General features: G+C 44.4%; 1 protein-coding gene across 1 annotated transcript; it reads right to left on the reverse strand.

The window, feature by feature from the left end:
• Positions 1–4,823: 4,823 nt before the first annotated feature.
• On the reverse strand, positions 4,824–38,503 carry PXDC1 (PX domain containing 1). Its single transcript, XM_081206648.1, has 5 exons — positions 38,107–38,503; positions 17,167–17,258; positions 15,305–15,422; positions 9,674–9,785; positions 4,824–6,288 (listed from the first exon to the last, which is right to left on the reverse strand). The coding sequence occupies exons 1-5, from the start codon at positions 38,360–38,362 to the stop codon at positions 6,171–6,173; spliced, it is 696 nt and encodes a 231-aa protein (XP_081062774.1). The 5' UTR covers positions 38,363–38,503; the 3' UTR covers positions 4,824–6,170.
• Between the last annotated feature and the right edge of the window lie 33,586 nt (positions 38,504–72,089).

Below are 72,089 nucleotides of genomic sequence, written 5' to 3' on the forward strand. Positions count from 1 at the left end.
AAATCCCACCCTGTTATCCATGTGTTCAGTGAATGGTGTTTGCAGGTCCTCATGAACAGAGCTCCCATTTTGTAGGTTACATGCTTTGGTCAGTGAGCGCAACTTAAGAATCTGACAGCAATTATATTGATGTAAAATGCATTCCTTAAACACATAGATGTGGCTCTGTCTAAAGCAGTTCAAACTGACCGTTAAAGGGAGCCAAGGAATCACTCCCTCAAAGGGTTTTACTGATATTATTTTGTTTTGCAAGGAAATGTATGCAGTGAGGCTGCAATGATACTGATGTGATGCACCTGCTGCCATTCTGGTGCCATTTCAGTGAGACAAAAGCAAATGGTTTGTTTCCAGGAAATTATTATTACTTCATGCTGTTATCAGCTTCAGAAAGCAGCCATAGCATCTAGCACAGCTAAATTCATCTTTTGAGCCGTTTCTTTGAAAATAGGAGTCTTGGGTGGGTTGTGTTTTTTTAAAAATATGACATCAAGTACAGTAATGACCTTGTGTAAAAATGATGGCAGATGCCAAGCTGTCATACACTGATTTCTGTATGTTGCAGAGAGGAATGTGTTTGGGTTCTGAAAACCTAAATGGGAAACAACAACGGATTTTACTCCAGGGGCTCAAATGAAACCGCAACATGAATAGACCACAATAAAAAGAGATTCTTAAGATGACCAAGAGTTATTACCACAACGTATGTTAAGCACTCAAGTAAAGGAGCAGCTTTTACAGGATGATTTGATAATTACTTTGCTGGCACCGACTACGGAAAGCCTTTTAAAACAAACACAGCAGCCAACGTACTTGGACAATCTCTGGCACAAAGGTACGTAAAAGATAATCCCTGCCTCACTGGATTAGTCAAAAGTGTTGTGATTATATTGCTAATAGTAGCCAGCCAACCTAGACAGCGTCTTAAAAAGTAGAGACATCACCTTGCCAACAAAGGTCCGTATAGTTAAAGCTATGGTTTTCCCGGTAGTGATGTATGGAAGTGAGAGCTGGACCATAAAGAAAGCTGATCGCCGAAGAATTGATGCTTTTGAATTATGGTGCTGGAGGAGACTCTTGAGAGTCCCATGGACTGCAAGAAGATCAAACCTCTCCATTCTTAAGGAATGGATCTGTCCTGAGTGCTCACTGGAAGGACAGATTGTGAAGCTGAGGCTCCAATACTTTGGCCACCTCATGAGAAGAGAAGACTCCCTGGAAAAGACCCTGATGTTGGGAAATAGAGGGCACAAGGAGAAGGGGACGACAGAGGACGAGATGGTTGGACAGTGTTCTTGAAGCTACCAACATGAGTTTGACCAAATTGCGGGAGGCAGTGGAAGACAGAAGTGCCTGGCGTGCTCTGGTCCATGGGGTCACAAAGAGTCGGACACGACTAAATGACTAAACAACAACAGTAGCCAGCTGTTAGCTTATAATACTTAAGCTAATGGCCACCACATCTCATATTTGCTTAAATTCCATCAGTTATTTCTATGCTGTGCGGAGAAAAATATATATCTCCTTTTGTTGTCTTGAACCTACTGCCAATCCCCTTTATTGCATAATTCCAAATTCTAGTCAATATTATAACCAAAGAAGTATTTAGCTCTCTGTGCCTTTGTTTCCATCTCCAGTGATTGCATTTTTTTCCCCACGTTCAAGTCTCTGTCCTTGCAAGTCAGCAGAAATAAAACTTTCAATTTCTACAATTGAAGCAAAAATTAAGCAGTGCGTAGTTTTATTAAGACTGTGGCAAGTCGTCCCCCGTCCCCCCCCCAGCCCCTTAAAGAGCTGGAATTTAGTAACATGATTTGACTCGTCATCTGGACATAACACTTAATTATGTAACCTAACTAACAGCAAGAATTGACATAAATGATCACTTTATAGGTTACAATTGGTTAGTTCTGTACTAGAAAGAGCTTGAGGGCAATCCCCAGATTGCTTCACCAAAGACAGTACAGTTAATCCATCTCAACATTTGGTATTAAGAGCAGGATTTCCCTTTGGGTATTAATGACATCAAAGTGCCATTGATGGAAGCAGAGAAAAAGCAACAGTAGTGCAGTTGCTCTGTCAGTCCCAGTAAAGAAATAGCTCTGGGTTCTCAAAGGAATCATTTTTAGATTTCTCTCCCACCAAGCAAATACATTGTGATGTACTTAGACCTGGGAGACCCAGGCATTAAGCCCTGCTCAGCCAAAGAGCCAGTCGCTATTGCTTTGTGTAGCGTACCTTGTGAGGATAAAATTGTGTAGTACAGGGACAAGGAATCTGTGACCCTTTCAGGGTTGTTAGACTGCCATTCCCATCAGCTGCAGCCTTCCTAGAAAGCTGCAGGTTCCCTATCTTGAATAAGGGCATGTGGCAAGTGCAAGCCATGGTCCAACTGTCTAGTGTTCCAGGAAGAGTGTTGGACAACCAAACGAACACTGAAGGTAAACCACGTTACAGAAATAAGCAACTCCTCTTCAATACATGGTAACCTCAAAATCCCATCTTTCTTCCAAGACAATGTGTTGTCGCTTCAATTCTCTGTGTTAATGGGGTCCTGCTTGGTGCCACAATGATGTGACACTCCCATGATGCTGCTCTGCATTGGAGCGTGCTGGGTTTGCCTTGTTCCTCACAGCCATTCTGTCCTTTAGAAAGCTACTCCCATTCAGAGCAGGAAGTATCAAACTAGATGGACCAACAGCACATGGCAGTTTCATACGCCAAATACCTTAAGATCACGCTCAACACCAGGTGTTACACGTACAATGAGTAATATTTTATTTCATTAAAATATATTGGAAACATCTCTTGCAAAAGAGGTGGGTTCTCAATAATTTATTACTATTTACATTAGCAAATTTTGTTTTACAATCATTATACAAAAGAATACTGAAAGGTTCACAGGAGAAAGGGGCAATGTACCATATTCTTCGGAGCTTGGGGGGAAACAAATGGAGTAAGGAACTTGGAATGTATTCTGTTCTTCATTTCCTACACACAACTTCTGGCAATTCCACTAAACACCTCTATCAGTTTTATCTCAGTTTAACCACCATTTCCCCTTCCTCTGGGAACTATAATTTTCAGTGGGTGTTGATAATACTCTGCTAGAGCAGTGTTTCCCAACCTTTTTTGGGCAAAGGCACACTTGTTTCATGAAAAAAATCTCTAGGCACACCACCATTACAGCCCCGTGACGTCAGCGCGCAGCGTCACGCTGGGAGGGACATGAATTGCTAGCAAATTACATAATCACCTCCTTGAGGGCTGGCTCATCTTCTCCGAAGGCAGAACCCCATTAATTAACAGCACAGACTCACACCATAGCCAAGACGAGGGGGGAAAACCTCAGTCATGCACAGTCATGCACATGTGGGGGCTAAATGAGGACGAAGACCGGGCAGAGAGCAGGGTTCAAATCACCCCACCTGGCCAGGACAATCCCTGGGTGCTCCCTTGGGCCACTCGCCTGACCCACCTCGCAGGGCTGTTGTTGCGAGGATAACACGGGGAGAACCACGCGCGCCCCCGGGAGCTCCTTGGAGGAGAAATGCAATGCACGAAATATATGAGAGGTGACCAGGTTTTGCAGGTCAGGGGCCCCCGCCAGCCTCCGCTTCCAACACCCGGTGCAACGACGCCGAAGTTTCCCCCCGGGCTCGGCTCGGGGAGCAGCGCTGCTCCCCCCAGCTTCCCTTCGCCCTCCCGGCTCTCTCTGCCGCCCACTGGGGACCCCCCTCACCTGCCAAGTCCGGAGCGCCGGTGGAAGTTGCATGCATGCATGCAGGGCGCCGCGTTGCCATTGCATTGCACTGCACTCCATGCAACGCCTGCACACATGCATTGCCTTGCACGCCCGCCAAGGGGTCTCCCCGCGGTCCGATGCGTCCCCTCCAGCGCGGATGCAGCATTGCAAAAATAAACACCCCCCGACGCAGCCCTACCTGGGGGGCAGCCTCCGCCTCCGCCGCTCCGCCTCCGCGGGGATCCCCGGGCTCCATCCTGCCGCCCGATCTCCGCGGGGGCGCAGGCAGGCTGCGCGGGGTCTGCGCGGAAGAGCCCCTGCCCGCCCGGCTGCCGCCGCTGCGCTCACTCCATGGCCGGGAGAAGAGCACTTCAAACAAAACGCCCGGCCCGCCAGGCCACGCTGGGAAACGTAGTTCACGCACCCCGCGCGGGCGTGGAGCCCAAGGGCGAGGGATCTACGGATCCCGGCAGCCCCCGTGCCGGGGACGGAGGGGGAGAGGCCGGGTGCAGGGATGGAGGGACGGGTGGGCGAGCGAGTGAGTGAGTGGCAGCCGCCAAGCCTTGGCCGAGAGCCAGGAAGGGCCTCCTCCTCGGAGGAGGAGGAGGAGGGAGGCGCAGAGCGGGAGGGAGGGAGGGAACCCCAGGGGTCATCTAGTGACGGCGCCCCAATCGAAAATTTGACTTTAAAAAAAAAATCTTTCGAATTTTTTAATTTTTCCCGCGGCACACCAGGCAACATCTCGCGGCACACTAGTGTGCCGCGGAACAGTGGTTGGGAAACACTGTGCTAGAGCATGGCTCACAGAAATACAGTTCTTCATATTCCCCCTGAGCAGAAGGAATGACAATTAAACCAGTTGAGGCCTATAGTTTAGATGTGCCTTTATTAAGCAGCTTCATCACAGTATGTGGTTGAATAAGCTGCGAGAACAGGTGCTTTGCCATCCTATGAGCTGGAGCCAAAACCAAGCTTAACACAGCACCATTCAGTAGTTAAAAGGCTTTGAGGCCTGCTTCTGCTGTTACCTCATATGCTTCATGTTAACAGAGCCCACTACTGTCACCACAGAACCAGTTCCCCCTCCTCATCCATGCCATTCAGGCCTACAGAACTTGTCTCTGTGCCATGTCCTCCTTCAGGGAATGCGAGAGTTGTTTACGCTTTCCCCCAAGCCAGTGGCAAGCAGAAGGGACAATGTGGCTGTCACTTTCAAGGACCTCCAGAATTGCACTTGTTTTCTTAATAGCTGTGCATGGAAGCTCTTTCAGAGCCAAAACTCTGCCTGCTGTAGAGCTATTTTGGTCAAGCTTCCAACCCCAGAAGGCAAACAGAGGGGGAGGGCTAGAGTCAACGTGGGCTAGTGGATTTTTATAAGGGTGCACCTGTTGCTGTAGCACAGCTTTAAAATGTCCACATGTAGATGGATGAAGCTTATTTCTGAATGCATGAGAAGTAAGAATAATGGGGGCCATAAAGGAACATCTGACTCCCATCAGTCCCAGTTGGCATGGACACTGGTCAGGGATGATGGATAGAAGTTGTAGTCCACAAATATATGGTGGGCCACAAGATCTTCATTCATGCCCTAGAGAGCCAGCTGACAATTCTAGTGGAAACCCTGTAATAGTGAGAACGGCAAAGATTTCCTGGTTCCAAGACGGGAGAAATCCTAACAGCATTTCTAGCAGACCCATCCAAAATTCAGGTACAGTTAAAAAATTTTTTTTTAAAAAAAATTGTGCATTTCTTTCCCTTCCCCCCAACTTGGGATGCAACTTGCTTGTTTCCTTTATAATTATTTTTATTATTAATTATTATTTCAAGTGAAAAAGACAGGCCCTCGGATGATTAAATAAAACCACAGGCTTAGAATAAGTTAAATTAAGCAATCCATTTATGTGCTTATTTCCTGCAGGCACGCATGACATAAGGCATCTTTCAATGAATGAACTATCATGACACTTGTTAGAAGTTGTCACTCTGAGGAATGAAAACTGAACACAGGAGGTCTTTCATTGGAAAAGGTTAAGAATGTACTTCTGGTAAGAGGGAGCTTGAGGGAGGAGAAATGTGGATGGTCTTTGCAAGTTCTACCGTATATCAGTAAGAACCGGCGCCACTGATTTTTGCACATTCACCAATGATTTGTCAACAGCGTGGTTGCTGCTGATTTTGCTGCATGGCATAGTTCCTTGGCCTATGATGCTTCATTCCCTTTGGCAAAACTAATGTCTCTTTGTCCATTAGAATAGAACGGCATCTTCACAAGCTGCCTCCAGGAACCACGCAGAGGTGCCGGCATCAAGACAGATGTAGCGAGCCCCTTTCTGCCTTGCATCTCAAGACAAATGCAAAACTATGGGACGGTGAACGCCATGCTTAAAGATGCCCCTCTGATGTCAGCCACAAAGTTTGTTTGGCACTCTTAGTCCAAAATATCGGTTTCAAACGGAACCAGATGGTAGTACGACAAGTTGGTGACATATGCTGCTGGGTCATCGCTGCCTTCGAGCTCGGAGGTAAATTCGCCAACATTTTCAAACCTAGAATGAGACAAAACAAGGAGTTCACATCATTCCTGCTTGGTCATGCTACTGTATTAAAAAGGGGAAATGTGACTTGGGATGGAATGCACATAAGGAAACAGAAATTAAGCTCCTGAGAAGCAGCAGATGTGCTTGACAAAAAGCACCATGGGCCTCCAGCCAGGGATAATATATGGCATGGGTAGGCAAACTAAGGCCCAGGGACCGGATCCAGCCCAATTGCCTTCTAAATCCGGCCCCGTGTTTTTACATGAGTAGAATGTGTCCTTTTATTAAAAATGCATCTCTGGGTTATTTGTGGGGCATAGGAATTTGTTCACCCCCCCAATATATATAGTGTGGCCCCCCACAAGGTCTGAGGGACAGTGCACCGGCCCCCTGCTGAAAAAGTTTGCTGACCCTTGATATATGGTTTTGTTTTCCTAATCACAGTGCTCAAAAGCCATCAACTCGTTCACAAAAATACCAATGGTGCTAAAAGCCTTTCGCAGGGGAGATAATGATTGGGACATGCCGAGTTTTCTTTGTTGTCCCCAGACATTCTTTGTTCGGGCTCCATATTCTTTTGCTCAAGCAAAACAATGGTTTGAAGTGACTGGCATGCAGATCTAGTAGCTGAAAAGGCTTGAAGGGCTACCAGAAGTTCTAGCACAACTTGGTATGCAAATTATGCTCAAGTCATACCTCTTGGTTATGGCAAGCCCACTAGGCTTCAGAGTCTACACTCAAAACGTCCACAGGCCACCATTTTCCATGTCACCGAAAGCTTCCTAATAACTGTATAACCAACAGACCAAATTCCTGCTCCCCGATTGAAAACAAGCATTTTTCTCTCTGGGTCACCAAATAGGGTCATGTCAAATAGTCATGATGCTTCATTTTATTATAACTTGGATTGGAGGATGAAGAAAGGAAGTTAACTGGAAAGTGCTATGGCCATGGTTTTTGCAACGAATGCCCACATTTTCACTCTGAGAGACTTTGACAGCTTCTCCAAAGGCCTTTTTACTTAGCACATACCAAGCAGTGCAGAAAGAAATCCAAGCTGATATTCAATGCTAGCCCTACTCAGAGCAGGCCCATTGACATTAATTGGCACAGCAAAATAAGGTTCGTTACTTTCAATGGGTCAACTCTTGACCAGAACTCGGTTGAATACAGCCCCTCCTCTTAGCTACAGCTAAGATGGTAAAAATCTCCTGTTTCTTCCATTTTGATTCCTGTGAGGTCACCCACTGACAGTTAACATGACTAAAAATTAATGTGGATGGAAAATGTTGATGGGATCTGGGCTGAGCTTGGCATCTGACGAAGCATGTGGCTGGCCACCTACTGGGGGCTTGTAACTCACCCATCTTCTACTTTAAACAACTGCATAGCTACCCAAAGTGACTTGATGGGAGTGTAGTAAGCTGAGTTGGCATATTTGGAAGCAGACACTTCATTCCTGGTGTAGTTCCATTCTGTGCACTATACGAACTGGCCTTCATTTCAGGCTGAGTTCAAGCAACCACAGACATTGTTGACAGTCACGTGGTATCCTGAATTGAAGTTCACTTGTTCTGAATAGATCATGTGAAAACTCCACTAAATGCCCAGGTTAATATTGGCTGCAATGCCACACATTTCTCCTAAGCTGGTGAGAGGACAGAATGTTCAGTTGTGCTTCAGGCCTGTTGTTGGTGGCCTTACATGATCTCTTCCTTGTGAATTTGCAACATTTGTGGGCATTATTTGAGAAAAATAACCGCCACAGAAAACATGACCTTGTATTCAGTGTCTAGGAAACTACCCCTCATTTTAGTCATGAACAAATGAGCTTTAAAAGGTAAAGGTAAAGGGACCCCTGACCTAGGTCCAGTCGTGGCCGACTCTGGGGTTGCGGCGCTCATCTCGCTTTATTGGCCGAGGGAGCTGGCATACAGCTTCCGGGTCATGTGGCCAGCATGACTAAGCCGCTTCTGGCAAACCAGAGCAGTGCACGGAAACGCTGTTTACCTTCCCGCCAGAGCGGTACCTATTCATCTACTTGCACTTTGACGTCCTTTCGAACTGCTAGGTTGGCAGGAGCTGGGACTGAGCAACGGGAGCTCACCCCGTGGCGGGGATTCGAACCTCCGACCTCCTTCTGATCGGCAAGCCCAAAAGGCTCTGTGGTTTAACCCACAGCGCCACCCACGTCCCATGAAATGAGCTTTACATTTTAGCTAAACTGGATGAAAGATGTTTGCATTCTCTGCCTCTCTCTTGCTAAGTCATTTGCCATCGCAGTGTCATGGTCCTTGCAATCTAAGACTTGCTTCTTTGAGGCTAACAAGACACTCTTAGAACATCTTGCTAGGCATGAGAAGGGGCTGAGCTATAAATACTTTACAGTATGGCTGGATCACTTCAGCCGTTCTTTTGAACTAATATAACTGCAGCGATTAAAACACCCGGAAGGCTGCAACAATCAAGCCAATCTAATGTTCCACATGCATGAAAACTCGAGAGGAGAGACTGCCACCTACTGAATGAAACACCTCCTTCTGAAGGATGTTGGAAATATTTGTCTGCTTCCTGTTTAATTGAAATTTAAACCAATCCCCCCTGCTGCCTCAATCATCTTGCAAGACTATATAGGTAAGGTTAAGGTAAAGGGATTTGAACTGCCAACCTTCTGGCCAGCAAGCCTAAGAGGCTCAGTGGTTTAGACCACAGTGCCACCCGCGTCCCTACTATATATTCTATGTGCATAAGCAAGCCCCCACTGAAGCTCATCCAGTGTGACTTCTGCTTCTGACATTCATTAGTATGAGCAAGAGAACCAGTGGAGGATTTAGCTGTGTGGGGTATGATTGCACAAGTGTTGCAAGATCCCTATGGAATAGCTGGCCACTCAGATTAGGGTATGTACACAACGAGATCCTTGCATGCTGTTAAGACAAAACAGGCCACTGCTGTGTGCAAGGATCTGAAGACTGGAACCACTAGATCTACTTTTCCTCCAGATTATGCTGCTCTTGGTAGTATGGGAGGCACCGACCCACTGTAAACTCTCACCCCAAACTTAGATACTGTTTGGGGTGGGGCATGGGAAAGAGGCGATATATTTCATCAAACCATTAATCTGATTGGAATTAATTTTATAATGAAATGATTTTAGAATGTTTTATCATTTTACTGTTGTTAGCCGCTCTGAGCCCGGCTTTGGCTGGGGAGGGCGGGATATAAATAAATTATTATTATTATTATTATTATTATTATTATTATTATTATTATTAAACATCTTCATCTAACATTTTGTTTCTTGATCAACCCTGGGATGACACAAATATGATGTTGAGAATGGGCATTTATGTTTACGGGTGGAAATATTCATTCAAATACCATGTATACTTACAAATGTTCTGCTGAATCGACATCTAAGTGCTTTTCTTTCCCATTTGGTATACTGTGATCAATGACTATTGTTTCAGTGTTGGCTAAACAAAACCCATTAGATCGCATGATTTCTATGAAAGAAGAAAGAAAAAGGGGAAACATCAATATATGAGGACTAATGCCAGAAAGAAACGTGTGCCTACCTAACAAATGAGATCACAAATCAAACATTATTTGAGGAAAAGGAGACATAAATATTTCCCCCCACAAAGGAACACACCGATACAAATTTACTGTAAGCATCTCTGCTTTATGGATTAAGCCTTAGCGAAAGGAAATTTATGGGCCATCTCTTGGATAAACAGCCTCTTTAGAAATCACTGGCAAATTCCAATTGTTCTCAGACAGAAAGCATCTTATGGTCTTTCTAGCTGTAAGACGTCAGTGATGTAAACATCCTTGAGGAGTCCACAAGGGAAAAAATGAGGGGGTGTATGTTGTTGTTGTTGTTTAGTTGTGTCCGACTCTTCGTGACCCCATGGACCAGAGCACGCCAGGCACTCCTGTCTTCCACTGCCTCCCGCAGTTTGGTCAAACTCATGTTGGTAGCTTCGAGAACACTGTCCAACCATCTCATCCTCTGTCATCCCCTTCTCCTTGTGCCCTCCATCTTTCCCAACATCAGGGTCTTTTCCAGGGAGTCTTCTCTTCTCATGAGGTGGCCAAAGTATTGGAGCCTCAGCTTCATGATCTGTCCTTCCAGTGAGCACTCAGGGCTAATTTCCTTCAGAATGGATAGGTTTGATCTTCTTGCAGTCCATGGGACTCTCAAGAGTCTCCTCCAGCACCATAATTCAAAAGCATCAATTCTTCGGCGATCAGCCTTCTTTATGGTCCAGCTCTCACTTCCATACATCGAGGGGGTGTATGACCACAGTTAAAAGAAGTGGAGCAATTGGTATTTAAATAACCCTACCTCCCAATAAGATCCTTTAAGCCCATGGTCTAAAATTACCAATTGGGCCAAACTGAATCATGGGACATGCCCAATCAGACACACAAAACTGAACTTGGAGAGCTGAAAGCATATTTTAGGGTACAATGCCGCCCTCCCACCCCACCCCGAGAAATTGAATTGATAAGTGGGATCTATTGAAGCGTTAATGTTGTGAACCTTTCACTTATTTCCACGTATAGCTCTGGTGGCAGTGACCCAAAAGTGCTTTATTTGCTAAGCAGAATCAACAAGGGCAAAAGGTTGGATGGGCGACTACATGAGAACACTGACTCCTGCTGGCTATATGTGGCATTTCATTCTTCTTTGGGTCAGCCTGGATAGCTTAGTTGGTTAGAGCATGGTGCTGATAATGCCAAGGTTGCAAGTTTGATACCCGTAAGGGACAGCTGCATGCTGGGGGTTGGACTAAATGATCCTTGGGTTACCTTCCAACTCTACCATCCTATGATTCTATATAATGTGTGTAAATAATGCCAGTGTCCTTCTTTCAAACAAACTGACTCCTGCATGAGCACTGTACCTTTGGAATAGCTCCCCACTTGGAAGTGGGACGCATATGCAAAACAAGAAACATTTGACTTTTGATTCCTCAACTGTGACAGAAACCGTTATGATGGGGATTGTAAACTTCTCAGTATTCAATTAGTGTGGGAGGCTGCAATTCTGTTTGTCTTGAACTGAATTTTGCCAAGAAATGACAGCCTTTGGTAACAGATTTTCAATGGGAGGAAAAGAGAGGGGGGAGGAGAGAGAATGAAAGGGCTCTTGTACCTTACACGCCAGTGTTTTGTGCAAAAATAATGGAGAAATTCTCTAATTAGGTAAGGATTTTAAAGCCAGAAACTTTATTTCGGGAACCCCTAAAAGATTTTGCTCACTTTGTCACACTAACCTGGCTGTGCAAGATGAAACTAAACCGTCTGTTATTTTTGGTTTTAAGCATATTCTCATTATCTTCACTCAGACACAACACTTGAGCAGAAGGATGATTCTTCTGCCTATTCTGAGCTTAGTAAAAGCACATTTATTGTTAAGTTTTCTATCAGTTCCCTGTCTCTGCTGCCCTCCTTCTTCTAACCCATCAGGAAGTGCACTTAAAGTATGACTCATCTTCTGCAACAAAGGATTGTACTGCAGACTGAGACATAAACTCCAGACTCAAGCCTCTTACCATCTGGTATGCTTTCCTTCCTCTTTAATCTGGAGAGAGACTGTTTTGGGAACAGGCTTTTCTTTATTGAATACAAAATATGTCCTCCCTTTCCCCTTTCCAATCTTCTTTGGATGATAACAAATGGCCAACAAACAAAACCGCAGCGGATCCAATGTGAAATATGACCAGAATATTATTTTGCTTTGCTTTTCTCCCCACACAGAATCATAGAATCGTAGAATTAGAAGAGACCCTGAGCATCATCCATTCTAACACCCTGCAATGCAGGAATCTCAACCAAAGCGCACCATGCTGGCCATCCAAACTCTGCTTAGAAACCTCCAAGGAAGGAGAGTCCACCACCTTATGAGAGAACACATTCCGCTGTCAAACAGCTTGGAATCGCCTTTCTTGCAATTTGAATCCATTGGCTTGGTCCCTACCCTCCAGAGCAGGGCAAGCTTGCCCCATCTTCCCCGTGACAGCCCTTAGATATCTGAAGATGGCTATCATATCTCCTTGCCAACAAAGGTCCGTATAGTAAAAGCTATGGTTTTCCCAGTAGTGATGTATGCAAGTGAGAGCTGGACCATAAAGAAGGCTGATCGCCGAAGAATTGATGCTTTTGAATTATGGTGCTGGAGGAGACTCTTGAGAGTCCCATGGACTGCAAGAAGATCAAACCTATCCATTCTGAAGGAAATCAGCCCTGAGTGCTCACTGGAAGGACAGATCCTGAAGCTGAGGCTCCAATACTTTGGCCACCTCATGAGAAGAGAAGACTCCCTGGAAAAGACCCTGATGTTGGGAAAGATGGAGGGCACAAGGAGAAGGGGACGACAGAGGACGAGATGGTTGGACAGTGTTCTCGAAGCTACCAGCATGAGTCTGACCAAACTGCGGGAGGCAGTGGAAGACAGGAGTGCCTGGTGTGCTCTGGTCCATGGGGTCACGAAGTCGGACACGACTAAACGACTAAACAACAACATCATATCTCCTCTCATTCCCTGTGGATCACCCAGTCAACAGAGCATGAGACACTTAATCTCAGGATTGTGGGTTCAAGCTCCACATTGGGCAAAAGATTCCAGCACTGTAGGGGGTTGGATCAGATGAGCATTGTGGCCCCTTTCAACTCTACAATTCTATGATTCTTATCCAGGCTAAACATACCCAACTGTTCCTCATCAGGCTTGGCTTCCAGACCCTTGATCATCTTGGTTGCCCTCCTCTGCACATATTGCAGCTTGTCAACATCCTTCTTAAACTGTGCCTCCCAGAACAGCACACAGTATTCCTAGGGTGGTCTGACCAAGGCAGAATAGAGTGGGATTATTGCTTCCCTTGATCGTGACACTAGACTTCTGTTGATGCAGCCTAGAATAGCATTAGCTTTTTTTCCTTGCATCCTTGAGACTACAGTTTTTCTCTTCCAAGGTTAAATACTACCTTAGCAGTTAGCAAAAACACTGGATAATTCTACCCTGCAAGATTCTAGGAACATAGGAAGCTGCCTTACACTGAGTCATCCGTGCGTCTAGCTCAGTGTTGTCTACACTGAATGACAGCTGCTCTCAAGGGTCTCCGATAGGGGTGCCCCCCCCCCATCTGAAGATGCCAGAGATCGAACCACAGTTGCTTCACCAGTGAGTCACAGCCTTTCTGAATGGGACGTCAACTTTCAAAGGAAAGGAGAGGGAATATACAGATCCTATCTCCCTCTCTCCTGCCTGAAGTGGACCTCTGCCCCCTCTGCCTCTTTCCAAGTCCTTCTTTAAATGGTTTTTTGATTCAGTTAGCTCTTCTTCTTCTTCTTCTCCTTCTTGACTGTGGAGGCCAATTCTGGATCGGTCAAACCCCCTGCTTCTAGCATCTCCCAGCTCATCTCTTCTGCAGACTGCTTTTCTGTGTCCCACCATCAGGATCCGGGATCTAAGTTGTTGTCTTCTGTGCCCTCTTGGACAGACGGCTCTCACCACTCTTCCTCATCCAGCCAGCCCCTGACACAATAGGACTCAGCACCTGATGGAGGGCAGTTCTCCTGGACAGGTTGCTGAGCCGAGGGGGTGCAAAACTGAGAAGATACATGATTGAGAAGATCCATTTGGGGTGCCAAATTATGGGCTCACAAATGGCGCCATATTATGAAAGATTACCAAAGTCCTCCCACGTGCTTTTTCTTCCTCTTTGGCGGTCACTCGCAGCCAAGTAAAATTATCTTCCATAAACACAGTTTTAATAATGAGTCCATCAGTGACTGTGGAGGACAGTTCTGGACCCACACGTCCTTCCACAGTGGGGACATTGGTTTCCGGGCGGGAGTTGATCATGGTGTGGATTTGCCAAGCGTGCCTTCCTCTTAGCACATTCCTCCTTTTCGTGCTGAGTTTGAGCATCTTCAAAGCCCATGACACCTTTGTAAAGGATGTTCTCCAACTGGAGCGCTCGCAGGCCAGTGCTTCCCAGTTGTCGGTGTTTATACTACATTTTTTTTAGATTTGCCTTGAGAGAGGCTTTAAACCTCTTTTGTTGAAAGCATTACGCTTTCCATTTTTAAGCTTGGAATAGAGTAGTTGCTTTGGAAGACGATAATCAGGCATTTGCACAACATGACCAGTCCAACGAAGCTGTTGTTGAAGAATCATTGTTTCTTTATATGATTTTTGCTTCAGTGAGCTAAAACGTATAAGACTGAATCAAACAAAGCTTTACATTGTGCTTTAGAATCAGAGAACTGGAGGGTTTGAAAGGACCACGAGAGTCATCTAATCCACGCCCCCTGTAATGCAGGAATCTTTTGCCCAATGCGGGGCTCAATTCCATGACCCAGTGATGAAGAGTCTCATGCTTTGTCAACTGAGCTGCCCCAGGGAGTCTTTAGTATGATGTCCAAACACAGCCATTATAGAAAGCTGGTGTAGGCAATGTGGTTCCATCCAGATGTTGTTGGACTACAACTCCCACCCTTCCTGCCTCGCTGGCTGGGCCTGTTGCAATCTGGAGTCCAACAAAGTCTGGAGGATGCCACATTGGTTATTTTTGAAAGGGACCTTGGAAGCATCTAACAACATTCGGAAGCATTTTACAGTGGTGGGAGGAACTGCTGTTACTCCAACATGTGTTCAGCTCCCTGTGTGACTGTCCTGAACAGTATTATCCAAGATCAGCACACACAAAAACTAGATTACACCCCCTAACCACTTTAGATACTAGCTCCTGCAGAGGTTACTTAAGAATTATCACAGCAGCCCAGATCATCTTGTCAATTACCATGTCTCTAGTAGCATCCAGTTTCAAAGAAAATTAGAAGGCATGGGGAAACAATGAAGTAATTCTCATTTTTGGAGTAAAATCCTTTGAGAAGCCTTAGCAAAGGGGGGAGGATAGAGTGGAAGTGACTCTCTTTTGAACCATATGGATGAAGATGGGTAAAACAGTAATATTAACTATTGTCGCTAAAGCAAGTTGATAACTCTTACCTGATATTTTAACTGGACTTTGAAAGCTTGGTTGAATTTTATGGACATTGTCGTTTTTTAACACCTGATCTAAAGGAGATCTTTCGAAGAAGGTGAGGACGACTTCTGATCTGGAGTACTGGAGAAAAAGGAGAAAAAAGAAAAATATAATTACAAGAGCTCAGGAACGGGAGGAAATCTCATCTGAGAGTTCATTTTCATGGTTGCATTCTAAGCAGGCTCAACAAGACACAATAATGGCAGCCATGTGTGTTTAAACATGGAATTGCCCCAATAATATAGGAAGTGAAAGAGTGGGATCTGGTTTTAACCACAAAGGCAACACACAGATGAAGGGTCCAGGATCCCCTCTGGGCTTGCCACCTACTTCTTTGCTGCCCCTAGAGAGAAGAATAGAAGAAAAACCTGCTGGGTCACATCAATGGTACATCGAGATTAGCATCCTGTTCTCACAGTGCCCAACTAGATGTTTGTGGGACACCGTGGAGCAGAACATGAACACAAAAGCATTCTCCCCCCCCCTTTACCCCATAGTTTCAGCAACTGATATTCAGAAGCATTACTGCCTCTGACAGTGGTTGGTAGGCATCCGTAACTTTATCCTCCATGTCTAATCCACTTTTAATCCAAGTTGGTGGCCTTAACTGCCTCCTATGGGACCAAGTCTCATGGTCCTAGATCAGGCATAGGCAAACGTGGCCCTCCAGGTGTTTTGGGACTACAACTCCCATTATCCCTAGCTAACAGGACCAGTGGTCAGGGATGATGGGAGTTGTAGTCCCAAAATATCTGGAGGGCTGAGTTTGCCTATGCCTGTCCTAGCTCTTCCAAAATTCAGTCCTATGGGTTGTCCATGGGTTCTGGTGTCATGAGAGAGGGAGAAAAACTTTCTGCTATCCACTTTTCTCCATACCGTGCCCAGCTTAAGAAAGTTTTCAAAATGGATGGAAGCTGATTCGAGAGAAAACACATCCAACAGCAGTTTTCCCCAAGAAGCTCCAGGATAGATGCGGATTGTGGCTACTATCATGAGTTTGCGTCTTCCAACACTACTGCGGCGAGAGCACTGGAGGCAGGATAAATGGTACCCAGCCTACATCCCCCATGAGCTATGCACCACACTGGATACATCCTGTCACTCCTGTTGGGTCAATCCTTTTACAAAGAGGGAGGGGAAGATCGGCCCCATTCTCACAACAGCCCTGCTTCCATGTCAGCTGTAGATCTACAACGTTTCTCAGCATTTGCTTGGCGGATTTGTTTCTGCATTTCTTAGTGGTGACGAAAAGGTGGAATCAACTCTCCCACACAGTATGCGCACATAACAACCGCTAGCGTTAAGCAAGCAACGTCCAAGTGTCTCTCTCAAATTGCAATGGTAGTGATTTCAATGGGCAATCATTGCAGTGGCTGTTTGATTCAGTGTTGGACTGAATCAGACCACTGGTCCACCAAGTTCACGGTGGTCTGCATCTGCTGGCAGTGGTTTTCTAGGGTTTCAGCCCTACCTGGAGAGACCGGGGATTGAACTTGGAACCTTCTGCATGCAAAGCAGATGGCGCTACCATTAGGCTACAGCCCTTCCCCAGTGCAGGCTGCCCAACGGATTGAGTTTCACATGGAAAAATGCTATTCGCTTATTACCTTCTACGGATTTCCATAAATTCCAAGAATGGATGCAACTGAATGGAATGAGGGATTTATTTAGCAGAAAGAATCAGAAGCCCAGAGACCAAAACAAGGAAAATGACCCATGGGGAAGCTGAGAATACAGAGCTAGTTTATCACAGCTGTTAAGACCACAACCTATAAGGTGGTAGCCCCGTTTTTCATCAGTAAGTCTTCGCATCTGCTCCACTTACCTTCCAAGGCATGTTTATAATATTCTTAAGGAGCTTCTCTACTTCATTAAGCCTGGCTTCTATGTCGTGAGACTCCTTAATGGTGATTAGTCCTGGAAACAAAGAAGATCTGTAAGGAACGTGGGATGTGGAGAGACCAAACACACAGCATCGTATAGAGGAACCATCTTTTCATTTTCTTCAGTTATATGCATTCAGGTATGCATTTAATGCTGAACCTATCCTAGCCTGAGGACTTCAACATGGCTAGAAATTGATTAGACAGCTGGTTTTATTAGAAGGCTATGATGCATATTCCTCAGCCCTTTGCTATATTATCTAAGCCTGCCCCCCATACATCATTACCAAAATGGCAGTCTAAAAAGATATATATTAGGCCTTATGGCAATCTGGATTGCATTATGGGATGCTCCATCTATCATTGGCAGAACACTCAGAAAGCAGCACAAGGAAGGTTCAAAGACCTCAGGTGTAAAGGGTTTCTAAAATTAATCTAAATTTTAGCTTTGTAGAGTGTCCATACAGTTCCACAACTGCAAGGTCACCACTGAGAAGGCCTCCTCTTATTTCCTAGACGTGGCACACACTGATGCTAAGAACATAGGAAGCTGCCTTCTACTGAGGCAGCCCATTGGTCCATCTAGCCAGACATTGTCTACCCTGATTGGTGGTGGTTCTGTGGGGTTTCAGATGGAGGACATTCGCAGCTCTACCTCAAGATGTTGGGATTGAGCTAGGAACCTGTTTCACACAAGGCAGATGCCCTACCACTGAGCCACAGCTACTCCCAATCCTTGGTTGACCTTTACGATTTCCCTGCCCCATGTTTCCATCCTGGGTCACAACTCTGACTCTAGGGAACAGCCGCCTCCATGGAAACTCATCAATGCCAATTGTTCTGGAACTTCTAGAGGCAAATTAAGACTTAAAAGGCTAAAGGTAAAGGGACCCCTAACCATTAGGTCCAGTCGTGGCCAACTCTGGGGTTGCGGCGCTCATCTCGCTTTATGGGCCGAGGGAGCCGGCGTACAGCTTCCGGGTCATGTGGCCAGCATGACTAAGCCGCTTCTGGCGAAACCAGAGTAGCGCACGGAAACGCCGTTTACCTTCCTACAAGAGCGGTACCTATTTATCTACTTGCACTTTGACGTGCTTTCGAACTGCTAGGTTGGCAGGAGCAGGGACCGAGCAACGGGAGCTCACCCCGTTGCGGGGATTCGAACTACCGACTTCTGATCGGCAAGTCCTAGGCTCTGTGGTTTAACCCACAGCGCCACCCGCGTCCCATAAATTAAGACTTAGTGTTAACCAATTTCACTGAGCATATATCAGATTGCCTTCTTTTAAATGTGTGTGTTTCCATGTGTATGTTTTAATTACTGGTTTATGTTACCATGAACTGGCAATACATCTACCATAAGGGAGAGGCATCTGTGTGAAGGTCACAGTACCTCTGAATGTGTTTTTTTTAAGCCATAGGAATGAATGAACACCACTCATTAATATGAAAATGAGAGAGAGTCCCAGGGATGATACTGGGATAGGTTTAAGCCTGTTCTCTACTCTTGTTGTCCCAGCCATGTAATATCAAATCGTTGAGAGTCAAGCCTGATTCTATCTCCATAGTCTGTCCTGAGTTCTGTCTCTTCATCACTTTAGTGTGTGATGCTGAGAAATGGTCTTTAAAAAAGGTATCTGTTCCTATTATCTAATTATGTATCTTGTCTTATGATCTGGTATGCATTTATTGTATTTAATTAAAAGCAAAGCTGGCTTGATGTTGATGTTAAAGGCAGAGGGGAAGCTCAGGAATCAAAACGCAAAATAAATTTTAGGACGTGCTGTGACAATCGCATGTGCAATGCATCCAAGCACTGCTACTGTATATGGAGAGACAGATTGAAAATGTCAATTCCACAGCAATTTCCAAGACATCCAGCAGAGAGCAGCATAACGCCACATATAACCTAGGATTACCTCATAAGGGAAAAGCAACTATATAATATGCAAGCATCCTGAGATCATTTGGCAAAACCATCTTTTTACTAAAATTTATTTAGCATTTAACGCAAACCAGCATGAGAACTTTTGACTGAAAAGTGATGCAGATGTTTAGGAAGTAAATGAGCAAGAAAAGAGTACAGATCTCTGCCCCAAGGAAATTGCGGTCTAGTTGATGGTGCAGGGAACAAGTAAACAGAGCCTGAAGGAAAAGAAGGGGAGGGTAATATGCCAAGGTTATAACTCACATTTCTGTTTCACTTGGAGACACTAATAAGCAGCAAAGTCGTCTCTAAGTGAAAGCTGCCTATTTATAATCAGACTGCCACCTGGCACAAGTGCAGTTTCAAGAATTCCCTACATGGTGACCACCTATAGAAACTTTTTTCAAAACCACCTATAGAAACTTTTTTCCATTAATGAAATTGAGCCAGTAAGTGCTAAAAATTAACTTTTCCACTCCAAAAGCCACAGGTGGGAAATACAGTGCAGTTCACAATATACCACCCTCAATTGCACTGTATCTAGGGTTGCCATATTTCAAAAAGTAAAAACCAAAAGTTGTTTTTCACTGCCTCTAACCAAATAACACCAGTCTTGAAAGACCTACATTGGCTCCCAGTACGTTTCCGAGCACAATTCAAAATGTTGGTGCTGACCTTTAAAGCCCTAAATGGCCTAGGTCCAGTATACCTGAAGGAGCGTCTCCACCCCCATCGCTCAGGCCAGACACCGAGGTCCAGTGCCAAGGGCCTTCTGGCGGTTCCCTCATTGCGAGAAGTGAGGTTACAGGGAACCAGGCAGAGGGCCTTCTTGGTGGTGGCACCCGTCAGATGTCAAGGAAATAAACAACTATCTGACTTTTAGAAGACATCTGAAGGTAGGCCTGTTTAGGGAAGTTTTTAATGTTTGAAGTTTTATTCTGTTTTTAATGTTTTGTTGAAAGCTACCCAGAGTGGCGGGGGGTGGGGTAGAAATAATAAGTTGTTGTCGTTGTTGTTGCACTTTCTTTAGACAAACCCCAAAGTTGTTGAGTTTGACTTGCCTAAGATTCCGGCAGTCCTAGCTGTATCTAGACCGCAAGGCACATGTGCTGAATAGGCTATCCCAATGGTCCCTTTTGAATGCAAAAGCCCCTTCCAGTGAGGGCTCCTTAACAGCATCTTCTCCAGCCTTTTGACCATTGAGGTAAGGCTGTTGGGGGAAAGAGAAAAAGCCTTTTCAGTGGTGGCACCCTATTTTTGGAACCTCCTCAGGCCCACCTAGTACCAACACTGTTCTATTTTCAGCACCAGTCAAAGGCATTTTTTCTTTCCTCATCTTTCTTTTTTTTTTGGGGGGGGGGCATATTTTTGGTTTTTAATATGTCTGGGTTTGGTTTTGTTGCTTTTTAAAAATGAAATTTCTATTATCTTTGGAAACAGCTCCGGAAGTTCTGCTGAAGGCTTTTCAATAAATAAATAAGATGTGTCCGCTACTCAGAAATTCCCAGGGTTCGTTGAACAGAAGCAACTGCAATTCAACTACAAGCATGTCCTAACAAATGTTAGCAGCATGTTTGGAAAGAATTTTCCCTTAGGTTAGATTAACTGAATGTGGAAGCGTTTTGGAGGGGTGGGGCCGCGGGTTGGCCTGTGTCATAGTTACGTGCTTGCTCAGATATCTGGGTGGGGTCAATGAAGTGTGTCTCATTAGATCTTTGCCTTGATCTGCCTGCACTGCTATCATGGTATACTCATTCTGAGACTGCTTCTAGATGGCTATAATCTCCAAGCTGTGAACTATGGGTTGTTGGATTGGAGGAGGACACTCAGTTATACAGACTTTGGCGCAGAGCCACTGCAGCCCCTTAATCCACAATACATTTTAGAAAATGGCTTGCCTGTCCGTCTGTTCTCTATGCATTCAGGTGCCTCTCGAGATATCATCGCAAACTCAGCAAGCGAGTTGCCAGAAGTGGGAGAGACTGTGTCTTCATTTAGATACCGCACGGCATTTTGAATCAAGATGGCAGACCAAAATGTGACTTTGGTATGACTTCTTCCAATTTTGGACATGATGGATCCAAACTCACAAATTATACTATTCATTATTATTTTCCCCCACAATGTTTGTTGGTTTCTAAGAAATCTCAGGCAGCATTTGCATGGGCATAGCCAGGATTATTTGGGTGGGGGCAGAACTGATGTGATTGGTCAGTTAGTTATGTATTTCTATTGTTTTACTTGATCGGGGGGGGCTGCCCCCTGCTCCCCCTTGGCTACTCCCATGGCGCTGGGCACTCCTGCTAGTACTATGAACAAAGGTCTTATATGACCACCTACTTGCACTTTGCCAAATTCTGGATGAAATTTGGGTGAGATGCAAAGAACTGCCTGTTGAGAGTTCCTCTCAACCCCAGAACTACAGTTCCCAAGCACTATAGGAAGAGGAAATAACTGCTCAAATCAAGTTAAGAATGCAGTCCTGAGCTCATCTATCAGGGAGTGAGTTTCACTGAGCTCAAAGGGGCTTTTCTTGTTGTTGTTTAGTCGTTTAGTTGTGTCCGACTCTTCGTGACTCCATGGACCAGAGCATGCCAGGCACTTCTGTCTTCCACTGCCTCCCGCAGTTTGGTCAAACTCATGTTGGTAGCTTCGAGAACACTGTCCAACCATCTCGTCCTCTGTCGTCCCCTTCTCCTTGTGCCCTCAATCAGGTGATCAGCCTTCTTTATGGTCCAGCTCTCACTTCCATACATCACTAAAAAGAGGCTTACATCTGAGTAAAGCTATTTAGGATTACAGTGCACACACATAGCCATCAGTGAAGCTGATGGCAGCAGTGAAGCAAATCCCCTTGAAAAGAATAAGAGGCAAGTGTATTTGTTTGCAACACTCCTTCTTGTCTGGTGACATCAAATGACATCATACTATTGGCAGGTGGACAGAGTTTGGTAGAAATGGCCGCACAGGCCAAATGAGGCCTGTGAGATGGAAGGTCCTCACCCCCTAGACCAGACACTCAATACAATGATGAACCTCAGGGGGGAAATGATAGCTGTAGCGTTCATACAGTTACAAAATTATACAGTGTCATCTTGGGCATCTTTACAAGCAAATCGCTGAAATTTGTTTCCAAGTTTACTCCCTAGTAGAAACCATCTTCCAAGAGAAACAATCTTCCAAGCCTGTGAGCAAAAAACAAACAAACCCCAGAGCTCTTCTTATATTAAGTACCTAAAATTAGCCACCCTTTGGTCAGATAGCTAGGAAAGAATAAAACTGCTTTGACATATATGAGTATCCGTCTCCAAACTGTCAAACATGAGAAATGTTACCCAACTTCATTGTTACGTGGGTAAAACTTGCTGAAAGAGCAATAAGAGATTTGTGTTGTTCTCTATGGGCATTTTGTCTGAAAGAAGATTACAGCATTTACAGCTGTCATTTGAAATTACAGTTAACAGCCGTCTTTGAAACTTCTTCCATACCTCATAGCCGCCTCCTGTTACATATAATTTCAGAAGTGTGAGGAACTATGTTTAATGTCATCGCACTTAGTCAAATATCCTGAGGTGCCAAGTCATCCCGTAATCATAAGAATCACCACATCAGCTTCACGTCTCTCTTCTGGGCTTTCACAAGATGGTGCCCTGATACTTCCAAGCTAATCTCCAGAACCGTAACGCAAAAAAACTTGCTCTTTTGAAGGTGAGATTCTGAAAATGCAGAATCCCACCAAATTCCATAGTTCTGCAATATATTTAGAGAACTGCATGATACAGAGCCCTGTGATTATATAGGTTCCCATATCTTTTTTGCTATGATCATTTATATACTTGCAAGGTTATTGTTGTTTAGTCATTTAGTCATGTCCGACTCTTCGTGACCCCATGGACCAGAGCACGCCAGGCACTCCTGTCTTCCACTGCCTCCCACAGTTTGGTCAAACTCATGCTGGCAGCTCCAAGAACACTGTCCAACCATCTCATTCTCTGCCGTCCCCTTCTCCTTGTGCCCTCCATCTTTCCCAACACCAGGGTCTTTTCCAGGGAGTCTTCTCTTCTCATGAAGTGGCCAAAGTATTGGAGCCTCAGCTTCAGATCTGTCCTTCCAGTGACCAACTCTGGGGTTGCGGCACTCATCTCCCTTTTTTTGGCTGAGGGAGCCAGTATACAGCTTCCGGGTCATGTGGCCAGCATGACTAAGCCACTTCTGGCGAACCAGAGCAGTGCACGGAAACGGCGTTTACCTTCCCACCAGAGCGGTACCTATTTATCTACTTGCACTTTGACATGCTTTCGAACTGCTAGGTGGGCAGGAGCTGGGACAGAGCAACGGGAGCTCACCCCATTGCAGAGATTCGAACCGCCAACCTTCTGAATGGCAAGCCCAAGAGGCTCAGTGGTTTAGACCACAGCACCACCCATGTCCAACACATGTGTGCATATGTACAGACATATACAGAGTTTCCAATTGCTTTTCACATGCCCTGTTGCCTACCTTAAATATACAGAGAGCTGGAAAGCTGTGAAGTCTGTAGTCGTGAGCTGCGATCAAGCATTCACATGACCAAAATGAAATTAGGAAAGGGGTGCCACAGCTGATTCTTAGAATGGTCAAGATGGCTTTAAAAGAAGATTAGGCAAATTCATGGAGGATAAGGCTACCAGTAGCCACTAGGCACAATGTCTATGTTCCTCCTCCACTGTATGCCTCTGAATATAAATCGCTGGTCATCACAAGTGGAGAGCACTGTTGCAAACAGGTCCAGCTTGACGGTATCCCATAGGTATCTGGTCGGATGACATGAGAATGGACTGCTGAACTAGATGGACCTTATATGTGATCTACCAGGGTTCATCTTACATTCCTTTTAAGACTGCAGTGAGATGGGTCTCTGAAAGGCTTTTGCAAGTCTCCTCCCTCTTCCCATTGAAGTCCCTGAGACCAGGAACTTCGAAGGAAAGAAGAAAGAAACCTGCAAAAGCCTTTGCAGGTCTCCCCTGCTTTAAGTCCCCAATCTTGTGCCAATCTCACTCTGATCTTTAACTGTCACTCATTAGCTGATGGATGAAGAATAAACCCTAGGCTATGTGATCCTGTTCCCAACAGGATAAAACCCTGCCCAGCTCTCACCCATCAGCTGGTGGGCAGCATTTGGGGAAATAGTCTGGTAAGTCAGCATTGGTTCATGGACTCAAGATTCTCCAGCCCTGTTATAGTGGGATGTTCTGCAAGCACCAGCAACAGCTAACTGAAAGGGGGGTAGATCTGCTGCCGGGGGAGAGGTAAGGCATGAAGAAAGCTTTGCTGTGGAGAGATAGCTGTGCTTCTCTTCGGCAAGGTTAAAATCAGGTAAGATGTGCCCTCTTTACCCAGATCCAATGACCATCTTTTGCATGCGCTAGGCATCCTGCATGCATGGAACAGGTACATTGTTCACACAGAACCTTACAGGATCCTGCTATGAACTGGAAAACAAAAGTAGATACTTGTATTCTGTGCATGGGAACACATGAGATCTTGCTGCAGGAGACAGGCAAGGCCTGCAGATTCACTACCATATATACAATGTGAATGCATGTTTATATTTAAGCACTGCACACAGTAGGAGTTCTGTAAAGAGCCATTTCAGGGTGCATTTCTACAAACCAAGTATCTCAGCAATTGCATACTTCGATAGCAGCCACTTCTCATCACTGTCAAAGACACTAGGACATTTTCTGTCAAGGCTGAGACTTAATGGGTAGGGTACTTTGATGGAGGAAGCATTGGTCCAGACAGTAAGATTGTTTTAATGGTCACGTGCCAATTTAACCATGGACTTCATAAACCCAGAATTTCACTGGCTTTCTTCTGTCTCCTTGGTGAGTGCCAAAACTCTTCTAATTGGAAGAGTCATTTCCATAGAGGAAACTGAGTATGTTGACACAGTGTCAGCTCACTGAATTAATTTTGAGTGACGGAATAGCAAAGAAATGAATTCTGAATAAAGCACAGCATTCTACATTGCCTGACTAGAATGCACAAGTGGAAATTTGTAGCAGTTGTCATTATATAAATGGGATCTGAATATTTGTTTAAGTTCTAATTCGGATCCATCAAGAGATGAGGAATGAATATTCACAAATGGAGTTTGATGCTCAACTGCTGCATTTTATGGGTGTGTGTTTGGACCCAAATTCTCAAAACAGCAGTAGTTTGTTCTAGCAGGAGATTGAGGGCAGAATTCCTCCACTTCTGTATTATCTGCACTCACTGGAAAGTCAGATGACTTCTCACCAAGTTAACAGTCCAGTGTACAGAAAGGGAAGTGCTAAATTTACACGTCCTCCACCAACTGTAATCTCATACTATGTCCCCTTCCAACTCCTCTTTGCTGGGGCAAAGTTATATACTAAGAGAGCAATCATAACCATGGGAAATCACGGTTGCCCTAAGTGGATGAAGGGATCTCTAATGCAGTGTTTGAAACTAGCCAGGCGCATTTGGTTCTGGAGAGGTCCAATTGCAACTACGTGGAGACTTCTGGGCAGCAGGTTGGCAACCACAGTTTAAAGACCTCTGCCTTAGTCCATAGTTAATGCATTTCCATTTCCTCTGTGTGTGTTTCTGCTTCTTGCATATTGGGACAAGTGAACTGCTGTAAGAAGCAAGCGACAGTCAAGCAATGTACTGCAGTTTTCCATGTATAAGACAAGGTTTCTTTTACTGTAAAATAATCTCCCAAAACTGGGGGCATCTTCTACACTGCTCCTCTTATACACGGGTAGTGGGTAGGGGTGACTGATGATTGGTTGCAGCCGCGAGCTGCAGATTGTCATTGGCGATTTGGTGTGTGATTGTTGGCTGAGACAAAGGCTGCTTTGTATTGGCTGATGCTGCGTTAAATGGATGTGTGATTGGTTGCTGTGACAAGTGCTGTTGTGGATTTGCAGCCACTGCAGCAATGGGGCTTGCGATTTCCTTCCGCTGTCGGCAATCGGGCAGACTCATTTTGCAAATGTGAGTGATTGTTAGCAAACCACGCTAGCAATTGTAATCGTCGGGTTAGTGATGGGTTAGCTCAACAACTCTGGTCAATCCTCTGGTTCATCCCCCAAAAAAGCTCAAACTTTGGGTCATCCTCCCCCAAAAATCTCCACAACTTTGAGCCATCCTCTCCCCAAAAGTGGCGCTGTGGGTTAAACCACAGAGCCTAGGATTTGCCAATCAGAAGGTCGGCGGTTCGGATCCCCGCAACGGGGTGAGCTCCCATTGCTCCTGCCAACCTAGCAGTTTGAAAGCACATCAAAGTGCAAGTAGATAAGGTACGGGAAGGTAAACACATTTCTGTGCACTGCTCTGGTTTGCCAGAAGCGGCTTAGTCATGCTGGCCACATGATCCGGAAGCTGTACGCTGGCTCCCTCGGCCAATAAAGCGAGATGAGCGCCGCAACCCCAGAGTCGGTCACGACTGGACCTAATGGTCAAGGGTCCCTTTACCTTTACTCCCCAAAAAGTTCAACAACTCTGGGCCATTTTCTTAATTTGGAGTCCCCCAAAATAGGGTGCGTCCTATATAAGGGGTGTGTGTTATACATGGGAAAGTACGGTATGTGAGCTCACAGAATCATAGAAGGGACCCTGAGGGTCATTTAGTCCAATCCCCTGGTGAATAAAAGTTGTGGTGACCATAACCTAGGTTTAAGGTGGCATTTGGCACCTAGCTGATATACCCGAGGTTCTAACACTGCTCTAAGGTCACCTCTAGACTGTTGGTGTTTTGCAGGATGGATTCAAGTGCATATTGGAAATTTAGGTTTGCAGCATTAAAGTGGATGATAGCGTTCTGTTGCCCTGGTGCAACAAATTCCCTTTAAAAAACAACAACAGACTTTTTACAGTAAGGAAAGTGATAGGGGAACACAGTGAAAGGGACGGACTAAACAATTGCTTAATAGGAAGGTGCATAACCAACCACACAAACAAATCAGAATGGGTTCAGGATGAATGCTCACTATCCTGTCAACTCCCTGCGAACAAATCAGAGCAAATGCTCAAAAAAGATTGGACACAGTCCAACCAGTAAGTAAGCTTTGTGCAAACAAATCTGGATTTACTGCCCCATAAACAGGTCATCTAGGAGAGCCCTGGATGCGACAGGGGAGAGGAATATTTCACTCTGGAGACAGATAACTTCCTTCTCTCTCTCTAGGATTACCAAGTCCTGATGCCGCTGTATCTTTGGGAGTTGAATTTCATCAAAATTTGGAGCAGAATTCAGGAGGTCACAAAAAACTGCACATCACAGCAAATATTGTAGATTTTGATAGCTTAGCTCAGACTAGTAATATGAGTAAAGATTGTATCCAGGTTACTCTGCAGTGAAGCTTTCTAAATATTTGTTCTCTCTTTTTTCCATTTCAGCAAACTCAAGCCTAGCATATACAGTGGTACCTCGGGTTAAGAACTTAATTTGTTCCGGAGGTCTGTTCTTAACCTGAAACCGTTCTTAACCTGAGGTGCCACTTTAGCTAATGGGGCCTGCCACCGCGCGATTTCTGTTCTCATCCTGAAGCAAAGTTCTTAACCTGAGGTACTATTTCTGGGTTAGCAGAGTCTGTAACCTGAACCTGAAGCGTCTGTAACCCGAGGTACCACTGTAGTGGGCACACAGCTAGCTTTTTAAAAAAGGAGGAGGAGGAGGACTAGTAACCTGTGTAACTTTATTTTGCAAGCCTGGCTTAGTTACAAAGTCAATGTATTCAAGTAACCCTGTGACAACATATATCAGCTAAAAAAACTATTGTCTTGTTCCCAGTACAGTGGGACCTTGGGTTACAGATGCTTTAGATTACAGACACTTCAAGTTACAGACTCTGCTAACCCAGAAATAGCACCTCGGGTTAAGAACTTTGCTTCAGGATGAGAACAGAAATTGCACGGTGGCAGCGGGAGGCCCCATTAGCTAAAGTGATACCTCAGGTTAAGAACAGTTTCGGGTTAGGAACGGACCTCCGGTACGAATTAAGTTCTTAACCCAAGGTACCATTGTAAATTCAAAATGATTGGCAGCACATCATTAAGATCTTTTTACCAGGGCACTTAAAAGCAAGCAATTCATAACAAAAGATACAAACTGGCTCCTTTTTCGGCAAGCTGCACTGCCAGGGTGTACAGCCCATGCCATATTAAAAACAACAGCTCCTTGCAAAGGAGAACGAGGCAGCCAAAAATTTACTTTCAGCTAGATAATTAAAGAGTCAGAGCCTTTGTTTGCCAGACAAAGATTCTGAGCAGGCTCCGTTAATACACTGTTGACACTGCCGACAATAAAATGTGCCACAACTGATGCGGGGCATCAATTGCGAAAGTATCTTTACTGCCACAGCATAGCAACTGCAGCCGCTGCCTTTGGAAACGCTTGGTTTGCTTCAAGAAAGTTACAGACTGCCAGGAAACAAGGAGAAACCTGTAGACCAGCGTACATGCCTAATCCATATGTACAAATGCTCTTCACCACTATAGAAGAGCCCAAAATTGTTGAGCCAAAATAAAAAAGATGTTTTGATTGACTTGTCTAAGTTCCAGGACCACTTTTCAGAAATTCCCCTCGGCCATCAATTCCACCTTTGAAATCCAGGTAATGTCCGGGGAAATCTGGACGTATGGCAGCTCTAACTTCAACTATCCAGGAAAACACTGTAGTACTCTGTAGTGTTGACTCCTTAACTGCTGTGGCAAAAAGTCACAATTCAAATTCCAGGGTAGTGGAGTTGTACTTTTGAGCACCTAGGCTGCGTAGACACTATACCTTTAAAGCACATTCAAAACACACCCTTTGCCTCAAATAATTCTGGACAATACAGTTTACCACTCACAGAGCTAAAACTCCCAGCAACCCTTAACAAATTAGAGTGCCCAGAATTCTTTGAAGAGGAAAATCTGCTCCAAATGTGCCTTAGAGTCCAAACACCACAACTTATTTAATACTATCTAAACATCCTGTTTTGAACCAACTAGTTTGGAAACCAGGGTTGAAATCCCTGCTCAGCCCTGGGCCATTCACAATCTCTGGCTGCATCTACACAGCCTTGGTGAAGATTTTATGTTTTCATCCCAAAAAAGTTTTTTATTTGAGTTTCTACTGAAATGAGGCTGCATTTTAATGTTGTATTTTAATCTTGTTTTTATGTTGTATTTTAATCAATTGTTTTTATACTTGGTGTTTTATACTTGGCGGGGGAGGGCGGGGTATAAATAAAACAACTTATTATTACTACTACTATATTAAAAAAATCTCTGAAGAACCCCATTTAAACCTCACAATGGAAAAATTCATAGAGTTCTACAGCACCATCTGGTGTCACAGTGTTCTAACGCACTATATTTTACTAATACAGTGGAACCTCGGTTTTCAAGCATCTCGGAAGTCGAACGTTTTGGCTTTTGAATGCCAAAAACCCAGAAGTAACTGCTTTGGTTTTTGAACGCTTTTCAGAAGCCGAACATGCCACACAGCTTCCGTTTTAAATTTCCCTATTGTATTGAGGCTTCTGTATTGAGTTTTCAGTTTTTGAACATTTCGGAAGTCGAATGGTCTTCCGGAATGGATTACGTTCGAAAACCAAGGTTCCACTGTATGGTTGAAAGTCTCAGCCCAATGCACCTCACAAAGTGGTTGTTGAGGAAGAGAACGATGTACGTCACCTTGAGGTCCTCAGAGGACAGGTGGGGTATAAATGTAATACTGAACAAAATAAGGCTGCTATAGAAAACAAAGAACTTCTTTAAAAAGGGCCTGCATGATTTGATTCCTACCAAGTTGTACAACCCACCAGCTCTCTTTAAGTGGTCTGCCTAACATTGCTCCATTCCCAGTGTTCGAAATTAGCCAGGAGCATTTTGCACCTGGATATCAACCACTGGGGACCAAGTGAAGCTGCCTGGGTGCCAGGATGGCGCCTGACATCTCCACCATCTGGGGGTCATTGGATCTGGACTATTTCCACACACTAATACCCCATCCTGTAGATGTCTATCAGTTATAATTTATCTGCACACTCGGAATGAATTTCTGGATTCTTCCACTGAGAATAATGGGCAGCATTTTGCTAGTTCACAATAATAGTGCGCCTCCAATAATTATTTTTATCCAAGGGCCCTTTGTCCAAATGCAAAATCTTTGTAAGTGAATAATTGCTGAGGATCAAGCCAAAGAAAGAAAGAAACATGAAACACCCTGTATATAATAACCATGTCTGAATCACATATATTAAATAGTGATATACATCTGGGTCAGTCTCAGGAGGTAAAAGTCACCCAAGAGGTTTTATGTTCCCAGGCAGAAAAGAAAAGAAAAGAAAAAGCAGTGTACAATAAATTAGCCCACTAAAAGATATTAACAAGAGATATTGTGTACACAGTATCACAGTGTTAGTGAAGTTTTGGGTAGTGACCATGTGGAAAGATATCAAACGTATTCATTTGCTGTAAGTGAATCCATAAGGATTTGAATGTTTGCCTGTTAGCCATACAACTTCTTGCCCTGCAAATTTTCATTAACATTTGAGAGAGGATATAAAACAAGCTATATAAACCCAAGGAATAGATAGCTTTTTGTGCATACTTTATTGAACAAATTGCTACTAGCAGAGGGCTATGCAAATGGATGGTATTCTCTAAAGTTTGCTGTAACTCCTGACACCTTCATTTCGCCTTATCAACAGGAATCCCAAAATAAACGGGCACTTCGTCTGTTCTCTGTGCCTCACGTTAGAAACACAGATCCATACTTACTAGCAGCAGCTGTCTTGGGTATATCAGACAGGAATATTTTCTGAGCTGTACCTGGAGATTAAATCTGGGGCCTTTAAACACAAAATGAATAGACCTAGGGCACTATTCGATGGCAGTACATGGTATGAGGTCACATGCAATTCACTGGGAAGCTAGCAAATAAGACTCCCCCCCCCAAGCAGACCAAATACACACCCACAATCTGATGTGCAAATGGCAGAACAGCAAGAATGCTTGCAAAGTATTTTAGAAAAACAAACCCGATTGGGTTCGTCTCCAGGTTTCAGCAGCAGTGCTCCAGAGCTGTCTGCAGGGGGCGCTTCAGGATAGTGAGTCTCAGCCAAATTCCTCCCTCCCGCTGCCAGCAAAGCACAAACCAATGTGGAAACAACTTCACATTTCCAAGATCACAAAAAGAAACAACAGCCCAAAAACAATGCAGTGAAGATTGAAGTGGCAGAAGCAGAGCAGAATGAAATAGTCCAAATACTTGAGGGGGTGGGAGCAGTAGCGGTGGTTAGGGGAGGATTCCATTAGAGGCGGAGAGTGAAGAAACTTGGCTAGTTTAAAGACCTAGGGAAAGATGGGGAAGTTAGCTGAAGGCAATACAGTCTGGTGCTGACAGAGCATGCCACAGCTTCTGTGGCCCATGAGCTGAAAAGGAACAGAAAGGCTGGCTGAAGAATTTCTCAGCAGGCTGGTCAGCCACCTATGGCTGGGTGACCCGGGCCAGCCACTTCATACATCCATGTACACCCTTGATTTCTCTATATTGATTATTCAAGGCACAAGGCTCTTTGCTGCACCCAGTGGCCTCGGCGCAAGGTGACTTCCAGGAACATGGGGAGCTGAGAGCGATCGCGGGCTGCCTGGGATCATATGCTTGCTAGTTATGATGGAATTTAATCAAATGGATTTGCACACAGGTGAACTCCCGATGCTGCTGGACCACAACTCCCATCAATCCCCAACCAATGGCCATGTTAACTGCGGCTGATGGGAGCTGGAGTCCAGCAACACCTGGAAGGGCACAAGTGCCCCATCTCTGACCTAGAATGTGAGCGTAAAGCCATCTCAGGGTTGTTTCCAGGTAAGTGTCTAATAATATATAGCTTAGCCTCAAATCAGTGCTGCCCAGCAGGCTTTGCTAGAGGCTTATGGGCAGTGTTAAAGGTAAAGGGTAAAGGGACCCCTGACCATTAGGTCCAGTTGTGGCCGACTCTGGGGTTGCGGCGCTCATCTCTCTTTATTTGCCAAGGGAACTGGCGTACAGCTTCTGGGTCATGTGGCCAGCATGACTAAACCACTTCTGGAAAACCAGAGCAGTGCACGGAAATGCCGTTTACCTTCCCGCCAGAGTGGTACCTATTTATCTACTTGCACTTTGACGTGCTTTTGAACTGCTAGGTTGGCAGGAGCAGGGACCGAGCAACGGGACCTCACCCTGTCATGGGGATTCAAACCGCCGACCTTCTGATCGGGAAGCCCTAGGCTCTGTGGTTTAACTCACAGCGCCACCCGTGTTAGGAACTCAGATATATAAGCTAGGTGCCAAATGGCTCCTTAAACCAAGGCTGCGGTAACCAAAACAGAATGCCTAGTTGCCCTTTTGGGGCAAGGCAGCTCTAAAGTCTTCTTTTTTGAATGCTGGACTGACTGTGATTGAGTCTCAATTGAACTAGTTCAGATGGCAACCTTGAGCTAGGTTCAGAGCTTTGAGAACTTAAAGAAGAAGAGTCCCATGATCCAGGGACAGTCCACATACATACTGGCCTATTCCAACCTCTTTCTATTAAGGATAACTGCTCCTGCTCAGGCTGCTCAGAAAAAGCATGTTGGTTCCAGAAATTCATTCTGACTGTGCATATAAAATATAACGGACAGGATTCTAAGGGTGGGGTATTAGTGTGTGGAAACAGTCCAGATCCAATGATCCCCAGACATGCACCTCCAGATGGTGGAGATGTCAGACGCCACCCTGGCACTGAGGCATCTTCACTTGGTCGCAAGCGGTCGAAAGACAGGTGCAAAATGCGCCCGGCCAATTTCAAACACTGCTTATGGGATATTTATGGTCATCATAAATATCAGTAGAGTAAAGTGATACCTCTGGTTACGTACATAATTCGTTCCGGAGCTCCGTTCTTAACCTGAAACTGTTCTTAACCTGAAGCACCACTTTAGCTAATGGGGCCTCCTGCTGCCGAAGCGAGATTTCTGTTCTCATCCTGAAGCAAAGTTCTTAACCCGAGGTACTATTTCTGGGTTAGCGGAGTCTGCAACCTGAAGCATATGTAACCTGAAGCATCTGTAACCCGAGGTACCACTGTATACCTCAAGGAGCGTCTCCACCCCCATCGTTCCACCCGGACACTGAGGTCCAGTGCCAAGGGCCTTCTGGCAGTTCCCTAACTGCGAGAAGCCAAGATACAGGGAACCAGACAGAGGGCCTTCTCAGTAGTGGCACTCACCCTGTGGAACGCCCTCCCACCAGATGTTAAAGAGAACAATAACTACCAGACTTTTAGAAGACATCTGAAAGCAGCCCTGTTTAGGGAAGCTTTTAATGTTTGATGGATTACTGTATTTTAATATTCTGTTGGAAGCCGCCCAGAGTGGCTGGGAGAACCCAGCCAGATGGACAGGGTATAAATAATAAATTATCAATATTATTATTATTATTATTATGACTACAAATATAAAATTCTCTAAAAGTTGGTGACACATAGCACAGGGTGAGGCTGCCAGTTTCTTTTCTTTTGCCAGTCTAGTTGCAGCATCCAGTAAAACCTTCAGCAGACTCTGAGTTCCTCTGTCCAAACAGATCAGTCCCTGTTTTGCAGTTTGGTGAAGTAGAGGCAGCCGTCCAGGCTCTTCTCTGTGCCTCTCTTTCCCTTGCCTGCCTGCAATTGTACTCAGAGTCTCCTGCAGCGTCTAGGTGCAGCCTGTGTACATAGAGTTTGATTGCCCAGTTCAGTTTCCCAGCAATCAGAGCCAAGCGATGACAACAGATCCCCTGCTGCCTGCCCAGTGTTTCCACGTGACTTTGTAGCGTTTCTTCTTGACATCCAGCTGGCACATGCATATATAATATACATGGCTTGATGCAGTGTCACACGGGGGACACCCAATCCCATTCACTTTGCGGCATTTTCCCACCCCAGCTGACCCTCGTTGCTTTTCCTGAAAAACTTTTTATTTATTTCACTTTTACACCACCTTTTTCTCCAAGGAATTCATGCTTCTCCCCTTCCCACAACATCCCTGTGAGGTAGGCTAGACCAGAGGTCAGCAAAATTTTACAGCAGGGGGCCGGTCCACTGTCCCTCAGACCTTGTGGGGGGGGGCTGGATATATTTGGGGGGGGGGATGAACGAATTCCTATACCCCACAATAACCCAGAGATGCATTTTAAATAAAAGGACACATTCTACTCATGTATAAACACACTTATTCCCGGACTGTCCGTGGGCCGGATTTCGAAGGCAATTGGGCCTGATCCAGTCCCTGGGCCTTAGTTTGCCTACCCATGGGTTAGACTGAGAGCAGTGGCATAGCGTGGGGGGTGCAGGGGGGGCTGGCCGCACCAGGCACAACATCTGGGGGTTAGGGTTAGGGGGCGCAAATCCACGGGTTAGGGGGCGCAAATTACTTGCCTTGCCCCGGGTGCTGACAACCCACGCTACGCCACTGACTGAGAGGCACAAGGTCACCCAGCGAGCTTCATGGTTGAAGGCAGGGGGGATTTGAACCCTGGTCAACCTGGTCCTAGTGCAACACTCTAACCACTACACCACACTACCGTTTTAGAGTAGAACTTCACAGAGCTACAATTCCCAGCACCATTAATAAGCTACAGCTCCCAGGTTCTTGGGAGGTGCATGTGCTTAGAATGTATTTTAAATGTATGGTGTGCACGCACAGCCGTAAACTGAGATGTAAGGCACAGCTATGCTTTTTGACCCCCCTAAAGCAATTGCCAAGAATAGTAATAACATTTTTTTTAAAAAAAAAAACCTAAAGCAAAACATTCTCCTTGGACTACTGAGTTTGCTGTTATGGGCAAGCAGCTATTTATGACAGAAAGCAATGCTAAAAAGACAACCCACATGCCTGGGAAAGCTTGCAGTGGGAGTGGATTTCAGAAAACACATGGGAGTCCTTTTCTACATCCAAAACTTCCAGTGCATAAAAAGTGAGAATGTCAGCAAAAGGGAATCTGAGCTAGTGTCGTTTTTCATGCATGCCAATTTTTTGCATACTCAGTTGCTGCTGTTTAACGTGGTGAGCGCAAACAAACTATTATTATTATTATTATTATTATTATTATTATTATTATTACACTCTGCTCCCTTGCATTCTAAAGTGGTACAATTCCAATAAGTGTTTATTATGTGCTTTTCATTATGTGCATAGATTGGCTATAAGATTGCCGTAAAACCACTTTTCTACTGTACTGGGGGGCAAAGGTATATTTCGTTATGGATAGTAATTACATGCATATGCCATCAGTTATATTGGGCAAAAATGGCTAATACCATAATTCGCACTCTTAAGTCCCAAGCCTGCCTTTCTCCTTCGTTTTCTTTTGTCCTTCACTTTAAAGAGTCCTCAACACAATTAATGAAGCTGCTGTAAGCCACCTTAGTTTACGATGCAACCCTGCTGCACTTGGGATGTCATCAGCAGAGGATCAAGGTGCTGTATCACAACAGTGACACCTCACAGACTTGTTGCAAGGATAAAAGCGGCTTATGTATTGAAAGTGTTGATCAATCAACTTTGCATTCATGAAAAATGCTTTTTTTTTGTTTGTAAATACTGCAATTTGTTGAAAGCCCCCATTTGGCATCAAATTAAAAGTGCTGTGCTAGACTCTCAGATACGGTGACCCTCCTGACCGGCTTTGTTTTTGTTTTGTTTTGAAGGTGTGTTCTGCAACGTGTCGTGGACACAATAATTATGCATTAGATTTATACTAGCCCATTCACAAACCATTCCGCTTTATTACCGTAGTTGTCCTGAGATTCATCCCCAACTTTGCTGCATGACTGGCCATCTGAAGGGGCACTCTTGCACACTAGCACAGCAAAAGCGGTGCCAAATTGTCCTCCCCTCCCCGAGATTTCAGCAGGAAACTACAAGACGTGCACCATTCGGAAAGGAAGCAGTATGTCCGCACCAGAACTTTTGCAGGCACAAACAACACTGACTCCATATAACCGTCCTAATACAATCAGGAGCAGAAATTATGAATGTACAATTAAAAAGATGGGTTCTTAGTCCATAGATCATAGAATTATAGAGTTGGAAGTGACCACAAGGATCATCTCATCCAACCCCCTGCAATGAAGGAATTTTCCACCCAAAGTGGGGCTCAAATCCACAGTCCTGAGATTAAGAGTCTCATGCGCTACTAACTGAGCTGTATGATAGTTTTACTCAGAGTAGACCTACTGAGATTCATGGGCCTAAGTTTAATGTTCATTAAATTCAGTGGATCAACTCTGGGTAAGAATAGCATCGGATCCAATCCAAAATTAGGGTGGGTGGGTTTGTTGTCCATTATTTACCACACATTTGCAAGGAAGTAGAACAGAACGCAGGAGAGAGCCATTTCAAAACCAAATGTCAAACTTGCCAACATAGTTATTACTTCTGAATTGCAGTCAGGAAATGCATAACTCTGTATAATTGTCACTTGTCAAAACTGCCTCACAACTTCCTGTGGGGCTGTTCCTTCCTGATTATTTGGAAGAGTCATTCAGCCCTGAACCTGAAGGGCCAATGCTCCATAGTTCTGGAGATCAATCTACGATACTAAGATGGACCGCCCTCCCTAGGCACAAGCCACCTGCCTATCAAAAATAGAGAGAGATTTTTCCAGGCACTGTACCACATCATTCACACCCCACTCTAAGACTAGGCCACCTGAGATAACTAAGATGTGCTGGGTGGAAACGGGGCATTTTCTTAGGTTGCTATGCTACCTATACTTTTTAATATCAGTGCCAAGCCAATCACCTGCCTGGAGTCTTTTAAGACCGGAAGGTTTAGAAATCTGAAAGACTAGACTAGAATGGACCAATCTGCCTTCCTACACTTCCCAAGATATAGGATGCTCTACAAATTAGCCTCCTGCCTCTGGCACAGATCACTGGGCAAGGTACCTTCATCTCAGGCTATTACTTGACTCACTTATCAGCATGTCCAAAGACTGTTTGCACACGTTTGATGCCATTTGCTGAATCAGCACAACCGAACACTCACAAGCGTACACAGGGCCAGAGATCAGCACTGAGAGTCGAAAAGGCTATCAGCAATCAAGGTGAGTGATTGACATGGCAGGGGGAGGGTTTGCTCACTAAACTCCTGCACAAAATTACCAATCAGTGTCCTTGTCTACCTCTTATTTGGCACAAGTGTCATCTAAAAGCATGCCAAAGTGCCAGCAGAGCAGACAGGTCTAAATAAATGCAGTTCCTCATACAGCAGCTATCAGAGTTACAGCAGTTTTAGGAGTTAATTCTAGCAATCGCATCCCTAGTGTTATACACATGATGAGAGTCCACAGGATTAAAGGGCCAAAGACAGTACGCAATCTGGGTTCACACCGTCATTATCAGCAGTTACGAAGTGTGCATGCACACAAAAGCTCATACCAGTAACTAACTTAGTTGGTCTCTAAGGTGCTACTGGAAGGAAATTCTTTATTTCATGATCAGCAGTTACTTTTGCACATGCTCAGAGGCACTCTGAACAAAGCATTCCATACATCCCAGGACTTAAGTATTGGAGTCGAAGCAGTCCTTGCAGCCAAGCCCCGAGGACCCTCGCCTCCGATTAAGCCTGGCTATTGGATTCCCACCCATTCCACTCTCTTCCTTATTTCCCTTCCTATGTTCCTGCTGGGAAATCGAACTCGGGACCTAGGGCGTAGTCCTGGCTGTAATCCTGCCCTGCAGCTAGAAAGGCACTCTGCACATGCTCGTAGTGAAACCCACCAGCAAAGGATTGAAAGGGGAACGAGAGGAAGCGGACCCTCCCCACGTCTCCCCAATTCCGAGGAAGGAAGCTCCCTTCCGAGTTAACGGAGACGCGGCGAGGAGCGTAAAGCGAAACGAGGGCGAGAGATAGAAGGGGGGGGAGGGAGAGCGGGGAAACCCGTGCCAACCTTGGAGCAAGGGGGACTGTGACAGCTCGGGGCGATCCTCGGGGAAGGAGTCGAGCAGGCGCTTGAAGAGGCGGCCCAGATCCGAGTAGCTGCGGTGCAAGTAGAGCACGTTCCTGTCCGACCACTCGGTGCGGATCTCGAAGAACTCCTCCTCGTCGCCTCGCCGGTTGATGATGAGCCTCCGGATGCCGTTGACCCAGCAGCCGCGCACGAACATGTTCACCAGAGAGGTGCCCTCAAACACGGCCGAGGCCATCCCGCCGCTGCCCGAGGCGCATAACCCCACCGCCGGCCGGGGACTGGACGGGAGCGGACCGCCTCCGTCCTCCCAGGCGCGCCGATTCAGTGGAGAGGACGGGAACCCGCCATCGCAGGGCTAGGCGGCGTCGCTTTCGGCCAGGCGCGCTCCCCTCGGAGCTGCGCGTAAAGCGGCCCGGCGCCTCCTCTGCGCTCTTGGCCCGGGAAAGGGGGAGGTCTCCGCCCTCCTCCTCCGGCTCCTCCTCGCTTCCACTTGCCTCCCTGCGTGTCCACCAGCGCGGGATCGCGCCCGGAGACTTGCCCTCGAGCCAACCGGCCCCTTTTCGCTTTGGGGACACTACTTGAGGCAGAGGTGGGGATCCGACGACGGCCCAACCAACGCCACGGAGGAGCGCCTTAGTACGTGCTGTGCGCGCGCGTTAAAAACTCTTCCCTTTTTCTCCTTTTTTTGCAATCTGAGCTTCCGAAGAATCCGAAATGCTTCGCTGGCGGGGCAAAGAGCTTGTTGCAAAACACGCACGCAAAAGGGCGGTTGGCTGGGCGCGCCAAAGGTGGCTTCCGATTGCCCCAATGCAACACGTGGAAGGAAACTGGGAGACGGGTAGCCCACTCCCCGAGAGTTCGTTCCTGCGACCGCTGCGTGGATCAGCTATTAGTCGGACATCGGTAGAAAACAGTGGCGTATTATTATTATTGACAGGTTAATGAAGGGCGGCTGGGATCGGAAACAGCGACGAAAATGAGTGGATTCCCTGCTTGCGTTTTCCTCCATCGCGGCCATCCCTAAGTTTCTAGTCCTGTGGGAGAATAGGATGCCAAGGAAGAGGGTTCATTTCCCCCCAAAAGGTTTTCCTTGTAAACAAACCGCAGCTGGTTTAAGCGAAGATAAGTTCAGCGATTGTTTTCTCTCTCCGGAGCAGAGCGGGTTTGCCCGTCGAACAAGCGGCGAGTTTGCAGCTTCCACGCGCGTTTGTTTCCACGCAGGCCTGAGTATGGGCAGGCGTCGAAAAAGCCGAGCGTGGCGCAGCTTTGCGCGCTCGCCTTACCCTACTGGGGGCTGTTCCGGAAAGAGACTCCAAACTCTTCTCTTTCTCTCTCCGCCTTCGCAACAGCTGGAAAGGGCGGGGCAGATCTGTCCAGAGAGCAAGAAAAAAAGAGAGAGATACTCTTCCAGTACTTCCTACGACAATCCTTTCCAGCAGCGGCAGTCTGAAAACAAAACAGCAGCCGCACACAAAAGGCGTCTCCGATGGTTTTAAGAAGCTGCATAATAGAAATCCTGTTCCAGAGCCGACTGGAGATTTGAGGACCTCATTCCAAAGCGCCCGCTGGCGGTGGATCCCGCGTCCACCCGCGGATCCCGGTCACGGTGGGCTTATTTGGACAGTTGGGTCCAGTCACCATTCATATTTCCCACAGTACTCCTTGGAAATGGCAGCTAGACCCAGGCAGCCACCTCTTGCTTGCTAGGAAGCAAGCTGTAAAAGGCACTCTGCCAGAATGGTGAGGGCCTAGTGGCTGCCCCAGGGATGCTGATGTGGGGCTTGCCCTATTAGGTCAACTTGCTATTCCATCAGTTTCCACAAGCACACATTTAAATGCTCTTAACGCTTTTGCACTCTTATGCCAGCGAAGTCTTTGTCTTCCTTTGCTGGAGTGGAGCTTCAGCAGAGGAGGAGGTAAAGGTAAAGGGACCCCTGACCATTAGGTCCAGTCGGGACCGACTCTGGGGTTGCAATGCTCATCTCGCTTTATTGGCCGAGGGAGCCGACGTATAGCTTCCAGGTCATGTGGCCAGCATGACTAAGCCACTTCTGGTGAACCAGAGCAGCGCACGGAAATGCCGTTTACCTTCCCGCCAGAGCGGTACCTATTTACAGTGGTACCTCGCAAGACGGAAAACTCGCAAAACGAAAGGGTTTTTGGTTTTTTGAGTTGCTTCGCAAGACGATTTTCCCTATGGGCTTGCTTCGCAAGACGGAAACGTCTTGCAAGTTTGTTTCCTTTTTCTTAAAACCATTAATACAGTTGCGACTTGACTTCGAGGAGCAACTCATAGCACGCGGTGTGGTAGCCTTTTTTGAGGTTTTTGAAGACTTTGGCGATTTTTGAAGCTTTTCCAAAACTTTTCCGACACCGTGCTTCGCAAGACGAAAAAACCGCAAGACGAAAAAACTCGCGGAACGAATTAATTTCGTCTTGCGAGGCACCACTGTATCTACTTGTACTTTAATGTGCTTTCAAACTGCTAGCTTGGCAGGAACAACGGGAGCTCACCCCGTCGCAGGGATTCGAACCGCCAACCTTCTGATCAGCAAGTCCTAGCTCTGTGGTTTAACCCACAGCACCACCTGCGTCCCTAGAGGAGGAGGAGGAGCACATAATTCCTGGCTCTGAACCATGCGTCCATGAGGGCCACAGCAGCAGAGGCAGGCCATTATAGGTGGTGGGCCTGAAGTTGCCATTAAGAGCAATGTGGCAGTCAATGGATTTAACCGAGGGGCCAGAATCCAGGATGATGATGATGATTTATTGAATTTATATACCGCCCTATACCCGGGGGTCTCAGGGCAGTTCACAGAATAAGATCAAGATATAAAACCACAAAATACCTAATAAAAATAAACACAACAACCCAATAGCCCCCCCCCCCGGAAAACACATTTTAAAAGGTCATAGGATGTCAATCAGATCAGCCAAAGGCTTGGTTAAAAAGTAACATTTTTGCCTGGTGTCTAAAGGTGTATAATGAAGGTGCCAGGCAAACTTCCCTGGGGAGAGCATTCCACAGACAGGGAGCCACTGCAGAGAAGGCCAGTTCTCGTGTTGCCACCCTCCGGACCTCTCGAGGAGGCAGCACACAAAGACGGGCCTGAGAAGATGATCTCAGAATCTGGGTAGGTTCATATGGAAAGAAGCGGTCCTTGAGGTGTTGTGGTCCTGAGCCATTTAAGTCTTTATAGGTCAAAACCAGCACTTTGAATTGGCAGAAACTACCGCATTTTTCGCTCAATAAGACGCACCAGACCACAAGATGCACCTAGTTTTTGGAGGGGGAAAACAAGAAAAAAAATATTCTGAATCCCAGAAGCCAGAACAGCAAGAGGGATCGCTGCACGGTGAAAGGAGCAATCCCTCTTGCTGTTCTGGCTTCTGGGATAGCTGCGCAGCCTGCATTTGCTCCATAAGATGCACACACATTTCCCTTTACTTTTTAAGAGGGAAAAAGTGAGTCTTATAGAGCAAAAAAATTGGTAATTGGTAGCCAGTGCAGTCTGACCAGGATCAGCTCAAAATGCTCAAACCGTCTTGCTCCGGTGAGCAACAAGGCTGCCGAATTCTGCACCAGCTGAAGTTTCCGAATGTAGCTGAGCATGTGGCTTAATGAAATGAACACAAACTGCACCATCTTGGCCCTTATCAGTTAGGTCAATTGAATACTCCTCTAAATATCCTTCTAAATTTTCCTCTAAAATGTCTTGGATATGCCTTGAATTACATTAATGGGTTCACTCATCCTTACCCCTGTTCCTCACTGAGGTACAGCTCCTTGCATGATAGCAGGGGAGCCAACTTGAATAACGTAATTGAGGCAGCAGTGAAGCCCCGCCCCATATAATTGATCACATGACATGGTGCACACCATTTGAATGACCTTGGCCCCCAGAAGTTGGCTCCTATGCATTACAGAAAACATAAAGAACCCGAGGAGAAACCCACAGGGCTTTCACTAAATATGAAGCTGGCTTGAAGTATCAAAAAATAAAATAAAGACCAGCACCCACCTGCAATTGAAATATGTGAACAGTACAGGTGTGCAGCTCTCAGTACTCAGCAGAGAAGCCTCTACTGCTGTCCGCGGCTGCTGCATGTTCACAGGAGTGTAGCCTTGAGTAGAAATCTGCATGATTTCACAGACAGGCTGAGAAGGGATGATACATTTCCTCCTCCTTGCCTCCCGTTGACCCCCCAAAGACATGATTAATCAAGGGAGTGAAAGTTTCCCACCTCCGCCTCAGGCAAAGGGGCCTAAGGGAGCTGTCTCATTAAGTGCAGCTGTCTGCCACCCCACCCCACCCCCCTCCGCACATAGTTTCAGATAGAGGCAAAGTAGGAATATTTGTGTTGTGGAAAAAGTGATGTGGGAGGCAATGGCTGCAAAGAGTCACCCTCTCGAGGGAAGGCTGGCTGGATGAGGGCACGGTGTGAAAAGCCTGGGGTGAGGACAGTGCTGAAGGAGCAACAGAAAGGTCATATATTGAGAACAGTTATAATACGTCCGAAAAGTGGGAGGAAAAAGAGAAGTGAGATGGTTTCGCCTTGGAAGAGGGTGGGTGGGAAGGAAGTGGTGTGTTTTCGCTGGACGTGAAGCCATACTTAGGCTGTATTCTCACTCCCTGCATTTCCAGAGCTGGTTTTTTAATCTGTGTTCACACTAGGTTATCTAAAATGCATAAGCATCCTGTACAGTGGTACCTCAGGTTAAGTACTTAATTCGTTCCGCAGGTCCGTTCTTAACCTGAAACTGTTCTTAACCTGAAGCACCACTTTAGCTAATGGGGCCTCCCGCTGCTGCCGCCGCGCCGCCGGAGCACGATTTCTGTTCTTATCCTGAAGCAAAGTTCTTAACCTGAAGCACTATTTCTGGGTTAGCGGAGTCTGTAACCTGAAGTGTATGTAACCTGAAGCGTATGTAACCTGAGGTACACTGTATGTTGTTATAAAATACTTCTGTATTCAACAAACCTTTGTGCTATCAAAGGGGTTTCCACCTTCTCCTCCCCCCAATGTGTATGTTGTGCCATTGCCAAATCTGCTCTGGGGGTTTGGGGGGGAAACCCAGAACAGATTTAGAGGGTGCAGCAGGAAGAGGAGGGAGAGAAGTCTCTGTCATGCAAGGAAAAATCCTTGTGCTGGTGGAAGCTTAGTCTTGCTGTTACATTGAATACAACCCTCTGTGGTGAAACAATATATTTTGTTGGGGTTCTTGCCTCCACCCTTTTGTCTGAAAGAATGAGGAGTTAAAATTCTCCCAACAAACAAAAAAGCCACCCAATTATAGCGACATCATAGCAGCAATTTACACCCCTCACATTCAAAGGAAGTTTTGCATTTTATTTCAATGGGTGGTGAATTGTGCCCCTGGGTTTTAATTCTAGGTTTGTATAAGCAATCCCTCTGCGCAACCAAATTGTTGCATCTGGATACAATTATATCACTTTTAGCCATAAAACATGCTGCACATCACATCGCCGCTTGGCTTTTTAATGCACAGTGAAGTTACAAAAGCACTGGTGTTTCTTTGCAAATTACATAACTCTGAGTAATTATGTCACTACGAAGCAGTTTTCAGACAAACAAAATGAATTTCTGAAGATTGACTGTCGCAAAGCAGATGAGTCAGAAAAAAATCAAATCCCTTTTCACACACTTAAAAAACAAAAACACTGCAGCTGTTTCTGAATTTATTTGAAGTGCCATATAATGTTCCAGAATCTAGCAAAGAAAACCCTGTTGAATGGTGCTTCTAGGAGCAGAAACTCTTTTCTATGGTGCCTCTAAGTCAGTTTGCACTGACTCTGTGCATTGTAAGGAGAGAGCTGTGGACATGTTTGATTGTGGTTTCTGTGTGGACATGTTTGATTGTGGTTTCAAGCAGTTTCTCTGCAAATGTTGGCCACCACCATTTTGTTGGAAATTACATACATCTGGGTATAAATTCCATGGAATTAATTAGGAATTACTTCTGAATAAGCTTGGATCCAGCTGGAACTCATTGGATCAATTCACGTATGCCAAGTTACCTGCACAGATCACATATTTATTAGAGGGAGGGAACCATGTACACAAGACATCATCACATGAAATGAATTATTCGTGTCTGTTTCACTCTGTGTATACTTGATTATATGCATTCATTGCCCACAACACTTGCCCACGTGGCATTGCAGAATGGCTAACGGTCTGAGCTGCACAAAGTCCGGCACAAATTCACTGGGTGGGAAATTAGTCTGAAAGGGAGAAAACACCTTGAGGAGTGGGTGTGGATGTGAGAGGGAGAAGAACAGTGTTCTCTTGCTGCTGCTTTCCTGTTTTCATTTATTTCTTCGCTTGAAAACAGATCTCTTGCCATTATAAAGTAGCTAACTGTATAAACAGTTCAGCATGTTTGGACACTCAAATTTAGTTGCTTCGTTGATGTAGAGGTGGCAGCCTCTTTATGAAGACATTGATCCGCCACCATCATGTGTAACTGTGCTCTTAGACAAGCTGCTTTTCCATCCATTCATGCCACCGGAAAAGGAATTTTGGGTTAGATGTCCGGGCCCTATTCAGCAGAATGAACATGAACCCACCCCAAGGAAGCAGAACTGGCCTGCCAAATTTTGAAATAAGTGCAGTAATACATGTTCCATTCAAAGCAGCGGGGACTGGACTGTTAGGGTGAATGGGGTCACCGCCCCATCGACCTTAGTTGGTCCCCAGCTAGCCTTCCTCTATCTCGCTTCTTATAAGTCCAGAAGGTAGCATTGGCTTTCAGCTTGCTCCTCTTCCTCAGTCTCAGTGTTGCTCTTATATAAACTCAGTAGGGTGAAGGATGGGGCAAAACTAGAATTAGTTGGCTCTGCCTGCCATTGGCTCTGACTTTATCTACCTTTGACCTCCTTATCTTCTGCCCCACCAACCCTAACGGGCACCAACCATCCCCAGTCCAAACAGTGCAAGACCATTGCAGCCAAAGTCTAAAGCTACCTAACCACACCACAGATTTCATCAGCCTCATATTCCCCTACTCTCACAATATGAGGGTGATAATGCCAGTCTACCATACAGGAATGTTGTAAGGATTGCAGAGATCACGTATATGATGTTATATTAGTTATACCCCAACCATCTAGCTGGGTTTCCCCAGCCACTCTGGGCAGCTTCCAACCGAATATTAAAAACACAATACAGCATCAAACATGTTCTTCAAGAGCCAATGTGTTGTAATGGAGTTTCAGACCCGGGTCCTATACTGAGATCCAATCTCTATCCAGCCAAGAAACTCACTGAGCAATCCACTATTTCTCAACTTACACTATTTCACAGGATTCTTATCATGACCCCAGACTGGGATGACTGTCACCATGAGTGCCCTGGAAGAATCCATCTGTCATAAATAAAATTCATGAAATGTGCTATATAATGTAGTTTTTTTTATTGCTGTCAGGGAAATCAGCATTATGGTGCAACCCTAGTTAAAACCAAGCTATGGTCGGTAGATATAGAAGTAAGCCAAAGTCAACAGCAAATCCAGTTGCCCAAGCTGACATTGGCTCTGTTCAGATGTAATGAGAGGCCATAATTATAGAAACATAACCACAGTTAGGTGTTGTGTCCAAATAGGCAAGCCATGAGTTGTGATCAGCTTAGCTACAAGCCAAAATAAGCAACCTTGGTTTGAGGCAGGTTTGCAAGCGATGATTAGTGCTACCTATGGTTTGTGACGACATTCATTCCAACAAACTGAAGTATGTGGCAGAGGCCCACCCACTTCTCAGAGTGGCTTGTGGCAAAGGCTTTCGCACATCCCTGACAGACGAGACTTCTCTTCTGTATGAGTTATTAGCGTTTGGGAATATTCAGCGTATTTCAAGAAGAGGGATTGATGTGACCCTTTGTGGCGTAAGAACAACATAACATGGTTCTTTTTGTTCCAGGGAAGCTTTTGTAATCTCTCTTGTTCCTATACATGGTGGTCTCTCTCGCGCTCTTCAAGGGAGGAAGCAAAACAAAAAGAAGAAAGAACTTTATTTCCGACAAGTTGCTGTAGTAACCCAAAGTTAATGTGCAGTCATAGGTCTTGGCTAGTGTGAATATGTTGATCCTGCTTCTATATAGGGAGACAGCAGAGACTAAAACACCTCATAAGAGGTTAAGTAGAACTAGGTGAGGGGGGGGGGAATATTTTCTTAAATGAAAGCTATTTGGACAAAACTAAGGAGTTTAAGTGAGTGTATCAACTCTTAAGCAAATGCCCCATTAATTTTTGCCCATAATACTGTTGTGTTAAAGTAAGTAGGATGTCATGAGGCATTTTGCCTCAAAGTAAGATGGGTGCCACTGTGGGTTAAACCACAGATCCTAGGACTTGCCGATCAGAAGGTCGGTGGTTCGAATCCCTACGATGGGGTGAGCTCCCGTTGCTCGGTCCCTGCTCCTGCCAACCTAGCAGCTCAAAAGCACGCCAAAGTGCAAGCAGATAAATAGGTACCACTCCGGCAGGAAGGTAAGCGGCATTTCCGTGCGCTGCTCTGGTTCGCCAGAAGCGGCTTAGTCATGCTGGCCATATGACCCGGAAGTTGTATGCCGGCTCCCCTCAGCCAATAAAGCAAGATGAGCGCCGCAACCCCAGAGTCGGTCACGACTGGACCTAATGGTCAGGGGTCTCTTTACCTTTACCTTTACCTAACTGTCAGAACATGGCATCCTAGTGACAACTCTACAAGTCTTAGGGCCCCTTACAACTTAGTGTTAGAAAATGTTGAAATAACAGCAAAAACAACAATACCAGAAAAAGGCACACAACTTCTTTTTAAGAGAAACTCAAAAGTATCTTTGACTTAACATCTCCTGAGGCAAATAAGGGCCGAGCTACACATTACACCTCATGTACGAGCATATTTATTGTGTCTGGAGGATTCTTGAGTAGCATCCACTGAGGATAGCATCAGCTGGGGAACAACAGTTCCTCACGTACCACAGCCCCAATGAAAAACATTCCACCCAAGCTGCTCTTTGATCTGAATGAGAAGCTGCCATTGACACCATTGACAGCTCCCCTCCTACAGACCAAAGCTTGGTGGGTGATTTCACTGGGACTGAAGTGCAAGGGAAGGATTAGCTGCCCACCCCACAAAGTCCAGATCACCTCCCACTCCAGGGCTACTTTAAAAAGCCAGACACATTAAATCTGCATATTGAATATAATATGTAAGCCCTGTTCCGTCATGGAAAGAGGGCACTCACATCCTGTGAGCCGTCCTGAGACCTGCAGGTATAGGGCGGTATACAAATTTAAACAACAACAACAACAAGCCACATTCTCACCACTGCATTTTCTGCTGGACCTGCCTCACTCTGTCCACACACTGGGGACTTGTCTGCAGAGAAGAAGCCTTCCAAATGTGTTTGGGCCATCCTCTGTAAGCTATGGTTTTCTAAGAACAGTCATACCTTGGATTCCAAAATCCCTGGAACACAGACGTTTTGGCTCCTGAACACAGCAAACCCAGAAGTGATTGTTCCAGTTTGTGAATGTTCTTTTGGAGCTCGAACATCTGACAGGGCTTCAGTGGCTTCTGATTGGCTGCAAGAGCTTCTTGCAGCCAATCAGAAGCCACGGTTTGGTTTTCAAACATTTTGGAAGTCAAACGGACTTCCTGAACGGATTCCATTTGACTTCCAAGGTACGACTGTATTGTGTAGCAAGCACTAGGGACATGTCTTGGACTGTGACATTGTTACTAACAAGCAACCCCATGCCCCTGATGCTCACACGTTTTGTTTAAGTTACCGTATTTTTCTGTGTATAACATGCCCCCTGTGTATAAGACGCCCCATCTTTTTTGGGACTCCAAATTGAGAAAATGGGGGGAGATTGCCTGGAGTTGTTGAGCACTTTTGGGGGGAGATTGCAGGACACCCACAGCCAATCACACGCACATCGACAAGCCACCAATCGTCTTCACGCTCGCCAAAAGCAAGCACCAATCGCCCAACCAATTGCCACAGCAGCCAGTTGCCCAGCAGCCAGCAGACCTTGCCACACCTGCAAAAACACCGCTGACAATCTCCTGCTCATGGCAGCCACCAATCGCCCGCCCCACCTCTCCATTATCCGTGTACAAGACGACCCCCATTTTTAAAATAAAATAACCTTGTCTTATACCCAGAAAAATACGGTATGTTTTCATTTCTTGTAGTCTTCTCATGTGCTACTGCAACACTGAAGTGATCATCTCACTATGGTTCTTTTCATCAGTTTAGAAAGCAACACATACACACAACTCTATCCTATCAGGATATTTTGTTTTCCTCAGATGTTTGTTGCACAGATGAGAAGAGGAAACACTTGAGTCAGGAAAATGTGCAATTTTCACACTCAAATTAACATAATGCAAAATTTATTTGCGGATGCCTGCTTTTTATTTCTACTGTGTGAGCCTTCAGGCGTCAAGCTTTTTCACACACAGACACGTTCAAGTAATAGCAAAGATTTTTTTAAAGTAACAAAGCACCCCCTGCAGTTAATAAGGGCATTTATGGCATCCTGCATAATTCTAAAACATTATGGCACTTCTACAAGAACTCTGCTGAAAATCCACATATCATTAGAAGTTCTTTTTTGTACTTATTACTAAGGCTTTTTGCTATAATTGGGGGGGCAGCACTCAATCTCAGGTGTGCTTCAGCTTAATTGTTTTAATCACCTTAAGCATGCTGGATTGTAACCTTACTCTTTAAACAGACACACTTTGATAATTTTGGCAAATCTCTATAAAATTTCAACTGTGAAGATTAAGGGAGTAGCCTTCCCTCCCCCTTAATGCATGCTGCCATTCCCATGGGGTGCACACTTTTTATAAAAGAAAAAAAGAACAGAAATCACACATACGCCTTCATACATTTTAATTCTGTTCAAGTGCAAAAGGTATCCTAAGTGTAGACAGTCTGTTTTCCCAGAGTCTATTATAGTGAGTCATTTCACCATTGCCAAAGTTTGACAGACACTTTTACTCCATTTGTCCCTTTCAGGTAGACTTGTTTTCTTCCAATACTTTGCAATTAAAAGAGGGGCTGAGATGGACAAATCATTCACAAAGTACTGGGTTTTATTTTTCTTTTTCTTCTTTTTTAAACAAATTGTCCAAATAGACCCAGCAACAAGGTTTCAGGTTTTGGAAGTAGAAACTTGCCTATACAGTGGTACCTCGGGTTAAGTACTTAATTCGTTCCGCAGGTCCGTTCTTAACCTGAAACTGTTCTTAACCTGAAGCACCACTTTAGCTAATGGGGCCTCCTGCTGCCGCTGCACCGCCGGAGCACGATTTCTGTTCTCATCCTGAAGCAAAGTTCTTAACCCGAAGTACTATTTCTGGGTTAGCGGAGTCTGTAACCTGAAGCGTATGTAACCTGAGGTACCACTGTAATTTATTTGCTAGCTCAAGCACTCAGTTTTAAAATTGAGAAAGGAAATATTTGTGTGTGTGTGTGTGTGTGTGTGTCTGTCTGTCTAGGCAGAATCTACCCATCAGGGAATTAGAAACCACTGGTTCTCCAAACTATGGGAACAATTGTTTTGTGCCCAAAACATATCTATCCAATTCTACACACACACAATTTCAGCATAAGTTGTAGAACTTTGTTTTCGGTTTGTTTGTTTGTTTGTTTGTTTGTTTGTTTGTTTGTTTTTAAAGCAAAGATCCCTGGTGAAATGTTTTTGCTCATGACTATATAATTTTGGCTGAAACGTAATGGTACAACCCAGGACAATTTGCAGCAAAACAATGGCATGCCTAGAAGAAAGATAGGTTTTTAAAATTATCGGTCCTCCTGGGCTGCAAAATATTGAATTTCCACCAGGGCATGAATCTTGGAGCTGAAAAATGTCCAAATCCAGTTCTCCGCTCAACCTCCCCGGTGCTTGCCTATTTGTTTATTTCTGCTATTCATTTTGTACCTCTTCTGGTAGAGGGATGTCATTTATATATTCTGGGCAGCGTCGAGAGAGGAAGGGGAAATACATCTGTTTCTCCACAGGTAATTGGAAATATTCATCCATGTTCCATGGACAGGTTTCTTATTAAAAACATTTATATTTTTATATCCATTTCCTAGCTGGTGCCTCTTTTATGCATATGGGAATAGTATTGCTTACCACTCTTGTGGAATCCAGAGACATTGCTCTTAAAATACTAGTGCCTGAGAGCATATATTTGCCATTCAAATATGTTTATAGCACCAGCAGCAATTCCTGAAAGTTATGGGTTGGTTCAACTACTGTATTTTTCGCTCTATAAGATGCACCAGACCATAAGACGCACCTAGTTTTGGGAGGAGGAAAACAAGAAAAAAAAATTCTGAATCCCAGAAGCCACAACAGCAAAAGGGATCACTGCGCAGCAATCCCTCTTGCTGTTCTGGCTTCTGGGATAGCTGCACAGCCTGTATTCGCGCCATAAGACGCACACACATTTTCCCTTACTTATTAGGAGGGGAAAAGTGTGTCTTATAGAGTGAAAAATATGGAATGGACCCATTAACAGAAATGAACTCTAATAATAATAATAATAATAATAATAATAATAATAATACAGCAATAATAATAATTTATTTATACCACACCCACCTGGCTGGGTTTCCCCAGTCACTCTGGGCAGCTTCCAACAAAATATTAAAAATACATTTAAACAGTCATTAAAAACTTCCCTAAACAGGGCTGCCTTCAGATGTCTTCTAAAAGTCAGATAGTTGTTTATTTCCTTGACATCTGATGGGAGGGAGTTCCATATAATAAGTCAGTGTGTCTACTCTGAGTATGACTTGGTTGGATACAACTCACTCTGGGTGCACTGAGTCTACATCTCCCTGCTCAATGAATTCTGGGCAGTGTTCGCCCTTCACAGAGCTACAGTTTGCAGCAAGCTTTCACAAATTGCAGCGCCCAGGATTCTTTGAGAGACTCGGATGAAGCAATTGAAGCGATGATCATCATATTTGCCTATGACACCAAACTGGAAATGGTAGATAATGCCACTGAAGGTGACTGTCAGATGTGTATTTCACTCTGTGTAGATACACCTGTCAGGAGGTGAGAATCACTGTGATGTAGCAGTCGCACTAGGACCACGGACAGCCGTGTTCAAATCCCCACCCCGCTGTGAGTCTGGCTGGGTGATTTGGGGCCAGTCACCATCTCAGAGCCTAGCCTACCTTGCAAGGTCGTTGTGAGAGTAAAATGTGGTATGAGAGAGAGAGACCTATGCATACTCCCATGAGTGAAGGACAGGCTAAACATGAATGAAATAAGTGTGTGTAGTTTTAACTGATGGGAGTGACTGGACTAAGACTGCGCAGGTTGCAGAAACCTGTTTACCCTGAACATTCGAAACCATATCTTAGCATCCAGCAATTGCTGACACTAGCCCGTTTCAGGCATTCATCGTCCTGATGTATAAACAAACCCCACCCCCTTGAACTCATCAGCTTTGCCAAAGCCCCACCCACTCTGACACATCTTCTCTACCCAGTTTGGAGCCCTTCGTAAGTCTGAGGGTGGTGTGCATTTAGAAGTTAGGGATCTAAATCAATGCGAAGAGGCTTCCTGCTTCAGGTCTTCATTCTTAAATTCACAGAGGACTTACCGTATTTTTCGCTCTAGTAGACGAACTTTTCCCCTCCTAAAAAGTAGGGGGAAATGTGTGTGCATCTTATGGAGTGAATGCAGGCTGCACAGCTATCGCTGAAGCCAGGAGAGCAAGAGGGATTGGTGCGCACCGATCCCTATTGCTCTTCTGGCTTCAGCGATAGTCACGCAAAGCCTCTTGAGCGCAGCCAGAGCGCTCCTGCCTCTTCGCTCAAGAGGCTTTGCGTTGCTTTCTTGTTTTCCTCCTCTAAAAACTAGGTGTGTCTTATGGTCGGGTGCGTCTTATAGAGTAAAAAAAATGCGGTAGTTAGTGTGGTGGTCAACCAGTGGAGTGCTGCTCATTGTCCCCCATGTTACAGGGGTCTGATTCATATCCACAAAGAGTCAAGCATTTACTGTGGCCGGTCTCATGCTGCCTGTTCTTCCAGCAGAGATTCAACAGCTATCCTCTCTTTTGACCTACTGGTGTAAGACCTTTCTATGTGAGCAGGCAGAGCCAGGCCACTGATGGGGTGGGATAAAGCACCTGTCTCAGGCGGCAGCAGCGTAAGAGGTGGCATTCTGCTCGTGCTACCACTAGAACAGTCCCCCACCTTGCCATTGAGAGGGAGGCATTCTGGCACTCAAGATTGCTGCCCATCTTCCCTGCCCCTGGAGCAGAAAAGATGCACTGCCACACCTTGTGAAATGCCCTGGCTCTTACTGAGTTCAGTGAGAAGAGAGTGTTTTTAATGATGTATTTGTTGCATACATATTGTCGTGTATGCAACTACCCTAATATTTTATATGATGGTACATAAATAAATAAAATTGTAAATAAAAGAAAGGTGTCACAGCAAAGGATGTGGGGCTTAGCAGCACACCCTGATTTCCCCCTTGCAAGTTTGTTTACACATGAGGAGGGCAAACACCCAAATAGGGCTACTCTTTTCATCTTTTCATTTACCCACAATCACAAGTAGGCGCACACAACTAACTTTTGGTGCCACGATTCTGCACACCATCTGACAACAATACATCTTTGTAGTATTCCTTACCAAAACAGTCACTGATAGTTTTTTTAAAAAAGATCAAGGCTGTGACGTAAATGTCCTATATGTACTCTCAGTTCGTTCTAACTTGTCTACACAGTGATAGATTTGCTTGGAATGTGCAGTTTTATTGGACAATGAATTCTTCATCCTGCCCTCCACAAAATCCTTTCTTCCACTGCACCCCTCTCATTCTGGAACAAATCTTCCCTGGAATCTGCACTTGCAAGGAAGCTATAGATTCAGTGGCCAGTGGCTGTGAAAGTCCTTTCAGTGAGCTAAAGGATGATGTGTCTGAATGGGAGCTGAATGCAGAGAAGCAGCTACATTTGCTGTGTTCCTCTACATTCATTCACGTAAAATGGAGAGCCTCAGGCTATCTATTCCTACTATCAGAGCAGGGGAGAAACAGACCGTTGGTGCTTTGCAAGGCAAGACAGTTCACACCATAATTTTGTGTGTGTGTTTGTGGTCTCTTTTCAGTCCTCAGGTTCTTTTTCTGCATAAAAGTAATTTGAAAGACCTCCACCTCTCTTCTGTTTCATATAATAGAAGAGTATGAGATGCATACAATTTAAAGGTTTATCATAAATGCTCAAGGAAGTGTACATAACGTAAAAAGCCAGGTTCCATCCGAATGAGTGTTGTTCCTCACAGAAATAATGCTGTCCTTCTTTAAACCTCGGGGGAGGGGGAGAATAGCAATATTGTGATGGATTTTACTACCAGATGTTTGTGAATCATTGTGAACTGACTTAAGGCTTTCCCCAAAACCAGCTTCACTCTAAATTGATTCCCTGTGTACTTCTGTTTTATTATATCTGCCCCATGATTCCCTTAATTTCAGATATGCAGGTTGTAAGGATTGCTGCTTGTGTGGCCGAAACAGCGCTATCCATGGAAAAAGAGAGATATCTGCAAGAAGAAGAAGGAGGAGGAGGAGGAGGAGGAGGAGGAGGAGGAGAAGGAGAAGAAATGCACAAAAATCTTTACAAAAACTCTATAAATCCTTCCCCCCACCAAAAAAAATTAAAAATCCCAATGAAGACTGAGTGTGTGTTATGTCAACAGAATGGTAATTAGCTGTTGAGGGAAAACTCTGAAAAATGAGTGGGAAGAGAATGAGATTACTGGTCCCAGATATCTGTATCCAAATACATAGCTCTTTCTCTCAGGCAACCAAGGCAGCATCCACAGATTCCCCCCCCCCACACACACACACTTTATCTTATTTATATTTATATTCCCTTGCAAGGAATTCGGGGTGTCCTATATGTTTGGGGCAGCTCTGCAAAAGTTTAGCAGCAGTGACTGAGTGGTCCAAGGTCACTAAGATTCGCAACGGAGCACCGTATTTTTCGCTCTATAAGACGCACCAGACCACAAGATGCACCTTGTTTTTGGAGGAGGAAAACAAGAAAAAAAATATTCTGAATCTCAGAAGCCAGAACAGCAAGAGGGATCGCTGCACGGTGAAAGGAGCAATCCCTCTTGCTGTTCTGGCTTCTGGGATAGCTGCGCAGCCTGCATTCACTCCATAAGACGCACATACATTTCCCCTTACTTTTTAGGAGGGGAAAAGTGAGTCTTATAGAGCAAAAAATACGGTAGTTTTGCCTTAATTCCTACCTTTTGAGACAGGATTGGAATTTCCTGGATCAAGACCAGTACGTACTCCATCCACTGCCCCACACAGCCTCTGTACGACAAACATTAAAGCCAAGGCTGTGAGGGGGACATACAGAAAACCTAAGGTCAAGGGTTTGCTGTCCTTTTGGTGAAGATAAATAGCCACAATGAAACCAGTCCATTCCCAGGAATGAATTAGTAATATGTGGACCTCCTCTGTTTACCATTTTGAATGCTTCATATCAAAACAAGCGTAAATGATTGGATGTGTCTGCATAGCATAATTAGGGATGTAAGCAGACTTCCAATGCAGAAACTAGAGCAATAAACAAAGTAATTACAAGAATTATTTCAGTCTAGTTGCAGTATACATCATTACTATAATTACAAAACTTAAACATGAGCCCATCGTACCTTTTGTTGTTCAGCTTGTGCAAAACAACCTACTCATTGATTTTAAAAGATATATTTTTTAAAAAAAATGCACCTCTCTTTGCCACTTGGGTGGACAATATTCTCTTACATTTCTTTGGCTATCTAGTTTTGTCAGAACTTTAAGCAAGAGGAGAATTTCAGGCTAGCCTTTGTTCTAAAGGTGTCTGCGAACCTGGAGAGTCTAAATGTTCTATTGCCCATCATTCCAAACCCTTCTGTCCAGACAAACCCCTTTTTAAAATCAATTAAAAAAAGCTTATTTTCATAAGATTTATAAAAATGTATATGTCACTTGATTGTTAAAAAAACAACCTCAAAGCAGTTTACAAAGAGAAAGTACCTTGCAATTTTTGCTTCTAGCATGCTTTCAGGTTCAAAACTGTTTTTGGTTTGTGAGAGAATATGAGATATGGATGGAGCCTAACTGTTTTTCTTCTTCAAGGCAACTCCTTTGTTATTTATCCCTTTCCTGAATCACGAAGAAAGCAATCTTGTTCCTTCCACTTTCAAGCCTCTTGTAGGCTATGACTTTGGGTCGTCTGTTGAATTCATTGGGGATTACCACCAGGTAAGTGAGTTGATGATTGTAAACTAAGATGAACTTGGAATAGACCCATGAAAATCAATGGATTAAAGTTAATCTAGTTGTCTTGCCTGACATTGTATCTCTATGCTTGTATCAGCATTATATATCAAGGCATTATAATTTTAAATACATTCATTCCATTCTTATCATGCAATTTCTTGTCTGTCCACAAACCAGCGGTTGAGAGGGAGGATAATGAAATGTCATCAAAGGTATTGAACTAGGAAGTCTAGCTGTGGGGCTTATTTTCAGGCATGCTTCAGCACCACCACCATGGATGGCCAAAGGCGGTATTGCAGGTGCCAGCTCAGCAGGGGTCAGGTGATACAGTGGAACAATTGGCTTCCTCTTAAACCTATAGATGCTGCAGGTTGCTTCAGTCTTGCCACTCCATCTGAGTTCTCAAACTATCTGTCCATACCCCTGTCTCTGCTTGGGCCGGTCCTGATAAAGATTTTCACACATGAGGCCTTAAATTCACTTTAAGCCTCTCAATTAGATGCATACATGTGCTCCTAGCTAATGCTGAAGAGAAAACAGAAAACAGACATTTGTAATTTGGGAGTATGTACCTTCTGGTCTATGGGATGCGGGTGGCGCTGTGCTCTAAACCACTGTGCCTTTGGGCTTGCTGATCAGAAGGTCGGCGGTTCAAATCCCTGGATGGGGTGAGCTCCCGTTGCTCGGTCCCTGCTCCTGCCAACCTAGCAGTTCGAAAGCACATCAAAGTACAAGTAGATAAATAGGTACCGCTCCGGCGGGAAGGTAAACGGCATTTCCGTGCACTGCTCTGGTTTGCCAGAAGTGGTTTAGTCATGCTGGCCACATGACCCGGAAACTGTACACTGGCTCCCTCGGCCAGTAAAGCGAGATGAGCGCCGCAACCCCAGAGTCGTCTGTGACTGGACCTAACGGTCAGGGGTCCCTTTACCTTTACCTTCTGGTCTATTTATGTTTACATTTGCATTTCAATCTAATTTAGTCAAATATCCTTTTAAAGCTAAGGTAGCTAAGCTGTGAAAATTTCCACATAAACTGAGAGTTCTATATAAACTTAGGTTTGTATCATTCTGCCAGTCTATCTGTCTGCTGATTCGTCCATGCACACTGGCAGATAATATGGTGTATTGATTCATGTATTCTCGTGGTGGAATAGGATTTTTTTTATGGAACGCTTATTAGGATCTTCTGTTCAGAGCAGAACAATACATGATGCCAAATGCAGACTGGTTAAAAATAGCAATTCCATAGCTAATCCCGTCTCCTCACTACATTAGATGCCACCCCCATAACATAAAATCACAGCACATGTTTCCTCCACCCTCTCTAGCAGCGAACTGTAATGGAGGTGACACGATGACCTCACAGAGCTGAGAAACAAAGCTGTAGGAAGTCAGAAGAGAAGGAAGTGGGTGGTGGCCATCTGGAGTGGCAAACCTGTATTTCTGACATCTCTGGTGGTCACACCTTCAGCTATAATAACCACTATTAATCCTAATCTGACTGAGACTACAGTCCTATGCCCATTTACTTTGGAATAAGGCCAATTAACTCAGTGGGGTTTATGTCTGAGTACACATGGTTTGTGACAAACCAGGATATCAAACCACAGTTTGAAGCTGGCTTGCAAGCCACACTTTAAGCTAACTGTGGTTTGCCATTACACCTGAATTAACAAACCACTGACAAAGCAGTGTTATTATGGCCACGGGTCCACCTTCAGAGGGAGATGAGAATGAATTTATTGGACTTTTGAAGCTCAATGCTAGACAGATGAAAAAACAAAAGCAGCCAAGCAGCTCTAAACTATGGTTGACTGTGGTATGTTTGAAAGCTCAAAGCCATGGTGCAGGTTTGCAACTATGGTTAGCACAAACCATGGGCTGGCATGATGCCTGACTCATAAAGTCTGGTTGACATACCTAAATCTTTAACCATCCATGAATGCACATCTGGGAGCTCTTGTCAAGTCCTGGGATGTTCATGAGGAACATTAAATAAACTACACTTTAGTTCCACACTACCATAGACACTCTGTTGCCTCTTTGCAATTCAGAATATCTATAGCTATAGCTGGGACGCAGGTGGCGCTGTGGGTTAAACCACAAAGCCTAGGACTTGCCGATCAGAAGGTCAGCGGTTCGAATCCCCGTGACGGGATGAGCTCCCGTTGCTTGGTCCCTGCTCCTGCCAACCTAGCAGTTTGAAAGCATGTCAAAGTGCAAGTAGATAAATAGGTACCGCTCCAGCAGGAAGGTAAACGGTGTTTCTATGCGCTGCTCTGGTTCGCCAGAAGCGGCTTAAGTCATGCTGGCCACATGACCCGGAAGCTGTACGCAGGGGCGCGGACTTATAAAAAATATTGGGGGGGGGGCCGGGAAAGCTCATGAATAATAAATAAGCTCATGAATATGCAGATAAAGTGGCGCCGCCTCCTCGTGAGCGAATAGGGGAGAGCGTGCTGCGCCTATTAATCAGCTCCGAAGGAAATTGGGTGGAGCTTTTGCTTGGGAGGGAGGGCAGGAGGCATGCAGCCCGCCCCTGTGCATTTTGGGCTAGGGGAGGGGCGGCGGTGGCGCTCTGCTGGAGGGGCGCCCGAGATTATTGGGGGGCGGAGCCCCCCCAAACGAATTTTTGAGGGGGCTCGGGCCCCCTCAGGCCCCTATGGCTGTACGCCGGCTCCCTCGGCCAATAAAGTGAGATGAGTGCCGCAACCCTAGAGTCGGTCACGACTGGACCTAATGGTCAGGGGTCCCTTTACCTATAGCTATAGCTAGGGAAATTGTTTGGAATGATTTTTAAAGGGGTTTTTAAAATCACTGCGGAAACCAATCTGCTCAAGGAGCAGCGAATAAATGTTGCAAAAGAGCACTGGCACAAATGAGTGGCCAAATTCTTAAGGACAGGATGTGAAAGTACAAGAGTAATGGACTACTGCTTCTGAAACCAAAGGTATGAAAGCATTCGCTGGAGAACAAATACTAATCACTTACCACAAGATATGCTTTTTACCAGTCTTCTTATTTTAATAGACTGCTATCATATGTTTATTTTTAATTTGGAACTGGGTAATCAAGAACTCTGTGCAACGAGTCTTTCAATAAAGAGATATGCCCCCTCCCAGCTTAGCTTATAGAAATATTGTGTCACTGCTGTGTCAGATCTAGGTAGTATTGTTTATGTTAAATGAATGCAACAGGATAATCTTGATCAGGCATTTTATTACATTCAGTGCACGCCCAACAGCATCCAGGAAGGACATTCTCTCTTCGCTAAGTCAGCTGGTTACGTTCTTAGCATTCATTGTTCTGCTTTGAAAGAGTGTTTTGATTCAGCCTGTCACTTGCCATTCTAGTTGGATCAGGTGGATTGCCTTTCAGGTCTTGTCAAAGGGACCTGCCCATGACATGGTAGTATTACTTTCAGATGTGTCATCTAGGGGGTAGATTGATAAAGTGGACATCATCAGGTGTGACTGCTCTCAGCTTGGGTTCCTGACTCACGTTTCCATCCATGAAAGTTAAATTTAAAAGCCTGAACCCTAGATCAAGAGTTACCCACAATGGTGGGTGAAGGTTCCTGCGACGGTGAGGTGAACAGAGTTATATTCAAAAATTGGAGCCACCTGCCACCAAGTATAAAAATTAAGATGCTCAACACAAGACCATCCTAGCTCAATGCTGCAAAATTTCATTTTGCCTGGCTAGATCTAATAATTTGGGGAGACCTACTGCAAGTCTTAACTTGCAGGTGTTAGGCAGGAATTCAATATGTGTGGCTCTCCTTGTTAAAGTTCGGAACTGCAAGGAAATCAGCCTGATCACTAAAAAAAACTTTCAAGTCAAGTTTGACTTCTTGCTTGACCAGTGTTAGGAGATTTGCTCTTTTTTGATACTGTCTACCTTTGCCTTTCGGATGTTATGCTTTCCAGGTCTCCAGTGATGCCATCATTCATAAGAACATAAGGAGAGCCAATAGCCCATCTAGTCCAGCCTCCTGTTCTCAGACTGGTCAAATGTGGATGAAGACATCCAAGTTGCAGTGGGAGCCCAGTTCAAATGCTGTGGCCTTTGTATGAACTCCTGTCACATGGAAGGCCTGTAACATCACCATCGCCATTTACATCTGTTAGTCACTTTATTGAAATAAAAAATCTCAAAGTGACTAATGAAATACCAACAGATAAATGAAAAGCCAACGTTTTTGAAAAATGTACAAGGCAAAATTCTTAAAACACTCATCAAACGACACAATAAGAAGAACATGCCATAGCTCATCCTGCTAAAAGATGACTATCACAGCAGAGTCTTCCAATGGCCCAAGTAAATAATACTTGAACCATACTTTGTTTGGGTTGGAAAATGAAGGTTTGGAATTGCAACCTGCCTCAGGCCAGGAGCTGTTCTTAAGAGAGACCCTGTTTGTATAGCCTGGTGCCTTATTGTGGAGGCCATTCAGATAGAAATCATTTGTGTCATCACAATGACTCAGGAATAGGGTCGCTGCAGCCTTCAAATCAGAGCAGCTGCATGGGTTGGGCAGCCACGACATTGCAGGTCTGTTACATATGCCCTTGCCTGACTGCCTTCTGACTATGAGCTCAGCAGTCTCCACATTTCCCCAGCACCAATCATGCAATGACCACAGACTTACAATCTGGCCTCATCTCTAATTAAGACTGGGATAAGATAACCCCATCATTTCTCATAGTGATGGAGCAGTTGTGTTAAGACGGCTCATATTTCTTGTTTGCACCAGTCCTTCTCCATCCTATAACACAGCCACTCAGAAGAACAGTGAGGAAGTAGCTGCTGGTAAAAACAAAAGCCTCTTATGCTGTGTTTACAGCTATCCCACAGAGTCATAGATGGAGAAATTGTTTAGCATGAATCACAGGCTTATACACAAGGCACATAAATGAGAACCCCGCAGTTCTGCACAAGAAGCAGAGCTATACGAACAACTCATCTGGCCTCTCGAGAGGGACTGGTTTTCGGTAAACAAATTCTCGTTATTATAAAGCCATGTAAAAGAACAGTATTGCTGGGCTACTTAGTGCCTGCCTACAGGGGCAACTTTCATCAGGGTTTCTGTGATGAGTCTGTACTTTACTAGGATATGCACATTATTCTGGGAATGGCACAGAGATACTGCTGGCGGTCGTGATCTGGAGGCAAACTGGATGTGCCAGTTCAAGAGAAGCACAAGAACATAGGGATAGGCCTGTTGGATCAAGCCAATGGACCACCTAGCCTGCCACCCTGTTCTCACAGTGCCCAACCAGATGCCCAAGGGAAGGCCAGGACCTGAGCACAACAAGAGCACGCTCTCCTCCCATTTTTTGCCGCAAGTGGTATTCCCTGTAATAGGGAAGTTTTTGATGTTTGGTGTTTTATTAGGTTTCTGTTTATGCTGGAAGCTGCCCAGAGTAGCTGAGGCAACCCAGTCAGATGGGCGGGGTACAAATAAGAAAATAATAATATTAGCAACTATTATTATTATCAGGGAGCGGATGGCACAGTGGTCTAAACCACCGAGCCTCTTGGACTTGCTGTTCAGAAGGTCAGCGGTTCGAATCCCTGTGATGGGGTGAGCTCCTGCTGCTCTTTCACATTTCCTGCCAACCTAGCAGTTCGAAAGCACACCAGTGCAAATAGATAAATAGGTACCGCTGTGGCAGGAAGGTAAAAGGTGTTTCCGTGTGCTCTGGCTTCTGTCACAGTTCTCCATGTGCCAGTAGCAGTTTAGTCATGCTGGCCACATGACCTGGAAAGCTGTTTATGGACAAACACCAGCTCCATTATTATTATTATTATTATTATTATTATTATTATTATTATTCAGAAACACACTGCCTCTGATGGTCCATGGAGGCAGAGCATAATAGTCACCATGACAACCAGTAGCCAAGTTGCTTAGACTGAAGATTCACAAATTAAATTTTTACCCAATGAAAGATTATTGCTACTCTCGCTCCAATTCTCTGAGTGGTGAAGTTTTAGGAGACACAGCGTGCACCCTGGGTTGGATTTCCTTCAAATTAGGCCACTGAAGACTTCAAGGTGTTTTGTGATATGGCATTTACTTATGGGGTGTACCGAACACTGCTGCTCTGCTCATGCAACAAACTTCCATGCATGTATTGGAGCATCCTCTTCCTGCATTCTCTTCCAGGACACCACATAGCCTCAAAATCAGCTCTCATTTCCATTCACATGGCATGATTAAGTTATTGTGTGAGTGAAAACTACTTTTGCTTGTGCAATGGAACTTCCCCTCCCACTCTGCCAACTGCATTTCCCACCCCCAAAAATGACTCTGGGATTGGGGAACAGTGCAGGGGACATGTGAGGAGAAGAAAGGGAAGAGGAAGAGGAACCCTTTTGCATAAAAGGAAGCTATTGCACTCACACAATGACTTGGTTGAATTCAACCCATGCATTCTCTTAAGGACCCTGCGGCCTTGTTGTATGTTGAATGTTTCGCCACCAAAAGAGGTGGAAATGACAGAGCCTTTTCTGTGTAAACACCTAAGTTAAGAAATCTCCTCCCTGGGGAGGTTAGACATGATTTTGTGTGTTATTTTCACAAATATGTTGAACTCTATGCATCCTTTCCCCTAATATAGACATTGTGGTAAACATCGTTTAGTTTGAAAACTGAGTCGCAAAATTCGGCTAAGTACGAATTTTGAATGGTGGCTATGTTTTTGCTCCCATCTGGTTTCAAAAAGTCCAAATTTGATAATTCAGCTTTATTTTTTATTTTATTTTTTTCAGTTTGTTGTTTTGTTTTGTTTTTGCTTTATTAACAATTTCTTATATCATATGACACATTTCATATAGCATATCTCGTATAACATACATATATATTGTACATCTTCTTGAGTAAACATATATATAATCCATGTAAGCAAAAACCATATACAAGTAGTATTCTGTTTACTTACATAATCATAGAATCATAGAGTTGGAATAGACCACAAGGGCCATCGAGTCCAACCCCCTGCCAAGCACGAAACACCATCAGAGCATTCCTGACATATGGTTGTCAAGCCTCTGCTTAAAGACCTCCAAAGAAGGAGACTCCACCACACTCCTTGGCAGCAAATTCCACTGTCGAACAGCTCTTACTGTCAGGAAGTTCTTCCTAATGTTTAGGTGGAATCTTCTTTCTTGTAGTTTGGATCCATTGCTCCGTGTCCGCTTCTGTGGAGCAGCAGAAAACAACCTTTCTCCCTCCTCTATATGACATCCTTTTATATATTTGAACATGGCTATCATATCACCCCTTAACCTCCTCTTCTCCAGGCTAAACATGCCCAGCTCCCTTAGCCGTTCGTCATAAGGCATCGTTTCCAGGCCTTTGACCATTTTGGTTGCCCTCCTCTGGACACGTTCCAGTTTGTCAGTGTCCTTCTTGAACTGTGGTGCCCAGAACTGGACACAGTACTCCAGGTGAGGTCTGACCAGAGCAGAATACAGTGGCACTATTACTTCCCTTGATCTAGATGCTATACTCCTATTGATGCAGCCCAGAATTGCATTGGCTTTTTTAGCTGCCGCGTCACACTGTTGGCTCATGACAAGTTTGTGGTCAACCAAGACTCCTAGATCCTTTTCACATGTACTGCTCTCAAGCCAGGTGTCACCCATCTTGTATTTGTGCCTCTCATTTTTTTGCCCAAGTGCAATACTTTACATTTCTCCCTGTTAAAGTTCATCTTGTTTGTTTTGGCCCAGTTCTCTAATCTGTCAAGGTCGTTTTGAAGTGTGATCCTGTCCTCTGGGGTGTTAGCCACCCCTCCCAGTTTGGTGTCATCTGCAAATTTGATCAGGATGCCCTTGAGTCCATCATCCAAGTCGTTGATAAAGATGTTGAATAAGACCGGGCCCAAGACAGAACCCTGTGGCACCCCACTAGTCACTCTTCTCCAGGATGAAGAGGAACCATTGATGAGCACCCTTTGGGTTCGGTCAGTCAGCCAGTTACAAATCCACTGAGTGGTAGCATAGTCAAGACCGCATTTTACCAGCTTCTTTACAAGAATATCATGGGGCACCTTGTCAAATGCCTTGCTGAAATCAAGGCAGGCTACATCCACTGCGTTCCCTTCATCTACCAGGCTTGTAATTCTGTCAAAAAATGAGATCAGGTTAGTCTGACATGACTTATTTTTCAGAAATCCATGCTGACTATTGGTGATCACAGCATTCCTTTCTAGGTGCTCACAGACTGTTTGCTTAATGATCTGCTCCAGAATCTTCCCTGGTATTGATGTCAGACTGACTGGGCGATAATTATTTGGGTCCTCTCTTTTCCCCTTTTTGAAAACAGGGACAACATTTGCCCTCCTCCAGTCTGCCGGGACTTCGCCTGTTCTCCAGGAATTCTCAAGGACGACTGCCAGTGGTTCTGAGATCACATCTGCCAGTTCTTTTAATACTCTTGGATGCAACACAAGATTTGCCCACACTGGAAGAGTGGCATATGCAATTGATGGACTATATGGAACTGGCCGAAATGACTGGCAGAATCCGTGATTTGGGAGAAGAGACAATGGAGGAGGACTGGAAAAAATTTAAGGACTATTTACAAAAACATTATAAGTTATATGAATGCCAATAATTTGCATGAATTGAAAAATTAAGCTCCAGCAATAAGATTTTGTATATTGGAAATTAAGATGTGACTATGAAAGGACTAAAGTTTAAAACAATATTGTGTTTATTTTAGGGCAAAAGTAAATTAATAATAAGTATTTTGAACCCAAAAGAGAATTATTTGAAAGTATTAATAACACATGAAACAAGCTAATAATTTGCTGATATTTTTATTGTAAAGAAAGCAGAGTGAGGGAGACGTGGGGAAGTCCAGTCGGTTATGGAAAGATGTAATGGAAAGTTGGATTTCTTTTGTTTTTCTTTTCTTCTTTCTTCTTTTGTTATCTGACATTATATTTATATCTGGAAAAAAGCAATAAAAATATATTAAAAAAAATACTCTTGGATGCAGTCCATCTGGCCCTGGAGACTTGAATACATCTAAACTAGCCAAGTATTCTTGTACTATCTCCTTAGTTATTCTGGGCTGTGTTTCCTCTGCTGAATCATTTGCTCCAAATTCTTCAGGTCAGGCATTGTTTTCTTTATTGGAGAAGACTGAGGCAAAGAAGGCATTGAGGAGTTCAGCCCTTTCTGTGTCCCCTGTTTGCATTTCACCATCTTCTCCTCTGAGTGACCCCACTGTTTCTTTGTTCTTCCTTTTGCTATGGACATACCCATAAAAGCCTTTTTTGTTGCTTTTAACCTCTCTATCAAGCCTGAGTTCATTCTGTGCTTTAGCTTTTCTGACTTTGTGTCTACACGTGCTGGTTATTTGTTTGAATTCCTCTTTGGTGGTTTCCCCCCTTTTCCATTTTTTGTACACATCCTTTTTTAATCTTAACTCAGTTAAAAGTTCTTTAGATAGCCACCCTGGCTTCTTTAGGCACCTTCCATGTTTCCGTCTCATTGGTATTGCCTGAAGTTGTGCTTTTACTATCTCCCTCTTAACAAACTCCCAGCCATCATGAACTCCCTTTCCTTTTAGTATTACTGTCCATGGGATCTCACCCAGCACTTCCCTAAGTTTTATGAAGTCGGCTTTCTTGAAGTCAAGAAATTGAGTCCTAGTATGCTTGGCTGCTCCTTTCCGCTGTATGGTAAACTTCAGAAGAGCATGATCACTCGCGCCTAATGATCCTTCCACTTCTACCCTACTAACCAGGTCATCAACATTGGTTAGGACCAGATCTAAAATGGCTGTTCCTCTTGTTGCTTCTCCCACTTTCTGGACAATGAAGTTGTCTGCAAGGCCAGTGAGGAATCTGTTTGACCTTATGCTCTTGGCTGAGTTTGACATCCAACAAATATCCGGGTAATTGAAGTCCCCCATTACTACTATCTCCCTTCCTTTTGCATGCTTGGCCATCTGTTCCAGGAAGGCATCATCTATGTCCTCCGTTTGGCTTCGGGATCTATAGTAAACTCCCACAATGAGGTCTCTGTTATTCTTCTCTCCCTTAATTTTGACCCAAATGCTCTCACTTTGGCTTTGAGGTTCTAAATCTTGGATCTCTTCACAGGTATACACATCCCTGACATATAACGCCACTCCTCCTCCTTTCTTGTCTGGTCTGTTTCTCTGAAATAGATTGTATCCCTCCATTATTACATTCCAATCGTGGGACTTATCCCACCAGGTTTCAGTGATGCCTTTATGTCATATTTAGTTTGCTGTACCAAGAGCTCAAGCTCATCTTGTTTATTTCCCATGCTTTGCGCATTAGTGTACAGACATTGAAGTCCATTAATCATTCCCCCGTGTCTCTTATTTAAGGATTTTTTCCTCCCACCACTAGGTCTGCATGCTGTTTGTTTTTTTATAAAAAAATTTTATTGCGTTTCTTTCCATAGGTGAACACATTTGTTTATACAGCAATATACAAGAAACATTTTCTATATATATAAAGAAAAACAGAGAAAAAAGAGAAAATCATTATAAATTTTTTTCGACATCTTTTTGGACCTCCTCACATCCTCTCAGCATTGCATTCATCATTCTAACCAATTCAGCAATTTATTATCTTATTTCCCAACTTATTATACCTTTGTATTTATTATGTTACCAATTTCAAAAATTTGTAATTTAGTTTTGACACTCTTAATAAACATAATATTTTGTTTCTAATTTGTCTCATTTTTTTTCCCATCAATACTTACTTTATCATTTACTTAAAATAAATTGCAGAAGCATAACGTATCTTAATCGTGCGCAATCTTAACATTCAAACAACTTATAATGTTTTTGCAAATAGTCCTTAAATTTTTTCCAGTCCTCCTCCATTGTTTCTTCGCTCAGATCTCGAATTCTGCCAGTCATTTCTGCCAACTCCATGTAGTCCATCAGCTGCGTCTGCCAGTCCTCCAGTGTGGGTAAATCTGGTGTCTTCCAGAACTTTGCGATAAGAATCCTAGCTGCAGTGGTTGCATACATAAACAAGGTTCTATCCTTCTTTGGCACCTTCCGGTCCACCATGCCCAGAAGAAAGGCCTCTGGTTTCTTAGAAAAGGTATATCTGAATACCTTTTTCAGCTCATTATGTATCATTTCCCAAAAGGCCTTTACTTTCGGGCAGGTCCACCAGAGGTGAAAGAATGTCCCTTCTGCCTCCTTACATTTCCAACACTTATTATCAGAAAGATGGTATATTTTAGCCAACTTGACTGGGGTCATGTACCACCGGTATACCATTTTCATAATGTTCTCTTTCAAGGCACTACATGCCGTGAATTTCATACCGGTGTTCCATAACCTTTCCCAGTCCTCAGACATAATGTTGTGTCCTACATCCTGTGCCCATTTTATCATAGCAGATTTAACTGTCTCATCCTGTGTGTTCCATTTAAGCAGCAAGTCATACATCCTCGAAAGTACCTTAGTCTTTTGTTCTAGTAACTCCGTCTCCAGTTTCGATTTCTCCAACTGGAAACCCACTTTTTTGTCCATTTTGAATACCTCTTGAATTTGAGCATAATGTAACCAATCTCGCACCTTACCTTTTAGTTTGTCCTGGCTTTGGAGCTTCCAGTTATCTCCAACTCTTTCAATCAGTTCCCAATATTTTGGCCAGTAGGCCTCCATATTGGGCTTTTTTTTAGAAATCTTGGCTTCCACAGGTGATAACCACCTCGGGGTCTTGCTTTCTAATAAGTCCTTGTACTTCATCCAGACGGCAAAAATTGATTTTCTGACAATATGGTTTTTGAACAATTTATGAACCTTCGCCTTGTCATACCACAAGTATGCATGCCAACCATACACATTATCAAACCCTTCCAGATCTAGGACCTCGGTGTTTTCCAACAGGAACCAATCCTTCAACCAGCAGAAGGCTGCAGCTTCATAGTACAACCTTAGGTCCGGCAGGGCAAACCCCCCTCTTTCTTTTGAGTCGGTTAGTATTTTAAATTTTATTCGGGGCTTTTTGCCCTGCCAGACAAACTTAGAAATATCCTTCTGCCATTTTCCAAAACATTCCATTCTGTCCACGACCTGAAGGGTCTGAAATAAGAATAGCATTTTAGGCAAAACACACATCTTTATAGCTGCGATTCGGCCTGACAAGGTAAGTTTCAATCTTGACCAAATATCCAAGTCTTTTTTAATTTCCAACCAACATTTTTCATAGTTATCTTTAAAAAGGTTTAAATTTTTAGTGGACAAGTATACCCCCAGGTATTTCACTTTTTTAACCACACTTAGCTCTGTCTCTTTCTGATACCCCTCTATCTCTGTAGGTGTCAGATTTTTAACCAAAACCTTAGTTTTTTGTTTGTTTAACTTAAATCCCGCCACCCGACCAAACTCCAAAATAAGTTCCAAAACTCTTTTTGTGCTAGATACTGGCTCCTGTACTGTCAAAACTAGGTCATCTGCAAAAGCTTTCAGTTTGTATTGTTTCGCTCCGACCTCTATACCTTGCACCAGCTGGTCCTCCCTAATCATGTTCAGCAATACCTCCAGAACAGAAATAAATAGCAGAGGGGATAAAGGGCACCCCTGTCGTGTCCCTTTTTCAATTAGAAGTTCATCCGACACCACATTGTTCACTATCAACTTGGCTTTTTGCTCTGAATAAATTGCTTCTAGTCCATTTTCAAACCCCCGTCCCACTCCCATCCCCCCAAGTTTTTCTTCATAAACATCCAATAAATGTTGTCAAATGCTTTCTCCGCATCAATAAAGATTAAAGCAGCCCTTGTGTTTCTAATTCGCAACAACTCCAAAATGTCAATAATATTCCTGGTATTATCAGACATGTGTCTACCAGGGAGAAAGCCTGCTTGGTCCTTGTGAATTACTTCATTTAAAACGTTTTTAAGTCTACTTGCTAAAATGTCTGCAAATAATTTGTAATCCACATTCAGGAGTGAGATGGGACGGTAGTTCTTAAGCTGAGTCTTTTCCTTCTCTGACTTGGGAATCAATGTGATGAATGCTTCTTTCCACGTTTCCGGTGCCCTTCTCCCCTCCATAATCTGGTTGCAAACCTCCAACAACGGTTGTGTCAAACAATCCTTCAGAGTCTTATAATATTTGGAGGTGAGACCATCTGGGCCTGGAGATTTGCCAAGTTGCATATTTTGGATGGCACCTTCAATTTCCTGTTGAGTTATTTTACTGTTGAGCATTGATCTTTTATCTTGACTTATTTTGGATAGTCCATTTGTCCTCAAGAATTGGTCTATTTCCGATTCTTTCTGAGGCCCCTGTGCATAAAGTTCTTTGAAATATCTGTGGAAGCACTTTCTTATTTCTTCTGGTTTCTGAACTATTTTTCCTTGAATCTCCAAGTTTGTAACCGTGTTTAGCTTTTGTCTTTTTTTCAATTGCCAAGCTAACAACTTTCCACATTTGTTTGCTGATTCAAACGATCTCTGCTTCATTTGTTTGATTTTCCACTCAATCTCTTGATTAATCAATTTCGAATATTGTGCTTGATGGAATTTGATCTCTCTTAGCACCTCTTTTGACTTCGGATTAGTTCTCAGCTTTTTCTCTCCTTCACTTATTTTCTCTAGAATTTTTTCCTTTTTTCCATTCCAAAATTTTCTCTTTATTGTATTCTGTTGTATCAGAAACCCTCTCATTACAGCTTTGCTTGCATCCCAGATTATTCTTTTCTCCACCGTAGTATTCAAATTTATTTCAAAATAGTCCTTTAGCGTTTTTTGGGGCCTTCTTAACGATCTCTTGATCTCTTAGCAAGGTGTCATTCATTCTCCATCTGAAGGATCCAGTTGGGAAAAGTCTCAATTCCATTTTTAAGGCATTATGGTCGGAGCAGGTTTTTGGGCAGATTTCCACTTTTCTCGTTTTCGGGGCCAGTCCTCTAGATATCCAAATTTGGTCGATTCGTGTCCATGACAAGTGGGCCTCAGAAAAGAAGGTTCCTTCTTTACCCAAGGGGTTCCTTGTCCTCCAAATGTCAATCAAGTCCATATTGTCTGTCATTTCAAAAAAGGTTTTAGGGAGTCTGCCGTCTGTTGTTAAATTTTGATTTTGGGATTTGTCCATATTTGTAGACACCACCCCATTCATATCTCCCATCACGATAATATTAGAATAGTCCAGATAGTCCATCATTGTCTCATGCAGCTTCTTATAAAATTCTGATTTTCCATCATTTGGCGCATAAACTCCTAATATCAAAATCTTTTCCCCTTGTGTTTGGATTTCAATTGCGAGAATTCTTCCATGATCATCTTTAAATAAGAATTTTGGTGACAGGTTCTCCTTTGCATAAATTACAACACCTCTTTTTTTGACTTTGTCTGATGAGATAAATTCTTGGCCAAGTCTTTTATTAATTAATACTTTCCTGTGGAGCCTAGTCACATGTGTTTCTTGAAGGCATATTACATCCAATTGTTCTTTTTTCAAGATATGGAATATCCTCCTTCTTTTTTCCGGAGAATTCCCGCCATTTATGTTCCAGCTAAGTAGCTGCAGAGACATCCTGTTCTATTTTAGACGTTCTTAAGATGGGGTGCCTTCCTTTTGCTCAGATCCCGAGGGTGCAGGCGTTGGCCCGCTTTCAGGCAATGTTGGTGCTGGTACAGCTGGAAGCCAATCCACTCCTTTTTGGAGATCTTCTCCGTGATCGTGAAGGAACTTTTGGTTATCTTCAGGTGTTCTAATTTTAACCTTCCTTTCTTTGTAAGTGAAAGATAATCCTTGTGGAAACTCCCACCTGTAGGGAATTGCGTTGTATCTCAGCAATTTTGCTAATTCTGAATAGGTGGCTCTAAGGTCCAACAGCTGTCTCGGGATATCTCTATAAATTTCCACCCTTTTATCTTGTATTTCAATTGCTTTTTTGAAATGGAGACCTAGGATCTTATCCCTCTCTTCCTTTGATCTTAAAAATTATCCTTTGATCTTAAAATTATCAAACAGTCTCTGGATCTATCTTTCTTTACCACTCTTCCCAGTCTATATGCCGAAACAATCTTAAAATCTGTGTCTTCCTTTAAACCCCAGAACTTCGAAAATTCCTGTGTTAAGTATCCAATCAAATCTCCTTGCTCTAGTTCCGGGATGCCTCTCAATTTGATGTTACTCTCGCGATTTTTCAGCTCCACCATTGACAGATAAACTTGTTGTTCACCCACCTGTTTGTGCAGGGGCTTGACTTCTCCTTTTATTTCTTCCACTTCTTTTTGTAGAGCTCCCACTTTCTGGATTGCTTCTCCAGCCAATTCCCGATTTTCCGCTGTTGCTCCTTGCAAATTCTCTATGGCTTGCGTGTGCTGGGAAACTTGATCAGTCAATTTTTGAATCGAGGAGGTTGCTTTATCTATCTTCAAAGACTGGTCGTCCACCTTCTGATTTAAACTTGATAATTGCTCCAATATTTGTTTAAATAGTGTATCTGACCCACCTGCTGCCATATCTTCCTCAGTGGACTTCTCAGTTGTTTCCCCTTGTTCCCTTTGAGTCACCAGTACAGCTGGAACCGACGATCGGCGTCCTTGGGTCAGTGTTGTTTGTACAAATTGTGCTGGTTTTCTTTCCTTTTCTTTCTCCTTGGCCTCTTTAGATTCCTTAGCTTTAGATGCTCTTGTTCTCCCTGCACCACTCATTACACATCTGTCAGTGTTCAAGGTCAAATTGTCTATTGTTCCATGAGAGAGACAAATTCAATTATAAACAACCGGTAAAGTGGAATTCAAAACAAAAGTCAGTTCCCAGGATTTTATAATCCGAAAGCCCTGTAGGGGGAGTGCCACCAAGTTTCAAAGACAAAGAAGGAAGTAGTCCGCCATTAAAGTTCCAAATTTTTTCAACTCAGTAAGTTCAATATCCCACAGTCCCTTCAAAGATTCAAAATTCCCCAGAGCACCTTTTAAAGTTCAACAAAGTTTCACAAGGGGTGCTTGCAACAATATCACATCCAAACTTTCCTGCTCAAATGTATCAGTTATGCTCTGCATGCTGTTTGCTCCATTTGGTCTATGACATTTGGATGATCATCTTCATCAATTGATAGACTCCTACCTTCAGGAGCACTGTCTCCCTCCCCCACATTAGTCAGTTTAAAGCCCTCCTGATGAGGTTTCTGAGATTTTTGGCAAAAACTTTCCTCCCAACCGTTGTGAGGTGCAGCCCATCGCTTGCCAGAAGTCCATCTTCAAGAAACTGCAGTCTGTGATCTAAGAATCCAAACCGTTCCTGTTTACACCATTTGCGAAGCCAGCTGTTCACTTCCACTATTTTTCCCTCTCTCCCTGGGCCACGTCGTTCAACTGGGAGGACAGATGAGATGACAATATGTGCAATTAATTGCTTCAATTTCCTGCCCAGAGCCTCGTAGTCTCTTTTGATCTTCTGGAGGCTATTGCTTGCAGTGTCATTGGTTCCCACATGAACCAAGAGGAAGGGGTATTTGTCAGTGGGTTTTATGATTCCTTGCAGTTGTTCAGTTACATCTTGGATCTTAGCCCCGGGGAGACAGCACACCTCCCGAGACATCTTGTCAGGCCCACAGATCACTGCTTCTGTTCCCCTCAGTAGGGAATCCCCTATC

The sequence above is a fragment of the Podarcis bocagei genome (assembly GCF_964188305.1).
Source record: "Podarcis bocagei genome assembly, chromosome: 8".
NCBI lineage: Eukaryota > Metazoa > Chordata > Lepidosauria > Squamata > Lacertidae > Podarcis > Podarcis bocagei.

Coding starts and splice junctions, on each gene's coding strand:
- PXDC1 (XM_081206648.1), bottom strand. CDS start 38,362: ATGGCCTCGGCCGTGTTTGAGGGCACCTCTCTGGTGAACATGTTCGTG. Junction 17,259..38,106: donor ACAGTCCCCCTTGCTCCAAG/GTTGGCACGGGT, acceptor CTTTGTTTCCAG/GACTAATCACCATTAAGGAG. Junction 9,786..15,304: donor AAGTCCAGTTAAAATATCAG/GTAAGAGTTATC, acceptor CTTCTTTCATAG/AAATCATGCGATCTAATGGG.